Source organism: Euprymna scolopes, chromosome 1, assembly GCF_053919585.1.
Source record: "Euprymna scolopes isolate OS-2025 chromosome 1, ASM5391958v1, whole genome shotgun sequence".
NCBI lineage: Eukaryota > Metazoa > Mollusca > Cephalopoda > Sepiida > Sepiolidae > Euprymna > Euprymna scolopes.
Window position 1 is genome coordinate 102,154,687 of NC_136482.1, and position 72,089 is coordinate 102,226,775.

General features: G+C 33.8%; 2 protein-coding genes across 2 annotated transcripts in view; one reads left to right on the forward strand and one right to left on the reverse strand.

Annotated features, from left to right (window-relative positions):
* Window positions 1-11,168: 11,168 nt before the first annotated feature.
* LOC145261218 (nucleolar protein 9-like) lies at window positions 11,169-52,899 on the reverse strand. The gene is made up of 11 exons (XM_080119611.1): window positions 52,685-52,899; window positions 43,091-43,609; window positions 38,406-38,504; window positions 35,014-35,182; window positions 34,035-34,224; window positions 25,342-25,470; window positions 21,659-21,775; window positions 19,054-19,290; window positions 16,679-16,934; window positions 15,052-15,110; window positions 11,169-12,760 (listed from the first exon to the last, which is right to left on the reverse strand). The coding sequence occupies exons 1-11, from the start codon at window positions 52,830-52,832 to the stop codon at window positions 12,728-12,730; spliced, it is 1,956 nt and encodes a 651-aa protein (XP_079975737.1). The 5' UTR covers window positions 52,833-52,899; the 3' UTR covers window positions 11,169-12,727.
* Window positions 52,900-71,092: 18,193 nt separating this feature from the next.
* The window catches only part of LOC145260660 (mitochondrial inner membrane m-AAA protease component AFG3L2-like), a 67,579-nt gene continuing 66,582 nt past the window's right edge, over window positions 71,093-72,089 (forward strand). Inside the window, exon 1 of the mRNA XM_080119049.1 lies at window positions 71,093-71,788. Coding sequence (XP_079975175.1) covers window positions 71,693-71,788 — 96 coding nt within the window. The 5' untranslated portion in view covers window positions 71,093-71,692. The remainder of the gene's footprint in view (window positions 71,789-72,089) is intronic.

A 72,089-nucleotide genomic window follows, 5' to 3' on the forward strand; every position in this document is an offset into this window, starting at 1 on the left:
AGTTTATCTACTCTAATAGAGAATAATTTCCGGCATTTTTTTTTATCGTTAGTTGCCGGCATTTTGTTTGTTTTTATCGTTTACTTTGTAGCATGGGGGGGGGTGACGGATAAGACAGGAGAATACAGACAAAATACATAAATAAAACACGAAAAAGAAGTTTAAAAACAAGGTAACATAAAAAAAAACATTTAGGATTAGTTTAAAAAAAAAAAATACTTAACGTTTTTGCCATAGTGTTCCGTTCTCCGTCTTTTTGTCAACTGGTAGCTGGCATATCATCATGTCTTTCTAGAGCATAAGAAGATTTCTATTTCCGGATAACTTGGTCGAGTGCCTATCTATTTATAGAATAAAAGTCGTTACGTTCAGATGTGTAAAATATTTAATTTACATTTTTTTTTTTTTTAAAGGTCGGTATTACTTGGTGACCAGTAGTCTGAGATGTCGGAAATTTTTCTGTCTCTGTCTGTCCTTGTGGCCATGTCACTAATAAGGGTGCTAGAGGTAAACGTTTTGTCGGGGCTGACGTTATCCGCCTGATAGTCAGGGACCCGAACCTTGGATTAACCACTAAGGAGGCTGTCCTATCAGCAGGCGCAAAGTACTGGGACTGCTGTATAGCCATTTGGTGAGTGGATCTGGACCATTCAGTAGTCTCTGGTTGGGCCTCTCGATGCCATACTAGTGGGTAATTGTTACGGCTTTACCTTTTCGTGTGCTACAAAAAAAAAAAAAAATTTTCCTGTCTTTTTTCCCTCTCTGTACTGCTCTAACCAAGTATGCCGACCTATTCCACAAATCCCAAAACCTCAACATGAAATATCTCCAGAATAAAAACTCAATTAAACCTAGAACCCCATCTTCCAACGTAGACCCCTACTACCATGTCTCCTTCTCCAACATCAGGGGTTTACGTTCCAACCTTCCAGAGGTTGAAACCCAATTACAGGAGATGAAACCGGACATATTATTTCTAAGTGAAACTGGAATAGGGCCGACCACTTCCCTAGATGAGTTCATAATTAACGGATACTCTAATTTAACAGCTAAATCTGACATCGAAGATCGCCATGGGCATGGAATATGTGCCTACATTAAGGATGGCTTCCCGTGTGGCAGGGATATCTCTAAAGAAGATCCTAATTTACCCTATATGTGCTTCAGGGTTGCACTTGCTAACACCACTGCATTTATATTTGCCCTCTATAGGTCCCACAACAGCAGAGTTACTATCTTTAAGAGCATATCTGAGAAAATAGACCACATACTATCTTCACATCCCTTGGCTAACATCCACATCTGTGGTGACTTCAACGTCCATAAAGTGGAATGGCTGACCCATTCAAATAAGACAGATGATGAGGGGGGGGGGGTTGTCATGATTTTGCCATTGTTTATGACCTCACTCAGATTGTGTAACACCAAAGAAGGGCCACATCAGATCAGTAGGGTCGATGTGACGTTTTTTATTAAATGTGATAATCAATCCCGGGCGAACACCGGTTAAAAAAAAAAAAAAATTTTTTTTAGTTAATATTTTTATGTATCAAAAATCTTGTTGTTGAGATACCATACGGTCGGGGGATAAAAATAGAAATCGCCTGCTAAACTTCAAAGCGAAAGATTACTTAAAACATTTTTTTAACCAAAATACGCTTGCGTTTGAACTAAACGAGCCAAACACAAAATATTCCGAATCAGAGCTCTGAAATGTCGGTCGGCTTGAAATGTGTTGATTGAAAGGTGAAATGTCGGATCGTTTTTGATCTGAGAAACACACACACACACACACACGAAATAGATCGGGCCTGATAAAAGAATTCATGACGTCAGCCCAAGGTTCGACATGAATTGTTTTTCAATATGACTTATCTAAAAATGTCTTTTGGCAAATTGTTTTGGGCGCTAAAAGAGAATTCTAACATGTAAAGAATATTTTTTAAAAATCACACAGATGTTTTTACAAAACAAATAAATTCAAAGGGGAAAGAATATCAAACGGATATTTTTAAATAGATGAAAGCTGATGATCTATTACAAGCTAAACAATAATATTTCCTCTGATTATCAGTTGATAATATGGAAAAAACCATTATAAAGAAGGCGGGGTCAGACAAGTTGGGGAGGAGTCAATTTGATTTTGGAAATTGGGGGCGGAAAAACAATACCTGCCACAGGCCAAATTGACCAATGAGAAGGAATCAGGTGGATTGTTATCAATCAATTTGATTGGTCGAAGACAAACGTAGGCGTTGTCATTATTCAAGGGTTTTACTATATAACATCTGTAAAACTCGATTTAATCAGAGAGAGAGAGATAGGAGATAAGAAGAGAGAAGACAGAGAGAGATCTCTGGAGAGACAGAGATAAGGTCTTGGTAGAGGACTCCAGCCACCCAACTTCTCTCTCCCCCTCGCTGGTTGCCAGAGAGCTCAATTTGCAACTTAATAGAATTCAGAGGACCTAGGAAGAGACCAGCCAGAACACCTTAACGATAATTACAACGGTCCGCGACTCCGACCGAGTATTTCAACAACAAGAAGCTCATTCACAAATCTAATTGTTTGCTTCCATTTAATCTTCAATTCTACATACGTCTGTAGATAATCATTTATGAATTTCCTAAATACATTATATATCAACCAAACTCCGGAGTTTGTTTGCTGATGTGCTGTTGTTCCATGTAATTTTAATTCTTTTACTTGCCACTTGTGACCCCGTTCCCGTCAACGAACACCCAGTCAACCAACAGTCAACCAACAGTCCTGACCAACTAGACGATCAAGAAGAACAAGCCTTGAGGACCGTGCAACCGAGAAGAGTCCTCCAACGCCTTGACGAGGACTCACTGGGTGACGCGACGTACCAACGGTTGGCAGACCTGGTTGCCCAGTCGACATAATTAATTACCCGGTGACTAGGATAGTCATAATTGGGCATCGACCCAGGGTTAAGATCATAACTGGGCCGTGATCAGAGATTCAAGGTCGTGTAAGGTCACGTTCAAGGTCACAATTGTTCGCGAACCCACCCGTGTGCCCAATACACCCGGTCAATATGCAAGCCTCTTAGACCTTTTTCTCTCAACTAGCCCCTGATCTATGTTCATGTTCCGTTCATTCTCCTCTAGGATCCTCCGACCACTCCGTTGTATCAGTTAAGATAAAAACGAAATGTAAGAAGCCCCCAGATGTACCCCTCCACCGTACTGTATACCGATACTCTATGGCTGACTGGGATAGCTTCCATACATTCATATCTGATTTACCTCTGCACTCCATGTTTAAAAAGAAAGTGTCCTCTATAGTATCAGATCTGACCCAATCGTTAATTGTAGGCATAGACCAATTCATACCATCTGAAAAATTCCAACAAAAACCTAACAGCCAGCCATGGTTCTCCCCAGAATGTGCTGCTGCTATCGCGCACAGAAATCACTTTTTCCATAGCTACCAATGTAATAGATGCATTGAGACTAAAGCTGCTTTCAGGACTGTCAGCAACCACTGTAAAAGAGTAATAAAAAATGCAAGAGAGCTATATGCTCAGTCTGTTAAATCCAAGGTAGCTGATCAGCGGCTTGGTTCCCACCAGTTTTCGCAAATAACAAATAGGATCCTGAACAGAAGTGTGCGTTCTATCCCAACCATTATCAATGGACCAGAGGTCATCTCGTCAGCGTCAGACAAGGCCAGACTATTTGCAAACTTTGCAGCTAATTCTACCCTATGCGACGAAGGCCATCAACTCCCCATATTTCTTCCTATAACACAGAACAAGCTAGGTAGCATACAAATATCCGTGCATGAGGTCGCCAAGCTAATCAAGAACCTAGATTCCAGTAAAGCAACTGGCCCTGATGGCATCCCAATTATAGTGTTAAAAAAGCTTCAACCAGAACTTGCTCCCATACTTACGAAACTATTAAAGCGCTGCCTTAAGGAGAAGTGCTTTCCGACTCCCTGGAAGACCTCATCAGTTTGCCCTGTATTTAAGAATTCAGGTGATAAGTCCTCTCCCTCTCAGTACAGACCAATAAGTCTCCTGTGTGTCATAAGTAAGTTGCTGGAATCCATATTAAATAGAGAAATAGTCAACCACCTCAGCAGGAATAACCTTCTTAGTGATACGCAATATGGTTTCCGCTCTGCAAGATCTACCGCAGATGTGCTGACGGTTATATCCCACAGGATTAGTGAATCTCTTGACAAAGGCTTCCTTTCTAGGACAATTGCTCTTGACATATCAAAGGCCTTCGATAAGGTATGGCATAAGGGTCTACTTCACAAGATTTCCAGCTACGGTATAACTGAAAATGTTTTCTCAATCATTAAATCATTTCTCTCCGATAGGCTCATAAGAGTAGTGGTAGATGGACAAAAATCGGAGGCCTGCAATATAAATGCTGGAGTCCCTCAGGGGTCAATCCTAGGCCCAACTCTCTTCCTGATCTACATCAATGACCTCCCTAAACACATACTTAAATCATTCGTTGACATCTATGCTGATGACACGACCATCTACGGCAAAACATCAAAGGCTGTAAATGACAAAGTTCTCTCTGATTCTCTCTTCTGATCTCGAGCGCGTGGTTCAGTGGGGGAATATGTGGCTGGTTACCTTTAATGCATCCAAAACCAAACTCCTATCCTTACATCATCAACGCTCTGATCCCCATCTGGCATCAATTGTGATGGATGACTCTCGTCTGGGTGAGGCCCCGTGTTTTGACAAGCTTCTGGGTTTGACCTTTACTCCTGATCTGAAATGGAACACGTACATCAAGTCTGTTGCCAAGGTCGCTGGAAAGATGGTGGGATCCTTCTACCGCTCCAGAAGATATCTCACTACTGATGCAATTCTCTATCTATATAAAAGCCAAGTACGGCCAAGGATGGAATACTGTTGCCATATCTGGGCAGGAGCTGCCAAAAACAGCCTATCATGTCTTGACAGAGTACAAAATAGACTTTGTGGCTTAGTGGGGATGCCCTTTTCTCTACCCTGCAACCTCTCTCCCACAGAAGAGACGTTGCGATCCTATCCTTGTTTTATTGTTATTTCCATGGCAGGTGCTCGTCTGAACTCCAATCTCTGATCCCTCCTCGCCAATCTTTCACGAAAAACACCCGTCTAGCTAAATCCATTGTGAAAAATTTCCCCCACTCTATATCTGTGCCTAAATCAAAACGCGGATTCCATGAACAAAGCTTCTTTCTTAGAACTGCACGCCTATGGAACTCTGTTCCGTTTGCCTGTTTCCCACCGGACTATAACTTGGATGTCTTCAAGTCCAATGTTAACAAATTCCTAATGAACCGCCTCCCTTAAGTAAACACTTCATCAAATCTCCACACTAACGTAATGTACTTGCAATAACCCTTATCCCTGAGTGGCTTCCGGGCCTTGATAAGTGGTGATCACTGTGTAAAGAAAAAAAAAAATCCTATTGTACCACATGCTCCATGTCTAAGGAGAGAATCAGAAAAATCTTGGTCTTTGTCGGCTTTTGAAGTATTGTCATAGATGGTAGTATTGTCTGCATAGATATCAACAAGTGATCATAGAATGATTTGGGAGATTGTTGATGAAAATCTGGAAGAGAGTTGGGCCCAGCATGGATTCCTGAGGTGTGCCAGCATTAATACTGTGAACTTCCAATTTCTGTCCATCAGCGATTACTTTAATAAATCTAACACTTAGCTACTGTTATCTCCCAATATAGCTGCAGGGAATGTTATGAAGCTCATTAATCTGCCCAAACCAGTACGGGTTATAAATTACAAAATGTCCAATCAAAGTGAATAAAATAATCTTGAATCATGAGTAGAGCTGACAAGGTCATGGCTGCCAATAAATATTTAAATGCTGCTCAGGATGATAGTGGACTCTTTTGTTTTGACTTTCAAAATGTTGTCTTTGTGAGATTGCCTCCAAGCCAGATGCTGAGGAATCAACAGAGCTTCCTTTATCGTCTACATTGAACCCTTGCGTTGAGAAGTCAAAACAGAAAAAACTATCAAGCTGGATCAAAAGCAAGGTCTGCACTTGTTGCTTCTGATGTTGGGCAAAGTTGAATAACCATTTGATGGGTATGCACAGATTAAATAATGTAGCCACCTTGAGAGCCACCATTTTTCAAATTAGTAAAAGGTGCATCATCGTGCATTATATGCTCATGTAGATTGCCAAATTTAAGAATTCAAAACTGCAGACTCTTTATTAGCCTTCTTGATATTCTTGTTCCATCCTACTCTGCTATTTTTATAGATGAAGACCAAGCTTGTTGCTCAAGGATTTCAGGATGAGAAGGCAGGATTAGTCAGTTCAGACTCACCCAAATGCTCCAAGGAAGGGTTAGTGTTGCATTAGCTTTCATTATTTCAAATTCACTTGATATAAACATGGCACTTCTTCAAGATATGGAAATTGACAAAATTTATTTACTACTCCCATCTGGAAGCTCTCAAAATGTGTGCATAATCTGACTGATGCTTTAAAATCCTGGTATTTTACAGTGAACGATTTGTTACTGCAACTGGGAGCTGAGGTGACAAAATATGACAAACTATCTCCACATGTTTTCGTGATAAAAAATTGCTAGAGATCAGCTTTTTCTTGGAGGTGGTTTCTGTTAAGTTTTATGCCTGGACAGAGTACCACTGGTAGTAGAAGTATGTACGAGCAAAATGAATGCCTGATTCCTAAAATGCATAAACATTTTGACCCCTCCATTCATTTAAAAATTCACCAAAATTCAGAAAATCAACCAATTTTAATGAAATTTTCAGTATTTATTAATTAACAATCATAGAATATAATGAACCCATTATTATTTTTTTAAAGTTTTGGTGAAAATGTATTACTTTTTGTAAATAAAAAACACCTTTTAAGTACTAAAAAAAGACGCGTGAATTTCTGTTTGCTTTTTTTTTTTTAAATAAAAATAAAGCATTGTAGATGTTAAGAGTTAAAATTTTTTCTTTTCATATTTCCGGAATATTACGAAAAAAGTCCCTAAAGTCTGTCTTAGTGAAATCAATATAATTTGAAAAAAAAATTAATTTCTCGAAATATTGATATTATTAAATTAAGCATTGTTTATTCAATATTTTCCTCAAAAAATAATAAAATTGAAAAAATATTTCATGTGATTTTAATCATAATAATTCTCACAAAAATTTCAAATGTAATATATTTTTCTTGTATGCATGATGGTTTTATAATCCTGGAAAAAAAAAAAAAAAAAAAAAAAAAATTGAGATCCAGGATCACTAAGAAAAAAAAATAATTAAAGAAAATGGTATTATTTTAAATAACGAATAATTTACACAAATATGGATGGACAAAACTGTAATAAAGAACAAAAAGGAAACAGACAGGATTTGCATCCTATCCACTGTATTCTCTTTAATTATTATTAATCAAGTGTTTTTGCATATATTTCAATGAATAAATTGTCAGTGTAATCAGCGATTTTAACTGCCTTTTTTCACACTTAAAATGCACTTTTACTTTATTTTAAAAAAGATTAATTTACCATTACAACAAGTTTGAAAAAAAAAAATAAATAAATAAATATTCTCATTAAAAAATCACTTTCATTTTATAACAAAATCGGATTATTTAAATTAATGAATCTATCTATATAAATTATAAAACTCAAATGACCTTATAACGGGTGTTGTAATCCAACATCCGGTTTACGACTTCCAGTTGTGCATGCATACATGAACAAATAATCAATGCGACAATAAAACGTATTATTTTACTGTATACGTTTTCAGCATCCCAATTGTTTTGTTTTTTTTGCATTTAAATTAAGATATATCAAAATTTGAATTTAACTTTAAGTATTATGGTATCTGTTCAGTGTACAGATATCTATAAGTATGGCAAACCACTTATAATTCAATGGCTGTAAGTTTTTTTTCAAAAATAAACAATTATAAACAGAAGAACTCATAGAAATCTATCTATATTCCTTTTTCATTTTAATATACTTTCATAGAAATGTTTCTGTTATGTCACAAAAAACTATATTCTTTACATCAAAAGTGTCACGTTCACACATTAATTCCATAGCTAATATAACATACTGACCCAACGGGTCATGGGTAGTGTAGTATTTTTATAATCTTCAAAAATAAAGAAATTAAGGTATAATAATGCTTCAATTCCTCTATAAATTTTTAAAATAAAATTAACTTTCTGATATTTTGGCCTTCTGTAGAAGTTATGCGTTGCGCCTTTTTGTTTGTATTGATTGTGCGACGCCAGACCTCTCGCTTTTGAAAATTAATTTAGATATTTTTTGTACAAACAAGGTGTTTTTTTTTTTATTAAATTCTATATCTAAAGACTTTACTAATTATCTTTAAAATAGTCTGAAAAAAATGATTATTTTTGAAGAGATTTTTACAATGAATTTATTTAACTTCAAAATTTAGCTGAACTTGTCAGTTTCTGATGTCACAGTGAAAACATTTTTCATTATAACTTTTTTCACATGTAAATATATATTTTTTTCTTTTAGAGATTAACTTTAGGCGTTAATCTTTCAAATACAATCAAAAAGTAATCGGAAACCTACAAAAAATTATAAGTTGATTTTCAAAACCATGTCCTCCTACCAATTTCCGCCATTAAATTGCCTGTACCTAAGTAAGAAAAATTTGTATTTTGCTCTTGCAAGAGAAAACTTGACAGAATGGTGAAAGATGTTGCCTGGTGGGCATTGCATAAACTAGGAATAAACTGGTGCTAAGTGAAGGTGGTTCAAGCAATGTACAGAAACGCTTAAAGCCATGTTAGAATTAACAGCACATTTAGTGAAAGTTTTAATGTTAAAGTCAGAGTTCATATCAGGGTTTTATATTGAGTCTCTTGCTTTTCATCAATGTTTTGGAGGTATTATCTAGGAATTTCCACACAGGTTGTTCAGAAGAGGTATGCTGAAGAGTTCTTACATGGCAACAATAAAAGGTTTACTTGTACAGTTTAAAACTTGGAGAAATGCTATGGAAAGTAAAGGCTTGAAAGTGATTGTCACCAAGACAAAAATGTTGATCAGTGTTTGCAGTGTTAGAAATTCTCTGAAAATAAGAAAATCCTCATGACCAGTCAGGTGCAACTTAATTTTTTGCAGTACTTGTAACCATTATATACACAGGAAGTGCAGTGGAATTACAGGTAGGTTATTTTTATCTGTATAATTTTGTTAATTTTTATTGTATACGTTTCCATAATGTCCCTTTTTTTATATTGTATTTCAATAAAACATTTCACAATAAAAAATACTGAAGAACAATAAAAGTGAAGGAACTGATTTGCCTTGTCACCGCTTCTGGCAGTGCTACACTAGGTGTATCAGAATTTTTGCAGGAATTTTTGACACCCCTAACACGAAACTGCGAATAAAATATAAAAATCTCATAATTTCTCTGTTAAAAGTGGATTGTTTATTTTCTTTATGGATTATACTTCCAAAATAAACTATTAAAGTTGTTTTAAAAGTAATAGAAATATATATATTTTTTTAAAAACAGTAATGAATTTTCCAAACTCAATATTTTTCAATTTTTAAACTTTAAAAATCTATCAAATTTTTCTATTGATTCTATTTTTACGATATTTTCAGGGTCAATGTGAAATTTTATGTTCTTTCCAATAAACCGAATATAATATTTTAGACAAATGTTTTTTTTTAAATTCACGCGTCAAGTGTCTATTAAAAAGTAAATGATTAATTTACTCACCAAAAAGTAAATAATTAATTTACTCACAAATTGAAGAGAAAAGGTCAATAAATAATATATTCAAATTTAAAACAAAAAAAAACAGTGTTTTTTTAGAATTTTACCTGTAAAGTTTGAAGTTTAAAACCTTTTTTAAACCACGTTATTTGTTTTTTCTTTAATGGAACCTTGGTCCTTGCTCCTTTAATTGAAAAAAAAAAATTAGGGCTTGAATTACATTTTTCGAGGAGTTATAAGCTTGAAAAGATGGGGTGGAATTATTCACTATTTTCACGAAATTTCTGACACACCTAGTGCTACACTGGAAATTAGGAAGTACATTAGCTGATTATAGCCAAAAGTATTTTTATCGGTCATTTCCACATCAAGCCGCATGACACTTATTTCTCAAGCCAGTGACAATGTGGTCGTCTGAAAACCTTGTTAAGAGTTTGGAAGATAAATGAGTCATGCATCTTAAGTTCTTGTTGTGTTGCCACATGGTTAAAAAAAACCCTGCAATGTCAACACATGCTTAAAAGTCTGTCCGACGACATGCTTTTTCCCCTTCCTTTTTCTCTGCTGTGACGTTACCTCGAGCCACAGCTTGGTCATTTGCATACATCAAGATGCCGCTGTTGCTACATATGTGTCAGTGGCTTCGTTACACAAGTCGATCACAGCTATGGCAAGACTACATGCATTGCACTTCAAATTTTTTCTGCATTTCTTCTTGTTTTCTATATCCTTCTCGTTGTTTGCAAACCTCAAAAGAATATTCCAGAGAAAGCATATTGTCCTAATAAAATGCAGAAAGAAATATGTAACATAGCACAGTCATGCATATGTGAAATCATGTCACGAGTAAAGAAAAAAAAAGACTATAAAAAAGAGAAAGAAAATGATCAGATTAGAGATTGGATAACATTTATGATCATGTGCAAGACGTGAATGACACTCCAGAAGACAATTTAATGAGGAACGTCCCAGCGGTAACGAGAGAATGAGGAAATGTTGATGTACCAAAACAAAAAGTGAGTTGAAGTTCTTTCCTATTCTTATTCTGCTTTGTGATGGAATATACAATGTGTTGGTTCCCAATCAATGTTACAAATAGAGTCAAATTTTGCCTAAAAGTTTTATTAGTGAAACCAACATTTATCGAATTATGTTTTAATTACTTTGTAAAGTGTAAACTTCGATTCTGGGTGCCTTCTCTAGATAAAATATTTTCCCCCGCAACACACCAACTGTCGGTCACATGCATTATTATGTAACATGCACATTTATGCCATTACCAGATTGACCTTGGAGAGAGCGTTGATGCTTTCATCAACTTAATTACTAACTACACCTCCCATGTTATCTTGCTCACCCAATCAGAGCCTATGGTATCTCTCAGATAACTTTATAACATAACAAAAGAGTGTGCTTGTTAACAATATATTTTATTGAGATGAGAAAAGAAAATGACAATGAAGTAAATTATTTACAAATGATTTTAAAGTTTGTTTTTATATATCTTTCGATATTGCAAAAAGAAACCACACAAGACAATAATTCTGGGCCTATTAAAAAGAAATTAAAAATATGACAATTATTTTTTTCAACAGAAGTATCAAGTTAAGTTATAAGCACCTCCAAATTTAAATAAGCATTTCTAATTAAAAATATTTACCAGACTACATTGATTACTTTTACCATGAGCAATTTATTTTTATTACAAACTAGCTGTACCTACATGACGTTGGCTTCAGTGAAGTAATTTTAGCTTTTATTTGCTTGCACAATTTTTAAACTTATAAAGAAAATGAAATAAAACTTTAGTTGCAAGTATGGCAACTGTTTATATTCTTCAGTTAAAAATTATTTATCGATATTGATTTGTTTTTTTTTTGTTTTTTTTAAATGATCATAATTGAAAAAATGTTTCTATATTACTAGTTGTCCAGATGAGACTACATAGAAAAAAATCTTATTAGAATGCCAATAACATGGTACAATGAAAAAAAAAATGAAAATTAGTTAGTCAGAATCAAACATTGATATGTCAGCTTAATTTAAAAATTTCACACTATAACTTTATATGTTAGAAAATATATCAAGAACATTGTTGGTCACTTTCAGTGGATTGTTTTGTTTTAGCAAATATAACCAGACATGACTTAAAGCTTTTTATGACTTAAAACAGTTTGTGCTTTAGTCAGAGTCAAACTAGTCACTTTTATCAGAAACTATGTTGCTGTTATAAAAAAAACAAAAAAGAAAGGGGGGGAAAAAAAAAGAAGCTTTCCTTGGTTCATCCCTTTTTCCATCTTTTTTTATTTTCCTATTAGCATCCACAAAAAACTTGAAAGCACCTATTAATTGAGTTGATAATTTACAGAAATCGTATAATTAGTCATACACTTTTAGCTAAGAGAGGGAGAAACTAACATACAGGACTAAATTTAAGACTCATTATCCCCAGTATATTGGGGCTGGAACAAATGATTACATTGTGTGTCTACTCAATTGAAGGCTGACAGCAACAAGAGGCTAAAATACACTCGGGGGGGGGGGGGGCATTAAATTCGTAACTTCTCCTTCATCACTGAGGTCACCTAACCACCAAGTTGACATCATTACTTGTTTATTGCTTTCAATCTGCTCTTCTCTGGCCTTTATTATCTAACAATTGTAGTATTTGTAAGTTTGATGTTAGTAAATAGAAATAAAACAATTTGACGATTCGATTTTTTTTTCAAAGCTTTCGATACAATTTTTAGATAATTTTCTTATAATCCACTATGATGGTAATAAGTCAATCATTAAAACACAGTCAAATGTATAAAAGTCTTTTTGTAAGTTTGATCAAATCATAATTGACTTGTGTATTATTTGTACCAGACAAAAGCAAATAGATATAAAAAATAAAAAGTTTTTTTTTGTTTTGTTTTTTTACAATCCGCTTCAATTCAGGTTTTCACTTCAATTCAATCTTTCGCTAAGAAATAAGGACTTCATCTGTTTTTTTATTCTGGAATAAAAAGAAATATATATATGAATAATTATTAAAATAAAACTTGAAAACATATGCTCCCTATGGTCACATATTTTTGCTATTCTGTGAGGATGATATGATGAATAAACATATATCACACTTCTCTATCCTCAAAAATAGGAGATGCTTAGGATAATGACATGATAAAAGAACAGATACTACACTAACCCCAAACTTGAATTGAACATTAAAAGATAGGGCAATGTACAAAGATCACTGCCATGGGAGAACACAAGAAAAAATCTTTAGGCATTAGAGGTAATTTTACATTAGTTTTGTTATATACCATTAAATGAGGTATCATTCCCATTAAAAAATCAAGTTAGTATTGCGCATCTAAAATTAAGAAAAGTATATTTCAGTTTTTTTTTTTTTTTTTTTTAGATAAACATGACATCAGGTCACATTCGTTTTGCTTCAGCTTATTCACATAATGTTGACACTTTGCAAGCGTGCTGTTCTATAAAGATATACATGTAATATAACAAAACTATATAAAACTATTTTTAATGACTAACCAAATTTTTTCTTGCATTCTTCTATGACCGAGACCTTTATACATTACCAAACATAGTACAGTAGGACAAGTAATAAAGTAATAGTATAGGTTCAGTGTCAGACAAATACTGAATCTCCATTAGTAATAGATACATAGTGTGTGTATATATATATATATATATATATATATATATATATATATATATATATATATATGTGTGTGTGTATATATAAGTAATAGTCAGCTAATGTGCTTCCTAACTTCTAGTGTGTCTGCTACCAAAAGCAGTGACAAGGCAAATCAGTTCCTTTGTTTTTTCTTTCCTATCTATGTCTCCCCTGGGCATGTATTCTTTTTTTTTTTCTTTAATACATTTTTCCGATCATTTTTTTTATTTAATAATCATTGAAAAGTTTTTTCGGTCTTATTTTAATTAAGAATTATTGAAATTAGTTTCATTTTTTTAAAAGAATTATTGAAAACACTTTTTGTTATTAAACATGCAAATAATGATTGTGTTGTTTTTATCTGTATAATTTTGTTCATTTTTATGGATTAATTTTCAATAATGTCTTTTTCTTATATTTTAGTTCAATAAATTGCTTCACAATAGAAATACTGAAGAACAATAAAAGTGAAAAAACTGATTTGCCTAGTCACCGCTTTCGGTAACAGCTATGCCGGAAGTTAGGAAGTATGTAAGCTGACTATAACCTATAAATATATATGAAAAAGAGATTGATAAAAATGTTAAGAATATAAGAAAAAAGATGGTTCCTTTTAATATATGTTTTAATGATAAAAATGGTATGTTAAATTCTAGCATGACAGACCAAAGAAAATGCTATTTAAAATTTGAACATAACAGACCAACAGACAGAGCCTCTTAAATGTATCTAAAATGAGATGCATTTATTCAATGTGCGTTTAGCAACAAAAACTTGAGATCAAACTGAAGTGTGACAGATGGAAAGACTTACCAACTTTAGAAGGAAAATTTCAAAATAAAACTTTTCCATAAGGTTTGCAATTGTACTTCATAAAAGACTAGAAATACTGTAGTAGTACGAGTGTGACCTTATAGTTTGTTTGTTTTATGGCATATCAACTTTTTTTTTTTTTTTAATTTTCTTCCTTTGAAGATTGTAACACTTGGTATGGGGCAGCGAACATTGCCCTGCTTTTTATTGAAACCAACCGAGAGCTCTTTTTAGTATCCTTGTTGTTCCCTGAAGTGCAATTGTCTGGATCTCTTTTGCACTTGGTTCACCAGGAACATTAGTTAGATAGGACTTCAAGTTCTTCTTCATAAGCCCTGTAGCACCTATAATAACTGGTATGATTGATATCTCTTAAGATTCCAGTTTCTTTTCATATACATGAGACCTTGATATTTGGGCTGTTTCTCTCCTTTAGCTCTGTTCAGACTTCCATCATTAGGAACACTCACTTCAATCAAGGTTGCAACTCTCTCTGACTTATTTCATATAACTCAGGTTTTACAGCAGCATTTTCAAGGTAGGTGGATGTAGGGGTTACATGGTCGTAATGTATGGTATATAAGTCATTTCCAACTGTTCTTTCAACCAACCACCTATGAATTATCTAATGCTGAATAAAGTTATTGAATTCTGTAAGTAGTATGAATATTTATATTCCTAGAATATGACCATATAAGAAAGAAGAACAATATTAAGACACAACCGAGAATATGACATTTAAGAATTTTGCTTCAATCAATTATAGATAATAAAAGAAAAACACTTACAGCAGAAATTTTTTTTTTTACTTTGGATTTCTTTGACTTTTTTCCAACTGGACTGGAATCTGCAAAATACATTCATGTGTAACTTATTTATACGAATTAAGTAAAGGATTAAAGAGTGACCAAAATAATTAACTTCCCTATTAACGGTATAAGATAGTATGTGTGCAGAACAGAAAACTTTGTTGGTTTGGTCACATTGAAAGAATGGATGAGAATGCTTGGATTAGTAAATGTAGAACAGTCAAGATAACAGGGTCAGTTGGGAAAACTGAGGGAAACATAAGAGGAAGGGATAAGGCTGAATTTAAGAGAAAAAGAGATGAATAAAGACATGTCTGTTTTTTTTCACATGCAAGCACAAAATCAGTAGAAATCATCTCTTCTGGACAACCTGTAGAAAACTTAAACAATGCTTCTAAGACACAGCTAAAAATATCAGACTCAGTACAGATTTCTGATGTACTTCCACTTAACAAAGATGGTTTCAAAATTGTGTTATTTATATCAAAATGTAACAACATACATTCATTCTGGATGTAGGATAACGAGACTTTAGGATATGCGTGTCTCTTAGTTGTTACATTTTGGTAGGGGTAACAAGACTTTAGAACATATGTGTCCCCTCGTTGTTACTTTTTGGTTACTTTGGGACCACTATGTACATGCCAACAAAAGAATGAGCACAGTTATTATATAAATTAGCATATAATCCATGTATATTATTAGGATTATTAGGACTACTGTTCTCATTTCGGATTTTATTCTCAGAACGTTTCAGCTGAATATAACCCGACCCTTCTTCAGGTACATCTTGTAGAATTTGAGAATCTGTATGGAACTTTGCGCTCATCCTTTTATGTAATCCACAGGAGTAGATTGCATTCCGTTAATCAGCCATAGCAGGGTAAAAGTCTCAATTAATTCTTAATATTATTTTAATAATTAACATACAGATGATTTATACCTCATCATCGCTGATGAAATGAGAAAAATCTATGCATCATGATTAAAACAATAGTTCAGTTTTAAATTCTGTACAGATTTCCAAGTTCGACAAAGATTGCTAAGTTCAGAGGTTACATTGGCTGAAACATTGTGAACAATAGTCTGAATAATTCAACATAAATTATCAATCCTCATCTAAAAAATTAAGAAATATAATCTTGCCCGGCGTTGCCCAGGTTTTTGGAGGTGTGTGTTAAGCAAAAAAAAAAAAAAAAAAAAAAAAGTGGTAGTAGGCAGGCTCAAACCTGTACCGTGAAGGAGGAAAAAAAAAAAAAAAAAGTGATGTGTTCGCCAAACCGGAAGTGACGTAGGTTTAAATTAAGGCTAGACAATCGAAAATATTGGCAAAAAAAGCGACCCCTCCCTGTAGAAAAGTGCCCAATTGAGGGTAGAGGAATTAATGTCTTTGGATAATTTTCCAATATTTGTCGTCCAAAGTGTCAAGCTTCAAAATGATACTGATCTCGTGACTATCCATCGCCTCTGTCGAAAGTTTTAGGCAAACATGCATACATTTAAACAAACAGGTGAGATTTATATAATAGATGTATTAGCAGCAAAATATTAAAGGGTTTCTTTCCAGAATTTGAGTTTAATGTAAAATAGGAACAAAAACACTCACCTAATATGTCATCAAACATTTTACGCTTATTGCTTAAAGCTCCTTGCGATGTCTCCCATTGTTGACGGCTGACTTGAAAAGTATCCAGTGCAATATGTTTATAGACATAAATGCCATATGTACTCCCTTTTATTTTTGCTACATTTTGGCAGAGTTCTTCGGCAATAGCTATTTTCTGTTTGACGTTTAAAAAATACCAGACTCCTTGCCAAGAACGACTGCCAACCTTGTCACAGGCAATGTCACTGTAACTACCCTGGAACAAAACAGATATGAAGAAAGATAAACATAAAAATATAATAAAATAAAAAACAGTGAGACACCCACAAATAATTTTTACTTAAGTTTTTGTTTAGACAAGTTTAATGCAAATAATGTACAAAGAAAAAAAAATTGTTGAGTTGTGATTTACATATGAGATTTTTATTTTTAAGTACTGTTAAAATAGTAAAATCTATTATCATCAAAGTTAATTTATTGACCTATATTAATAAAACAAATGTACAGCTTGTCTTAACAATGATAAAAAAATGAATGAAATAAGAGAAAAAAATAAGTTTTTTTTTTTTTTTTTTTTTTACAAAAGAGTCAAAAATCAAGGCCTGGAGGCCACTCCAGGGTAAGGGTTAATAAGTGTACGTTAGTCAATGTTAGTAGTAATCGTTAATAGTGGAAATTTGGTAAATTGGATTACTTAAGGGAACAGTTCATCAAGAAATTGTTCATGTTGAATTTTGAAGATGATCATTTTGTAATCATCTGGAAAGCAGGGAACCACAGGCGTGCAGTTCTAAGAAAGATTGGTTGGTTGGTTGGTTGTTTTTGTTTTACGGCATATCAACCCTTTTCGGGTTATTTAATGCCGAATCCAAAGATTTTGAAGAAAAAATTTTTAATAGAATATATTTGTTGTTTTCAAATCGGTTTCTATTTAACCCATAGTTGGAACCCTAACAGGTACTACCACTCCGAGTCAGAGTTGACCTGGGAGCAATGGTAATTAAAGGGTGGCTCCACACTCCCCAAAGCCCGCAAGCTGGGGCCTCACCACTGGATATAGTTTAGGGTCATATCCAGGACCTCTAAGAAAGAAGCTGTGTTCATGAAATCTACATTTAGGTTTAGGCACAGATAAAAAGTAGGGGGAAATTATTGATAGTGGTTTCAGCTAGACGAGTGTTTTTCATGAAAGTTTGGCAATGGGAGACCATAGATTGGAACTCAGGTGAGCAGAGACAGACTCACAATGTCTCTTCTGAGGAAAAGAGGTTGCAGGGAAGAGAAAAGGACATCCCCCCACTAGGCTACAAAGTCTATTTTGAACTTTGTCAAGGCAGGATAAGGTGCTTTTAGCAGCTCCTGCCCAAATGTGGCAACAGTACTGGCAAATCCAGGCTGAACTGCTAGTATATATATATATATATACACATACATACATACATACATACATACACACACACACACACTAGCAACTATACAACTATAGGTTAAATAATATTACTGTTTGTAGTGATATTTTCTTTTGTCTATTATAGACGATTTCAATCTTTTTATACTTTCTTTTTTATTATCTCCAATATTAAAATAGAGAGAGAGAGAGAGAGAAAGGACATATAGAATATAAGCAGAGTGGTAGTGGTGGTATCAAATGAGAGAGGGTGAAAGTGATATAGAAAGTGATAAAAAAATTAAATGGAAGATTTTTCGAACATAACTCAGTCCCTAAGCTAAGGAATATATTAGTATGTATTTTGTGTTACTAAAATATTATTAAAAGATCATATATTTATGAGGGGCATTCCAAAAGTAATTTTTAGGTATTTTATTAACATGAACTTTTTTTACTGTCATCTTTATAATTAAAATGTCAGCATAATCTGTTCACATAACTTTTTAAACAACATTTTTTTTTATTCCACACAAATGGATCAGAGAGAATTGCAAATTGCATTGTTATGATGACTGAACTTATGCATTCATGACCTGAAAGCTTCATCTCTCTGTTGCAGATATTGGCAGTGTGAGACTAAGAAATCAACCCCTGTATGAACATATATCAGAAGCAAAGATGCATCATTGAATTCCTGGCAAAAGGGCTTTGAGAATGGTGATGACTATGCAGAAAAAATTCTGGAGCACAAAAGGTTGCTTGTTTTAATGGTACCACTTCTGTCTTCATAGCTTTTCAACTTTTTGAGTTAAAAACATAGGTTTTACTTTTAGAATGACTCTCATAGGAAAACAAATATTCTGATGCTCTTATAAAAATCAGTAGAAAAAAAGGGAAAGTATTTATATCACGTAATTATAATTTTTTATGTCAAAATATCCCTCAAGATAAAATTTAAAGATTTTAACAATATGGTTTTACTTACCGATAACTTTTGCAAAACAGCATCTTTATTTTTTTCTGCAATTGTTGAACTTTTGAAGAAGTCTCTTATGATAAAATTCCCATAAAACTGACACATTACAGAAACCATTTGTTTTGGAGTCAGATGGAGGAAACTCTCAACAAAAATTTTCGGATTTCTAAAATTAAAAAGTGTTTGCACAATCCGGGAGCCATGGATGTTAATTATGAATTTTGCAAATTTCTCTGGATTTTCTACCTGCAAAAATAAAAATCTTTTTGTAATTGATCTCAGACTAGATATTTTCTAACATTATTCTGTTTTTGTTAGGTTCAATCTTTCAAGTTAGATATTTTATTAACATAGACTTTCATTAATTGTCATCTTTATAATTAAATTGTCAGACATTATCTGTTCATGTAACTTTTTAAATAACATTTTTTGGGGATGTTATAATAATATTATAACAATTTGATTTGGTTCCTGATCAGGATTCTCCTATATTAAAAAAAAAACAAAAATAATGATATATCTGTAAGATGTATACACCAGTGACAAAACAAAAATATCATATTCCAAAAATCATGTAAATTTATATAGTTTTATTTTTAAATAAGAAAATCAAATTTTATAAGTGAAGAGTGACCGTCTTGCACTCCATTAAAAAAAAAAAAATTCTCAAGAAACAAAAGGGAACAACTCCACAATAATTCATACTTACTAGAATTAAATTGTAATGACTACCAATTCCAATTAACTGTTTAAAAACTTTCTTTATAAAAATAAAACTATTCAATCAATTTAAGTGAGTTTTGGAATATGATATTTTCATTTTGTCATAGGTATGTACATCATAGATATTTTTCTTTAATTTTGTTCTTTAATATAAGGGGAATTCTAGAGAACCTTTAGTCAATTAATCTAAAGGCCAAACAATGAAAGTCCAATAAAAAAAAAAAAAAACACATTGAATCAACATGAAACACCTAAAAAAATACAAAAACTTTGTACTATGTTTATTTCATCATTAAAAAATATATACATTTATGGGATTTAAATTTTAACATTTTGTAAGATTATTGATTTTGTTATCAAACTGATCTTTTTTGTCTTTCCAAAATGTAATTTTTATAATAAATTAATTTCAAGAAAAGAGGAAAACAAGATTGAAAGTAAAAGAGTATTGTTTTCTTTTCAGTGTATTATCATCACAGAAAAATGTCCATTAAAAACTTAGGAGTAAAAAATGAAAATAAAAAGTATTTATGAGATTTAAATTTAAAAAGACCTGCCAATTTTATCGTAAAACCATTTTTTTTTTGTTTTTTAATGTCATGTATTCTTTCATTAAATGATTTTTTCCAAAAATTAAGTATAAAGTGAATATCAATGAAATATTATGTATTGGATACATTTTTTTATGATGTTTGAAATTTTGTTATTTTGATTTCAATTTTATTTTTATACTTTCATAAACATATATTTATTATATGAATTCATATAAAAAACTTATTTTTAAAATTAAAAAAAAACAAAAACATTTTTATAATTTCATAAACATATTTTTTATAAAATTTTAAATAAAAACTTATTTTTCAATTTTGTTATTGTTATAATGCCTAATTGTGTTATTTTTATTTGTATAATTTTGTTAATTTATTTTGATCACTATGCACAAATTACATAACACGAATCCACTTCTGTTATTCTTTAAAATATGAAAATTTCTGAGGAAAATGCATCAAGGATGGCCAGAAGGTTCCATTTTCTACACACTACTACACTGTGTAAGGGGGGGGGTACTCCACTTACCCTCGATTCTCACCTTATACTGCTGAATGTTTAGTAAGGGAGCATCAAGTACTATTTTTTTTTTTTTTAAGTCTTTGATACAATTCTAACAATCTGTTTCCACCTATGTCACAAGAGTTTATTTGTTGCCTTAGGCATGAAGTTCTAATTGTTTTGTTTTTTTTGGGGGGAGGGGGGGCTCGGTCATACAATTTGTCTTATTTTGGGATTTACCTTGAGCTAGGCTCTCACCAAAACACCACATTCACTCTATGGGTTAATCCTACTTAGATAATTTCGAATTCATTTCAAAAATATTTTTTTTTTTCTAAAAAAGTTTATATAAAAATTCACTGTGGCAAGTGAGACGTTTGTAATATGTACAAAAATAAGATAGAAAAACTTGTAGGTTAGTAAAGATCTCCAGACCCTCTAAGTGTGAATGACCCACCGTTTTCTGGGTAGTCTGACAAGCAGGTTAGTCTCTAAATGAGAATAGAAGTTGTGAGATGCTACCTTCATCTTTGTGTTTGTACTATCCATCACCTGCACTCAACATATCTTGTAATTAACCGATTCTATTGCTTTACATTTATGTCTTAGAAGCATTGTCCTGAAAATTTCATATAGGTTATTTAGAAGATCTGTTTTAAGTAACTGATTTAGTGCTTGCCTGTGAAACGATGGAAGGACTACTCATTAAGTTAAAGATTCAGAAGAATGGTATTGTAATATAACATTAGCTCTTAGACCCTTATTTTTGTATGAGAGAAAAAAAAAAGCTTATAGCGTTTTTGTGTCAGACCAATCATCTTTTTTTTCTTTTTAATGTTACCTTCTCCTCGAGTATGATATTGTCCATATAAACTTCATAAGTTTTCATAACCAGTAATAAAGGAACAATCATGATCTGTTTATTGTCATCTGCACAATGGAAAGCATCAAGTAATTTCTGAAATGAAGCAAAAATATGAAACTCAGTAGATAAAGTATGAACCAAATCATTACATCAGACAATTAACAAAATAGTAATCACTGTATGAGAGATTAAAATTCCAAATTAAAATTATATAGAGCAAGATTTAATGGTGCTTGTCCAGAGTTCTCTCCCCTTCCCTATGAATATAAAAAAAAAAAAGAAAGAAAAATCTATGATTTATGTACCCACTAGCGAGGAGGTACCCGGCGTTGCCCGGGTGTTTGTAGGTGTGTGTATGGGGGGGGGATTAATAACCCTGCTTAAATATTATAAAAAAGACGATGTAAAAAAAACAAAAAAACAAACCCAAAACCAAAACGGAAAAAAAATGGCATAAATAAACCTGTGTATGGGGGAGGGGTAAACTAACGAATAAGCGAAGTAATAAAAAAAAACGTTGCCCGGGTGTTTAAAGGTGTAAAAGAAAAAAAAATAGTTTTGGTCAGGAAGAGGGATTGAAACCGGAAGCCTTGACGACGCGGAGGTGGAGACCAAAGCCAACTACTTAACCGTCTTGACCACGAATGAGAGTAATTGATTAGCGTGTTAAGTTAAGGCTTATAAAGCTAGTAAAAGAGGTTTGATTGACAGGAAGACGCTAAATGAGGTTATTGCAGGATCGTTATTTTTAGTTTTCACTTTCCCCCCAGATGATGGTGGAAAGGGGGGAAAGCAGCGCGAAAGCCGAGAACACAACGTTTTAATTTAATTTCACTGTATTTATACTAAAATGCAGGACAAACAGGAGACAGAGCAAAATAGCGCGAATCTCATAAAAGTCGGCGTAAATAAATCTAGAGACGACTCGCGTTCCCAAATCCTAGATATTATGATATAGGACCTATATAAACAGTTTTAAGCGATAGTAACGACCCCGGGAGCGTGTGCGAGAAAAGCCTTTTGAAGACATACACGAAATGGTCACACACATTTTGCCTTTTATATATATAGAAGATGATGGAAAGAAAATATCATCTCCCAAAAATCACGTAAATTAATCAAGCAGTTTTATTTTTAAATAAGAAAATCAAATTTTATGGCTAAACAAGGAGCGATGCCATGACATAAAATACACTAAAATATGATATTTTAATTTATGCCGCATTCATATTTATTATTATGGACCCAATTCTCTATTGATTATTATATAGTGGATACATATGCGTGTCCTCGACTCCGACATTAAAATAAAACACATAGGACTGTATTACATATATACAAAACAGAATAATTATTATGAACAATGGAAAAACATTTATGCTTTTAGTTTACAATCATCCATAGCTATAATAAACATGTGTGTTTAGGTATAATTCTGAAATGTTCATTAGTGCTGTTGTGAAATAAAGAATTGTCATTTACAGTCCATTAATTTTCATGGTAAAATTAAATTGATCAGTGTTCGTGTTTATAATTAGACAAACAGCATCTTACCTCACTAAGTTTAGACTTGCATATAAGAAGTATAATTCGATCGAATCATGTCGCACATATTTCTTGGAGTGTTAAGGTGAAAAGCGAGAGAAGAAAGAAAAAAGAAACGGAAGGGAAGGTCAAAAGGAAGTGACCTCGATGTCTGTTGTGGCAAATTTAAATCAACAGGGAAACATTGTGTGCTGCACATGCGTGCTTAATTGCGTGCGTTCACGCCACACGGGAATCGCTGTTATAGCAGTTGCAATATTTGCCATGCATTTTGAAAACAGTCTGAAGGAACAAGGCAGATAGTTCTAAATAATTTAAACTTTTGCAAGATTTTAGAAAGCCATTTTTAACACGGGGAGAAGTAGAAGTACTCAAATTCACTTAAAAATTATTTTCTTTATAAAAATGAAGCCACTTGATTTCTTGATAAATTTACGAGATTTCTGATGTATCTTTTCTTTCCATGACGGGTACGTATATCAGATTTTTCCTTCTTTTGTTTTTTTTTCATAATGGAGGGGAGGAGTCGGAGTCTAGACAAGTGCCGATTACATATACCAACTCCTAATATAAAAGGTATTTTCCGTGTATGCATGTATGTCTTTCTGTTCATCAGTCACAATTTTTTAATGTAATAAAGACATTGTGAAATTTGTCTCATTTCAGAATATCAAGAGATCTTAACTACATTTTTTAGATAATAAATTCCAAAAAAATAAAGCAGATGCCATAACCAGAAATGGAAACCGAAACCTTGAGATCTTCAATCTGATGTTCTATGAACTGAACTAAATAGATCTTAAAAAGATTACCATAACAAAATAATTATAGCCTTGATGTGAGGTCATAGATTTATGACTCAAGCTATGTTTCAAAATATTTATAAATATATATAATGCATCAACACATAGTTTTTAAATAATTTGTATAAATATTACACGTCTAGAAATGTCCCCCATATCATGAGCGGATTAACCAGACTAGCAAAAATATACGACCAGAGGGAGCATATATCTTTTAGTCTATTATATAAATTTTGTGTTAAACAAAAACATTTAGTAGAAAATATAAGTTTGTACAGTTAAAGTAAATATCAGTTCTGAGTAAATAAATATTGCCACGGTAGTTCTGTAACCAATATATAAGAACATAGCTGATCACTTTACTCATAATCAATATTTATGGTAAGTTCACACGTTTATATTTTTTCCTAGCAGGCTGTCTGGCGTTACCCAGTCATAAAATACAAGAGCACTTTAAGTTGATATACGCCTGTCAAGTTTCAATTTTTTTCAATTTTGACCCCTTAGCAGCTATTTTTACTCACTAAAACCCAAATCGAATTTATTCCACAGGTCCAAATCCCTTATACATCAAGTTTCAAGTATGTAAACCAAAAATTGACAGAGGAGTTTGGTAGAGACCATACCTCAGACAGACAGACAGACAAGGTCACTTATGTCAAACTCCCTCCCAAGAGAAAACAAAAAAATAAAGAAAAAGCTTTATGATGTACGTACCTGTAACAGAAAAAATATTGTACGCCAAAAACCAAGTAAATTGATCAAATAGTTTTATTTTTATAAATAAAATAATTTTTAACTGAATTTGAGTTGTTTTTCAATGCCTTCCTCCCCATGTCAAGAATAGTTTTCTAAAATCTTGAAAAACAATTTGGAATTATCTCCCTTGTCCTACAAATGACGCTGAGAGATTGTCATTTAGCAATAAAATTTAGGTTTTCATTTTTAAAGTAAAACTGCTTGATCAATTTATGTAATTTTTTATGTATATTTTTTCCCATCACAGTTGCATACACCATAAAGATTTTTTCCTTTAATTTTGGTACTGTTATTTTTTCATGATGAGGTGGGGGTGGGGGGCTTGCACCAAATATTTTAATACAAATCGGTTACCAATATATGGATAAATCAAAATAAATTGTTTTTGACTAATTTTCCAACTGTATTTTCTTCAAAATAATTTATGTCACCAATAGTAATGTTTACTGAAGAATGTTACAATTTTTTTTTTTTTTTACTTTTCTATTTTGTTATCCGTACCTCCCAAGTAGCGTTAGGTAGTCCTGTTAGTGGATAAGAAAGCAAACTTACCTTGACAATTTTCTTCTGTTTTATTCCTAATGATAGACATCTCTGCAGAAGACATTTGACCACGCCGATGTGCTTCATGGACAGCATGTCTTCAATGTAAGGAGTGATTTCATCAAAGACAAGATTAAACTGAATAAAAACAAACAGATAAAAAGAAGAACAACATTGTCAACCGTTTATGGAACAAGAAAGCGCAGAGTGACTATTGTGCTGTATGCATTCATTTTAAACGCATTCTTTAATTTGAAGATCTACTTTTTTTTATTATTATTTGTTTTTTTTTTCATGCAGAATAAGGCAAACTAAGTAAGGGGCTACTGTGATTAGGGGACAGATTTATAGTTGGATATCCTAAACGAGGAGCTGTACAGTAAAATGATTGTTCACATTACATTTAAATTTCTGCATGTTAGAATAAACAGGGAGGGAATTCCAAAGCTATGAGAATAAAAAAGTTTTACAGCATCTGGGGATCTCTACAGTGAAGAGATGAGACTTTACTACTAGTCAGGCTGGTTGGAGGTATTTACGTTGAGAGCGTACAAGTTCATTAAGTTCATTGGAGCACATTAAGTGGAATTACTTATAAAACAAGCTAAGGAATTTAATTTTGCAATGATGGGACAGGGAGTGGAGTTTGGCAGACAGTACAAGGTCTATTAGGTTAGAATCTGTTTTGAAAGAGAGAGAGAGAGAGAAAGAGACTAGTGATTGGTGAACCAGCCCAGATTCTCTATACATGTGCAAATTGTGGTTTTATAGAAAAATACAATATTGGCAAGTATGAGAAGTTTTCTAGCTTGTTTGGAGCTCAACTTAGCATTATTTTCTATGTATTTATTCTAATTCATGTTACCTGTGAATGTTAGGAATAAAGAGTTTGAACATTGTACTCAAGAAGTGTACTATCAGCAATAGCAATTAATAATTGGGGAGGTTTCTTATAATTGTTGCTTAGAAGGTATAAAGCAAAAACTGAAACAGAGAAAAACAGATTGACACAAATGAAAGACACATGAATCCAAAGCGAAAGAAATTGGACATTTTGTGCCAAAACAAATCGCCCAAAAGTAATGATCTAGAAAATATATATATATATATATATATATATATATATATAAATAAATAAATAAAAGTTTAATAGGCATTAAAATCTGATTAAAATTTATACTGCACATGTAAACAATCAAAGTGCTCCATTTTTTTTCTTACTGCAATGAGTGACTGCAACAATTCAATCATTTAGTTACAATTAAACTATTACTAGAGTCTTACCTCTTACAATCAGGAAAATAAAATAAATAACTACTTTAGTAAAGAAATGTTCACATCTTTTGAAACATCATATATGTGTGGCACTATTTCCTTGTGCCACTGTTTCTAACACACTCTGCAGCATGGACGGGTGGTAAATTGTCCATGAGCGTAGAGATACAAAGAAACCCCTTCCCATAATCCCCTTGCTATCTTTCTGTCTCTTTCCTGCACGACCACCATGATGTGAGGACGCATAGACTGTCTCTCCGTAAATGAGGGGGGGGGGCCACCCCCTCCCTCAACACTAGTTAGGGTAGGTTAGTTAGCTTCGAAAAGCCTATTGTAAAAATTAATTGTAAATTGTTTTTTTTGTAATATATATTGTATCTCTAATGTAAAATAAAATAGTTAGTTATACCTTTGTATATTACAATTGTGTCGCGTGTCATTTTTCTTGTGTCTGCCATGAATGCCTTCATAAATGTCTTAAGTCGAAAGGCGGCCCTGAGGACAAAGAAATGAAGATTCCCACCAGAATGCCACCAGGGTGAAGAGATCATCTTGAGAAAGGAAAGGAGCCACACCCAAAACCAACATCTCAGGTATGATTTTCTTCTTACTACACAGACCCTAATGACTGGCCCATCTTCATGTCTTCATGAGACCGCTTTAAGACATTTACTATAACACGTCTGTCGGTCACACCCCAGTGACCGGCTGATAGTGGTATAAATGTTGCCTTAAGACTCAGGATTGACCCTGGTTAATTACCAGACGGATCTCGTCGCATCTGTGTCGCAGTATAAATGATGCACTATGACCAAGACATATTGTTTCCCAGCATGGAAATAATTTCGACTCTTAAACCCACGGCACAACCAAAAAGAACGACCACTAGACGAATCGAATAAAAAAAAAATGGTCCACGGTCTTTAAAAACGGAAAAAACTATTATTTCTGGCAAAATTTTAAAAAAATGGCAGACCAGTACACACGCGCACAAAAAAAAAAAAAAAAAAAACGCACTCAAAAAAGAAAATTCAGAACCTGAACAAAAAATTGTCTTGCACCTACAAAAAAAAAAAAAAAAAAAAAAAAAAAAACAGTTTACAAAAGATCGGTTTAAAAAAAAAAAAAAAAAAAAAGAGTATTGAAAGTAACCCTTCGAAAAAAAAGTAAGAAATGTGTCCCACACACACAAAAAAAAAAAAAAACAGAGACGAGAAAAAAGTGTCTCTAGAATATGCAATATCTCTTTCTCTCTCACGCTTTCTCTCTTTCTGTCTCTCTCCGGATATATATCGATATGTGTGTATATCTATGCATCTTGTTATTACATGAAAGAAAAAAAAAAAGAAAAAAATCCTTCAAACACGAAGCTCGAAAAATAAATTTAAAAAAAAAAAAAGGAAATAAAATAAAGGATACCTAACATTTTTTATCTGATCTTTATTTCAGGTTTATAAAAATATAGGACTTTTTAAAAAATTCTTTTGACTTTGCAAGTGTTAGATTCAGATTTGAAAAAAATAGAACTTTTACATTACATTTTATTCCATGAACAGTTGATGTGTTTATTTTTCAGGTTAGGTAACAGTAAAGCTGAAAAATAAGGGGACATTTTTTTTTGAATTGATAATGTTTCTTTTATTGATGTTTTGTCTGTTTAAAAAGAAAAAAAATGTTACTGATAAAAAAAAAAAATTGGGGTTAGATAATATGAAAGTTTTGTGTTAGAATGTATTTTACAAAATTGTTCCAGATAAGATTGTTTTTCTATTTTCTTATTTTTTTTTTGAGCTCGTAGAAATGTTTAATGTCTACCTGTCACTCATTTTTTGAAACAATGGCCGCACATGGGAAAGAAGCGAAGATGACCTCGTCATGGTGTTTGTGAGGGTGTTGAGGGATGGGTGGGGGAACAATGCGACTTGCCTCTGTTTCTCTTCCTCTCTTTCTCCACCTCTCGTGTTGTCTACATAATAACGAATTGACTTGGAGTTTTTTAAATTTTTCTACCAGGTTTAAAGAACAAAATTATTTATGCTTCGTTTAATTACATTAAATGATGTCTTCAATTGGTTTTTATTAAAAATAAAAACTGAGACGATTATTCAAACAGCACTTAAAGTACTTTTTTGAAGTCTTCGAGTGTTTGGAAAAGCCAACTGTTACATGATTACGTTAATTTTTTAAGAGTTCTCTGAAATGTTCATAGTTTTTCTTAAAGAAAAATTACGCTATTACATTTCGAATATTCTCTGAATTTTTAATAATTTCTAAGGAAATATTGTTTGACTAACGAAAGAGATTTTCCTGAACTCTAGATGATTTTAAGGAAGAATTATTCGAGCAAATTCTTTAATTGAAGGTTTATTTGAAATTGGACCGTATGATAGGGGTCCCTGAAATATTGACTGAGGAGTATATACGTAAAATTGAATTAATTATTAAGAAAAAAAAAAAGATTTCCTCAGTCTAGAAAGATCTCTCTTTAATTGAAACTTTAATTTTTTCTAGCTGTTAACTATACAGAACTGGTCGTTAACTAATGTGACTCCCAGGTGTGGCGGGAGTTTATTAATTCGAAATAATCCTTGTGAGTGAGTTTAGGAAAAGAATTGCTTTTAAATGATAAAATAATTACTTTGGAAAATAAAGTTAATTAACGTGAAATGTTTCTGAATTCGAAATGACCTTGATAATGACCTATAAGAAGAAATGATTTTTAAGAATCAATTAAATAACTTTAAATGTACACTGACTTTTAAAAATAATAATTACGAAATGAAAAATTTGGGATGTTTCTGAATCTCATTGTGAAGGGTGAATTGATTCAAAATGAATTGTCTATGATCTTTTCGGAAGATTAATTTTAATAATGAACCAAATGTTTGGAATAATTTTTGAATTGTATTACGAAAAATGGGTATATTCGAAGTTTATGACCTTTTGAGAAGATTGGTTTTTATAATAATAAATGAATTACTTTGGAAAGAAGTTAACTAACATAAATTGATTTTACCGATGAACCAAAATACTTGAAATAATTTTTAAATTTTGGAATTAAATTTTAATGATCTTTTGTAAATCAAGTTTTGAAAAAAAATACACATACTTTTTAAATGTACCCTGAAATTTGGGAAAAAGTTAATTATGAATGTAATAACTGAAATGCGTTTGCATTGTGTAAACAAATTCTAATTGTGACCGAGGTGCTCTGAAATGATTTTTTAAAAGTGTTTTCTTTTTAAGAAAAAAAAAATTGTTAACACCCTATTTCATTGATTTAATGTATACCAGGTTTCTGAATTGTTTATTTTTGGAATTTTTTTCCCCCTAATTGAGTATTCTAACTCATGAAGGCTGAGTGCCCTTCTTAATTAATTCTTTATATAATTAATAAATATTCCGTGGTGGATAGTTTTTATTGGTCGCTCGGCGGCAGACTCCTTGCTCTAACAGAATTAATTGGATTAGAACCTCTGAAGACCAAGGTTTTACTAAATCCATATAGGTCGGCGTGATGAGGTCACGTAACCCCGACTTATCTAAAATACATTATACTGGTCGCTGAAGAGAGCGTAAGTCCAGTAACTGAAGTAATAACTTGGAATACATATAGGTCGGCGTGATGAGGTCACGTAACTCCGACTTGGTTAAAATACATTATACTGGTTGCTGAAGGGAGCGTAAATCCAGTTACGAAAATAATGTTATGCAGACTAAATTAAAAAACGTATAGGTCGGCGTGATAAACTCACGTAGAATCCGGCTTAGTGAAATACGTATAGGTCGGCGTGATAAACTCACGTAGAATCCGGCTTAGTGAAATACGTATAGGTCGGCGTGATAAACTCACGTAGAATCCGGCTTAGTGAAATACGTATAAGTCGGCGTGATAAACTCACGTAGAATCCGGCTTAGTCAAATACGTATAGGTCGGCGTGATAAACTCACGTAGAATCCGGCTTAGTCAAATACGTATAGGTCGGCGTGATAAACTCACGTAGAATCCGGCTTAGTGAAATACGTATAGGTCGGCGTGATAAACTCACGTAGAATCCGGCTTAGTGAAATACGTATAGGTCGGCGTGATAAACTCACGTACAATCCGGCTTAGTGAAATACGTATAGGTCGGCGTGATAAACTCACGTACAATCCGGCTTAGTGAAATACGTATAGGTCGGCGTGATAAACTCACGTACAATCCGGCTTAGTGAAATACGTATAGGTCGGCGTGATAAACTCACGTAGAATACGGCTTAGTGAAATACGTATAGGTCGGCGTGATAAACTCACGTACAATCCGGCTTAGTGAAATACGTATAGGTCGGCGTGATGAACTCACGTAAAATCCGGCTTTGTTAAAAAATATTATAATGGTTGCTTAAGAAAGTGTAAATCCAGTAACTGAAATCATGAGGTCATTGCCTCGATGGAGGGCGAGGATGATTACCCTCTCTGGTATTTGAAGCAGTATACCAGTCTACCAGGAGCCTGGTGGAAAAAAATAACTTGCTTCACTGAGTTCCTGATGGAACGTAGAGCATGGAGACATTGATTGCTGACGGCCGGTTGACGCACCATTCACGGAAAATTAGGGACTTCTGAAATTTATGAATACTCATAAATTTCGGATAGCATAGGGAGGGATGTGGCACTATTTCCTTGTGCCACTGTTTCTAACACACTCTGCAGCATGGACGGGTGGTAAATTGTCCATGAGCGTAGAGATACAAAGAAACCCCTTCCCATAATCCCCTTGCTATCTTTCTGTCTCTTTCCTGCACGACCACCATGATGTGAGGACGCATAGACTGTCTCTCCGTAAATGAGGGGGGGGGGCCACCCCCTCCCTCAACACTAGTTAGGGTAGGTTAGTTAGCTTCGAAAAGCCTATTGTAAAAATTAATTGTAAATTGTTTTTTTTGTAATATATATTGTATCTCTAATGTAAAATAAAATAGTTAGTTATACCTTTGTATATTACAATTGTGTCGCGTGTCATTTTTCTTGTGTCTGCCATGAATGCCTTCATAAATGTCTTAAGTCGAAAGGCGGCCCTGAGGACAAAGAAATGAAGATTCCCACCAGAATGCCACCAGGGTGAAGAGATCATCTTGAGAAAGGAAAGGAGCCACACCCAAAACCAACATCTCAGGTATGATTTTCTTCTTACTACACAGACCCTAATGACTGGCCCATCTTCATGTCTTCATGAGACCGCTTTAAGACATTTACTATAACACGTCTGTCGGTCACACCCCAGTGACCGGCTGATAGTGGTATATATGTATAGATTTTTGGTACTTCTGTATATACCAACCTGCGCTTCCCACAATTTTTTTTTAGGTGTGCTTGACCGCTGATGGAAATTATCAGAAGTGGCCAATTGCGAAATGTTAAACTGCTAGGAGAAAATTATAATGATAAACAAGAAAAACATTGAAATACAAAAATAAAATTACAAACATGCATCTAACCCTAACCTATGCCATTAAAATTAATATTTTATTTCTTCTAAGTTATAAAAAAGTAACCTCGATAGATTTGTATTAGCTAAAAACATACAGCGCGTTTGTTACAAATTGAGGAACACTCAACCAACCTTTTCTGGTTATTTTCATCAGCTGCCGAACGATCCCGAACCAACTTTGTGGAAATCGGAGGTTAGTAAATGCAGAAACACCAAATTTTTTAAATAGAAATTGTAAACAAACAAAAAAAAAATAATGCAATTTTAAAATAAATAGTATCATTTATTAATATATATTTTTCCATATTTATAAGTGAAGACATTCAATATTTTAAAATATTTTCTTCAGAGAAAGACTCAATATTTCTTTTTCTTCCTTTTCCACATATGTACAACACATCGCCCATACTTGATTTTTATCTTACCAGACAATTTCTATCTCAACAAGAGGCTTGCCCCTTCCCTACTTTTTCGAAATTAATACCAAGCAAAGGAAGAAAATAAAAATAAAAAAAACAAACACCAAGTCTTGCTCCGAAGATATTTTTAAATATCAACTCTTAGCTTACAAATATATAAAAATATATATAATAAAAATAATAATGATTTTATTCATTTTAAAAGTGCATACTTTTTGGTTTTTAGTCTCTTAAAATAAAAATAACTAATTTAGTATATTTTACTATATATACAACAACTCAGAGACACTTTGCCATTTTTTTTTTTCTATCACCAATTATCAAGGCCAAGAGTCACTCCAGGATAGTGCTTAATAAGAGTAAAATAATAGCTAGTTGAAAGGTGAACACTCTTGAGAGAATTGAAAGCAATTAATAAAATGAGCTAAGTTTGATTACTTATGGGGACAATACATAACAAGAATGTGTTCATATTTGATTTGAAAAAAGTACTTTCACGGCGATGTGCTCCACAAATTAGATGTGTCAGCTGTGTGAAAATTTTGCCTGACTCTAGGCGCATGAAGAAAGATAGCAAAGATATTTTTCCATTGATAGGAAAGCGATGCAATCACAAAGACAATTTTCATACAAAAATTAATGAAATTCTTTGGGAATGGTTCAGCTTTTGTTACTTTATGCAATCTTCAGAGAACACAAATCTCAGCAATTGTGCAGAAGAATTTAAAAAAATTAAAAAAAAAAAAGAAACAGCTATGAACAAAACAAATTGTCAATAAATAACTGTTGCCAAACACAAGAAAATTTATTTCTACCAACCTTGGGGATTAACAAGGTAGAATCTTGTTATTTTTTGTGCAATCACAAGAGTTCACTTATGCAAATGTGTATTGTTTTGCATGGGCGAATTCTCCTTAATGAGATAAAAATAAAAAAGTAAAAACTTTCCTCCTGGGAAGACAGTAAAATTGATATGACGAGTTGGGACCACATTCAGCAAAAAAAAAAAAAAAAAAAAAAAAAATGAAGTTGATGTTGTTTGTGTCAGGTTATTCCATTGATTTATGTGTTTTGGAGAATTGGTTAATACAGTTCTAGAGTAGAAAACTTTTGATTTTGTTTTCAACTTTCATTACTATATTAATGGTTTTATCGGAATCACATGCATTACCATGTAACCAATTTGGATTTTATTCTTTAGAGTGACTGCAATACACAGAGAAATAAATGATTACAAAGTAACATATTTAAAATATTAATTTATTCAATTCTACAATCACCATCTTGTTTGGTTGCAGCACACATTCCTAGAACTTTACATTACCACCCACCCCTTATGAAAATAAGGTGCATCTACATCCAATTACCTGTTTCCTAATGTCTTACAGACTACCTTAATTGACTGACCAATTAAAAATCTCCAGATTAACAGATGATCTCATTCAAACTTCATATTTCTCAATCTCTTTACTAGCACAAAACATTAGTTTGAACAGTTCATGTAATAAAGAAGAATAAATCATTGAATAAATCTTACCATGTGTTTGCTAGAACATCTATCGATGACATGTTGTAAGACATAGTTTGAGTGCTTATGAACAGCATATGCAATTAATCTGTTCTGAAATGAACTTTCATACCAAGCCAAGAAAATTTCTTCGGAACAATGTTCAAGCAAAAGCTGAACTAAATAAGTCGCATAAACGTCCATCATCAAATTTGGTAATCTGGAATAATAAAACAAAAATATACTATTTAACATGATCAACAATGCTTTTCATTTGAGTTAGAGATGTGGATGATTATACAAATTTAGGTGCTATTGGGAGCTCAAAATGGCAGAATAAAAGGAGGCCAATTTTTTTTACTCAAGAGACTTATTTTGGAAGCCACGTCATTAATGTGTGTTTTGTTGGTGAAAAAAAAAAGGACCATGTAAAAAGTGAACACTGTTGTCATTAGTGAAGAAAAAATTATGTAGCTTGAGTGTGTGTTCTTTCAACTTGAAATAATGAAATAATTTACATGACTGTAATAGGAATTAATTAAATACATCTTTCAGTCACGTAAATTATAAATATATTGTTCACAAACATATATAACTTTTTGATGATCAAATGTGTACGACATATTCATTGATTAAACATTCTGAAAATATGTTAAAAATGACAAAAATGTTTTATTTTATAAGCAAATCAATCTACCATTGAAAAAATATTTAATAGGTAATATTAAGCATTAGAAGCAAAAGCAACAGCAGTCAACAGTTTAAAAACTGAATTCTGTATTGTTAATCGGTACAAAACTTTGAAAGAAACAAAAGCAGCTGATCTCCTCACTACCTTTTCTCTTTACTTTCTTATTTGTTCCTCTCCTCTCACCCTCTATTATTCATACCGCGAATTAGACGAACACACATATGTTCACTTATATGAGCTTAGCCAAATTTTCAACATATGCATAGACATTAATTTTGATTTTTTTTTTAAATAACGAATAAGTGTTTAACAAAATACCTGTTGCTGTCAGTAAGATGTGTATTTGAATCAACGGGAGGAACATCAAAGAAACCACATGAACGAATCATTTTCTTACAGAGTTTCTCCCCTTTGTCTTGTCTTAACTGGAATGTAAGCTTTAGGATCAGTTGTATTACCGGATTTGAATTTTTCAGGCAAATATATTCTGAAATTATAATGGAGGATAACATAAAATGATTATATCAGAATTTCAGGTATTTAAAGTTATGATTTTTGAATTTCTGGCTTTTCTTTTTTTTTTTTTTTTAAGAGTGACAATTAAATAAAACAAAATAAAACATCAAATCTACGAACAAGGAAAAGAATTGCAAAAATTTTAAATAAAAAATTCTACAAAAAAACAAAAAATTTCTATATTATATTAAAATAAATTGTGTGACCACTTGTGTGTCTGTATTTCACACGTCAACATAACTTACTACTAATTAATTATTTATTAATAATAAAAGCATTGCAATCGTGTGAAATACTAAAACAAACTTTTTTAAAAAATACTACATAAAAAAAATGAATTACAAACTTAGGTTCTTATGCTAAATAGAGACCACATTTGGCATATCCCGGACAGGTTATGTAAAACTGGCAGAAGGTGTCGAAATGCTTATCCAATGAAACTGCAGCAACCAAAAATGGCAAATAGTATCTTTTATTTATTTTTTTTTTTTTTTACAGCATCTTATTTTTTTGTTAGGTTAGGTGTTGTTAGATGAAAATATAGAATATTTCACCCTCCTTCCCATGTTAAGAATAGCTTTCTCAGTAATAATGTTATTATTTCAACACAGTAGAGGAGAATCCATAAACTGCACAAGTACCTTTCTTTCATCAAAATTACCATTACAAACAATTGACATTGTTTTCGGTAAAAAAAAAAAAAAGATTAGAAAAAACATGAAAGTATCATTCAGCACCTACCAACCGTTTATATAGCCTGTTTAGAATGTCAATGATGACGTAGTCAGTATTCAGCATAAATATCAAAATTTAAATCTACCAGAATGCATTTTTGTTTATTAATAATTAAGTTGGTAATTTTAATCTTTTTTCAATAGTTGAAAAAAAAATAAAAATAAAAACTAAATTACTTTGTGATCCTTAAAAATTTTAAAGAAATTTAGAAGCATTTAAACTTAGTTCCCTCACAAGAGCAGAATTAGACACAAAGTCGGTTTTTAATATGGGGAAAATCCAGTTCGCCAAAAAGGAGGCAAAAATTAAAATTGCCTCAGCCTAGAAGAAGCTACATTACCAGTTGAGTTTGTTTGCCACTGTGTTTGTGTAAAGCCTAGCATCCACATCACTTGACCAATTGTCACCAAACTTGGTTAAAATATCAGTCATGGTCTCACAAAACTGATTTAATTTTGAGATATCTAGGTCAAATATCAAGAAAAAGGTGAAAGTTACACTTTTTGGCAATAACTTTGGTTATCTTTATTGTAGAGACCTGCTATCTGGACTATAAATAATGACCTTCTCCTTAAAAAGTTTTTCCTCAGTCCAAATTTTGACAACATTTGAATTTCTGTTTTTCCCCAATTTAATGTATGGATCTGATGTTCTTTGATAACAATATCCACGATACAAAATTTCAGTCTGATCAGATGAGTTTTAGTTATCAACGTTTCCATGGCATAACTTTAGGAACATGGAGAAATAAAGTGCAGATAGACTTTGGACTATACTTAGATTGTCAGGTAATTGTATTTACAAAGTGCCCTTAACCAAGTATTAATTATATTAATTAAGTCTTTTTCTTTTTTACTATTAGCTCAACTGAAAAACCTCAGAGCACAGATTATCGTTGAAGTTGTGAGGTCATTCTGTTTGTTCATTCCTGCTGGTGGGGTTAATGAAGCATCCATAGAACAAAAAGAAATGAATGTGAGATTAAGATAATGTCAACATTATACCAAAAAAAAAAAAAAAAAAAAGTAAGCAATAAAAAAAATCATTTCTATTTTCAAGTCATTTTTTAAACAAAACTTTTTTATTTTAGAAATCACTCCAAACAAGGCATGAAGCTACTTGATGTAAGGAGCTAAAAAGTAAATAAAGTGCCATTTCAAGGTCAAAAACTAGCCAACAATAAATGTAATATGAATGGACATATTCCAACCCAGAAAACATTAGTTCTTTCCATTTTGTCAGAAACATTGCTCATGGAAGGACTAAAGTAAGAATTACAAGATTGTCGAAAATAAACCCAAGGTTCACTTTCTACATAGTTTTTCTTCTGCAAAAGAAGAAACTTCAGGAAATGCTAAAATTCCCCAACTTAAAAAACAAAAACAAAATAAAAACAAGTTTCATTTTTAGTCTTATGAAATATGGTAATCTCAATAAAGAAATTGGCTACATGGCATATCATTATAAGAAGCAATGTCATGCATAACCATTTGCAGAAATGTACAAACTTTTGTATACGGTCCTCACAAAGCAAAATAGGAGCTAATACGTTTCTGACAAAAGGTGTTATCCCACTCAACAACAATTGCCAACCCAAAGATAGTGTGACATGGATTTATTTTCTTTCACCTTCTCTTCTTATTCTGGATGTGTTGTCATCTTTCACACATTGGTGATTGCCGAAGTGGTGCCCTGGCTTGCAAGTATAAAAATAAAATGAAAAACAAAATCACACTCAAGACTTTCTGTAAATATTAGTTGGACTGTGTGCATGTCACATGATCGAGAGAAACTACCTTCTAAGCGCTAACGTCCATATTTTAATTTTTCTATCAAGGCAGATTTGTCAGTTGATGTATTTCCCAGAGCTCTCTCAATGTAGTCTAAGCTACAATCAGCTTTCAACGGAGTCAAACTTGCAACTGTCTTCAACTGTCACATTCAAGACCCTGCCCCCAACTTGTTCTTAACTGTCCTAAAATTCATGACCACACCAAAAACTGCTCATAAAACTCTAGTTATATATCTGGCCTTTTTATTCTTGTCATCTGACATACCTTGATTACAACCCCATCTCAGCTCCTCTTTGTGTGTATTGGTGAACTATTTCCTATGATTTATCTCTTTTCATTGACCCCATTTCCTATACTTTTGTTTATTCAACAAACCTATTTCCTCTTTGTTTTTGTTATACCTATTCATCTTTTCTCTTTTCTTCTTAACACTCAGAAGGTGGGAGACAACATCGATAGTATCACACGTTACCTTTCAGCTAATAATAAACTTTTTTTTTTAATCTTCCATGTTTTACAAGAGAGTAAAGAAAAAAATTTGTAACATTATCATTCGAACTTTTATTATTGTTATTGAACAAAACGATGTATCTTTCTCTGGACACAATCCTTTTTAGCATCATAAAGCATAAAAATAATAAAATAAGAAAAGAAACTCATACTCACCTGAGAAATTGGGAGATTTGATAATCAACTTGGATATAGTAAAAAATTGTTTATGAAATGTTTCATCTGGCTTGGATTTGTGAAGTTTAACTTTATTGTCTGGAGTTAAAAGAAAAAAAATACATTCAAAATGCCATATTATACATGTTTTCATCTCAAAAATGTACATAGTTTAAAATTTATTGAACAGAAATGAATGCAAAACTTAATGCCAGATGACAGAGGAGTTACTTCCCTTGAAGTAACTTTCAAGATATGAAGACTAAGGCAGACAGAGTAACTAGAGGTGTTAAGTAGATATACTACTGAACTTCCAGAGGGTGTAAAAACCATATGCACAGACATTAATTTCATATTGGTAGCAGAGAGTAAAGATCTATGATGGTCCACAGCAGTCAAGATAGTTATAGGCAGCCAATTCAGGAACCAGTTGTGAACACCGTTGACCAGTGGACCGGAGATAGATTTGATGTCAGCTTTAATAATAACAACTAGGGCTGTGACAACAGAACATACTTTTCATTCTTTTAACTCTCGGGTATATATCCAATACAGTTAAACACACTTAATCAACTGAGAACCACATCTATCTATATAAAAACATAAGATATTAACGGATATATACTCAAGAGTCAAAACAATGAAAAGAATATAGTGTTGTCACAACCCTAGTAACCACATCTTCAGTTGGCATCCTGAGCATCTTTGCCAAACTTGGAGTAGTTCTAGTTACATGGATGAATTATGTTGCAGCGTGGTTGAACCAATAAAGTCTCCTCTTTAAAAGTGTTTGGTTAAGGTGGATAATCCTGCATTGCATCCAGATTTGTGTATTGGAGGCAAAATGGTGTCAGTGAACCTGTAGAATTTGGATGATCCTTCTCTACTGTTGCAAAACCTGATCAATAGTTGCAGATCTCTATACATCTTGCACACTTGAACTATTAACTTGATTTAGTTTCTTTAAAGGATCATCTTATGAAACCATTGTAAATATATCTTGTAGATCCTTCAAGATTGGTCACCAGCGATGAACTGTTTTTACTGCATATTTCGGGTTTCAAATGTCATGCTACACATCACATAAATATTACAATCTAAATGAAATAAAAGTAACAATTTAAGGTTAATTAAGCAAGAAGAAGAAAATGGAATTTTCCAGCAGGGGTCAAGAGTTAGAGATACATGTCAGGATATAACATCACAGACAGGAAATTCGAAATGAGACATGGTGATAGAGATTATATTTACATAATATTTCTCTCAGTTTGTCTGTCTATTCTACTTTTTCTCAGAAACTACAGGACTGATCTAGCTGAAATTTTATATTGACTTTTCTAAAAGTGCCGCAAACCAAGTACTATTGCAACAGAGCACATATGAACACCTATGAAAATAGTAGCAGCAGCCAAAGGATGGATGGCAAGCTATTTTATGAGCAACAGGAGCAGTGTTTGAATGCATATGAAAATTGGCAAGTGTGCTCAGGCTTGCATTTGAAGAAAAAGAAAAAAAAAGGGGCACTACGTGGTTGGGCAGAAACAAAGTCGATGCTGAAGGAGATGGACGTGTAAAGATAAATACCAGAATAGTTTGGCTGCTATGCAGATGGACGTATAAGAAATAGTTGTCTACAACCGGCGTGTAGTGGAGCAGAAATCAGAGATTTTTAAGCTAGTGTCGAGACAGGGAGAAAGAAAAACGGTAACAAACGACATGTGTAAAAAAGAAAGAAAAGCCGAATCAGGTTTTTTTATTTTTGTTTGTTTGTAACTGCGACCGTATCTACATTACATTATAATTATTTTTGATGCCATGGCTAGGCCTTTTATCATAAAAGGGTCAATATGAAGAAAAAAAAAAAACTAAACATTACCACGAAAAATGCAGTTGGAAAAGAAGGGCATAAAAAAAAATCAGGTTGAGAGTGGACAAGTTGAAAAAAAAAGAAAAAGATATTGCACAAACCAGTGAATCACTTGTTCGCTCTTTTTCTTATTGCCTGCTCTCTTTTGAATTTTTCTCTGGTTTTGTCAGATTTTCTTGTTTTGTAGGGATGGTGGGTTTACCATCAATGTTGTTTTAGTGTAAAAATGTTAGAGGTCGATTATGCATTATTATAAGTGATATTATTTCATACTCATTTTAACATAGCAAATAGCTAGTTTTGTTTTAGCGAAAGATTTGGAATGAACCATTTTGACTAGAACATATTTTTATAAGTTTGTGTTTAGACTGTTTAAGTGGTATCTCGAGTTTCATTGTTATGAATTACTAAAGTTTTAAAATTTGAAAAACTTTGCTGGAGGTTTTACAAGACTGGAATAAATGTTTAAACTTATGTGATAATGTGTGAAAAAGTAAATATAAGTACTAAAGTAAGTACTAAACTATAAAAATATGTCTGACTTTATTTCTATAAAGAGCAGTAATTTTGTTCTAAGCTTATGGGTCATTTATAATTGACTATTAATCCTGCCATTGTGAAAAATGATTATTAAATATGAAGACATTGAATTTTTAAAAAGTTTTTTAATAAGAAACTGGAAAAAAAAAAAAAACTTGGTCATTTTTAGCACAGACCATACTGAGCGATTTATAAATAATTTTGATTTATTTGCAAGGTTTTTAACCATATGTGATGCTTTTGTTTGCTGGTATTTTGCTACTTTGATTCAGATAAATACGGAACACTGAAATATTAAAATTTTAAGTAGTTTTAATTTTGAAATAAAAGCAAGCAAAGCTATATGACGGTCAGGTAGAACACTTGACATGAAGGAAATTATTCTTTGAAACTGAAACTCTTCATGATAAGGAGATGCAGAAGCTTGCATTGCAGCTATGGTAAAGATAAATGCCCACTAAACATTTGGGGTGCTCACAATTCTCATTATAGAGATGGAGAATGTAAACAGCAATGGATTTTTTTCTGTAGACAGTCTGAAAGTTGTTGACAGAATTCGGACATGAAACCAAATTTCCAGGGTATGCAGTGTAACCTAGTCATTAGAAGTTAGTGACTGGACATTTGATGTGCCAGTTTACGAACAGAGAAGCTTAGAGAATAGCAGAAATTAGAGAGTAGTTAGTGAAGAAAGAGTGCTTGTATTAGATAAAACTGTCTATGCTTAATGATAAGGTCAAACTGTATTGTGGTACGAAAAGGATAAAATGCAATAATTGTTGTATAATGTTGGGGGTATGTATAATGTTTCTGGCTTGTTGAGTCAGGTGTCCACTGTAATTATCTTGAATAATCTCGTCAAAAGTGACTAGAGAAAAAAAATGGGCCAAAATTGTTGTGAATAATCCTGCTAAACAGGGGCTGAGCGTAAAGAAAAAAGAAAAAGGGTCATGGATTAAACAAGTGGTTAGATTAACTAGTGTCCTCTCAAATAATCTTCTTAAGAATAACTGAGCAATAAAGGAACAATGAGTCATGGACTAGAAGAAAGTTATGAGTATTAGTTTACTCAAAGATTTCTGGGGAGGGGAGTTTTGACCACAGAAAAACTATTTGGGCAGTTAGCGTAAAAATCTTTCAAAAGAGCAAGGAGAGATATTAGTTTTAGGAAAGTGAGAAGGAACTGAAAGTTGATGTAAGAGAATAAGAAACAAAGCTGCGGGAAAAAACTTACACCAAAAATATATAAAAGTATCAATATATCTTGGAACACAATATTATAACATATGTGCTATGAAAACTGTTAATATGCAAGAAACTGACTTATTACTAAAATAAAAATATCCTGTTTCAGTTTGGTGAATTTAGAGACTCAAGACCAATAAACAAAGACTATGCAAACTCTGATTTGGTCTTGTAATGATCTGATTGGCTTTGTAAAATATTTTTAGCATTTGAAACTGTATTCTTGCACAATCAAGCTGAAACAATTTAACACTGAAAATCAAAGAAAAAAAAACAACATATCTTCACTATTTAAACAGTTCACTGCCCCCCCCCATTCACCGTATTAAAACATGGTCTTTAAATATTTGGAAGAATATGTTGGAATTCCTTTATTTTTACAAATGAAAAAAAGAAATAAATAAGGAAAGAAATTTCTGACAGGAAAAAGTATAAAATGGAAATATACTGGCGTTTTTATTTAGATTTAATTATTCATGTTTTATTGTGAGAACTTTTGAGTTTTCTTTTATTGTTTTCTTTTATTATCTCAGCCAGGTTTAATTAAATCCCTGTAAAGAATTTTTTTTCTGGAAGGGAAGGTGTGTAACAGAGCGCATAATGAGCACGTATGAAAATATCAGCAGCAGCCAAAAGGATAGATGGCAAGTGATTGTATGAGTAGCAGGAGCAGCATTTGGATGTGTATGCAAATTAACAAGTGTGCTCAGGCTCGTGTCTGAAGAAAAAGAAAATAAAGGTCACCACGTGGTCAAGGAGAAACAAAGTTGCTGCAGAAGAAGATAGACGTGTAAAGGTGAAGGTGAGAATGGGTTGGCTTTTGCGAAGAAAGAGTATGGTCAAAAAAGATGGACCTATATATTTGGTTACCATTTATTTTTTTCGCCATAACAAGTATTTTCTAAAATTAGATTTTTATTTGGCATATTTATCAGAGAGCATTATGTTAAGAAGAACAAAACTAGCGCAAGGTGCAGACCTTCCAAAATTGCAAAAAGATGAATGAAAAAGAAGAAAAAAAAAGCAAACTTACTTTCTGCTTTCTTATGATGTATGACAGTGATGTTGTTATCTACCGGTATATTCGCAAGAACTTGTAAAACAGCACGCACAATATGCGTTGCATAAGTATCTTTTATCATTTCGTCAAAATGTTCTTCGATGAACGAACAAAATCCCAAAAACATTTTACGTGGACATGTCACAGCACCCGACTTCTTTGACCGTTTTGCAGATGTGATGCTCACCTTCTCACCAGATTCTTCCATTTTATTCTCTTCACTATCGTTTCCTTCCTCGTTTACCGAAAGGGTGGCAATATCAAGGTCAAAAGTCATAGGAAAACAAAGGACGAGATTGTGGAACACATGACTGGCATAAGCATCTGTACAGACTTCCATCCAATCTGAAACAAATGCTTTCCAAAGCATGTAGAGGTGTTTCGGACGTGCAAATTTCAACATCTCTTCAATATTGTAGCTCAGGACTTTGTGTTGACAGACAACAAGAGCTTCACTTCGAAGCTGCCGAAACACATTAGTAAAAAATACATCTGAAAAATAAAAGAAGGATACGCTAAAATATACTATAGTTTTATTATATATTAGTGATGGGGATGATTCCAATATTTTTCCCCAATACCAATACAATTACCAATTCTGTACTAAATTCTCAACACCAATGCAATTACTGATTCCGATTCTTCATAAATCTCTAAATATTTAACTATAAATACATGTTAAATGTGCATACATTTTCTCAAATGTAAAAATACATTTGCAGGGATGATTTATCAATTTTTGTTTTACTGGGTGTTTAAAATCAATAAATATTTACTATTTTAACATTACTACCAACAGTGGAAGATTATGTTTTAAACAAAATCACATAAACAAAGATAATTAAAAGAATCGTTTTTGGAATTGGAATACAGACACAGATTTTTTTTGATTCGGATTCCAATAACCAGAAATTTCCAATTATTTTGATTCTCGATTCCGGCTCTGATTAATTGTCCCAACAGTATTATATTACCATACTAAAACTATAGGTTTCAGAACTAGTAATTTAAGAAATTTTGTTTTAATTTTTGAGATGAGGACTGATAATTTGCATTATTCGGACTACTATTCTTATCTTGAGTATTATTTTCACCGTCTTCAGGCATATCTTATTGAACTTGGGAGTCTTTCTGTTGAACTCAAGAATGTGCATGTAAATGTTGAACAGAACTCTTTATTTAATCCACACTGGTCAGTATGACTGGGTAAAAGTCCTAAGTAATTTGCAATTATATTTTTAGTATTACCCACACTGAGGATTACACCTACAACCTCTAAAAGAGTGTCACATAGAACTGAATTTTTACTTACTACTTTATTTGTTAAGCTACGGGTCCTGACAGAAACGTTGTGAGAATAACACTCAAGATGAGAACAGTAGTATGAATAATCCAAATAATTCAAACTAGGAAAAAAATATCAAGTGTCTCATTAATTCTGAATTAAAATTTAAACCCTCCATATAATAATACACTAAAGCATTTCGTGTTCATGTGTACATTATCATCGTTCACATACATTAATAAATGAGATTGTTCAATCAGTAAAAACAGTGATTAGTGATTAAGGGAAAAAGGTTTCATACCTCTTAAAATTAATTGTTCAAAAATCGAATTCTGTTGCCCTGTTGATTAAAACAGTACAAATTTATATATATATATATATATATATATATATATATATATATATATATATATATAAAAAATGATATTTGTTTTATTGATCTGAAGAATATATAACTGACAATTATTTTATTTTATACTTAGAAGATAGAATTAATGTTGGAACGATTACTTGAGAATCAGAAAACAATCAGAACTTTATGCATCAAAATCAGAAACATTTTAGTCTTATTTCGGATTCCAAAAATGATTCTTTATACATTTTTCTTGAGAATGAAAAAAAAAATTAAACAAACACAATGTATCTATTTATTAAAATACTGTTTATTTACAATATAAGACTTTGTACAAGACCATAGGTTAGAAATCCCATTTCCAGATTTAACTTTCAGAGTCTAATTTAATTTTTTTTTTTATTGGTAAATATTTTATAGTTTACGTTCACATATTTCCTTATCAAACCTTTTGAAATACTCAATGTTTGCACACCTAGTTGAATATTAAAATGCTGTAACAATTATTTTTGTTATTGTGCTGGCACCACCTTAACGCTGGCTGTTGTCTGGTCAGGTTATCTCATATATAAATGTATAAAATAAATGAAATAATGTTTTGCTGTATTTTTCAGTTTTAAATTCTTTGAACCTAATGTTTATTTCCCTTTGGAATTCAATCAATTTTCAATAGCTATTTTCACTAAACTCAGGTGATAATGACACAAATAAATAAATATGAAAAAAGACACAAGAAAAATATAGATTAAAATCTCACAATTAATATATAAAATCTTGGATACAATACATAACTATAATACATTGAGAATTTTGTCAAATTAAAAAAGAGATTATATCTACATTTAAAAACAGCCTAATACCCCACAAAATTAGATTCTACTTTTTTTTAGGCTATTATGTGTGAACACACTAAAAAAAAAAAAATATATATATATTATTTTAGAATTTAGAGTTAGTTGTGCATACAGATTTACTCTATTTCTGGGTCATTCTTACTTTTTATGGCAGTTAACTAATTTTTTTACCACTAGCTCCAAGTCTGACTGGCAAAATCACAACTACATGTAATACCTTTATTTTCTGTATTACCACCAGGACTTAGGGTTAGTAGTAGGAAGGGGGCAGGTTTTTTATGACTTAATGACATATTTTATGCTAAAATTTGATCAGGAGCATTAATATGACCAAAATTTAAAACAAACAAAATTGGTTACATGTCTTTAAAATGCTGCTTGGTCCAAAAGCGATGAAAATTTTAAGTCATTTATTTATTTTTGTGCAGGGGGTGGTAGTCTACCATTTTAAGCAATTATACTTATATTTACAACCTTGCCAGTTGGACTGATAGTGGTACAAGAAATTTTAGTGGATATCCCTAAAAAGTTAGAATGACCTGGAAATGATTATACATGAAACTGATCTCCCACTCTAAATCCTAAAATAATTGGTGTTTTTTTCCCTTTCTGCTAAGATTTTCAAGGTGTTCACATTAAATCACCTAAAAAAAGTAAAATTTCATTTCTGAGGGGTGATTTAGCTGAGTGTTATTCTACAAATTTACCATTATTATTATTGTTATTATCTGTATCTTATTTTTAAAGGAAAACAAATCAATCTACTACAGTCTACTGTTCTCCTTCGGTCCAAGACTTAGTTACTTATATTCTCTCTATTCTTCTTCGACTGTGCTTAACCACGCCTCTTAGAGTAAAGTTGCAGCCCTTTCTTTAGATACTAGCACCCAAATACATGTAATTGACTCGGTTTCTCAAATTATAAAGAAGGTAGCAGCACATATAGTTTATATCTCATTCCCTTTCACTGACTGTCACTTTCCTGACCTGTCTCTTAGATTGCAAGGATCAGCAAGCCACATTTCTTGATCTATTCCTGACTACATTTCCCGAGGGACTTGGGAACACTGATCACGGTGTGATATTAGTAGATATCACTTAATTTTTTACCCCAAGCTGAAGAGCCATTCCTCAAAAAGATAAGATACAGTATTCCCTCACTATTCACAGAGGTTATATTTTTTATACCACCCCCAGTTCCCTTACAAATTGCGAAAAAAAAAAACCCTGTAAATATTGCATGCAGTTTTAAAACGTCTATGTATGAGATTGGGGAGCATTTAGTACTGTATACAAAAACTTTCTAAAAGCACTCTTACTCATTAAGACAGCAATAATAATATTGCATACAGTTATGCATTTCACTAATGTAGTAACGATAATGTAAACACATTTTAATTTTGTATTTTAATCAAAAAGAAACAGAAGTTCACGAGGACAGTAACATAGTATAGTTTACCCATATTGTATTATTGAATCCCAAGAGCACACCAGAGATGTCCCATGGAGTAAATTTTTTTCTCTCTGCAGAGTCAACCGAATGGATGAAAGAAAGCTTTGCTTTCTTCAATGTTTCACTTTTAATCTGTGCAGCTACTACTGCGCAAATGCAAAGTGTTTCACTGATTGAGCCTCCCTAAGATACAAAATTCTACAGTGTCCCCTGTTTGTCTCAGTGACAATGTGCTTGAAGTAAATAAGAGTAAAAAAAAACATATCTGTTATACTGACACTAGTAATAACCGACTAAATCTTTACAATTAGTTAAAAAAATTTAAATGGTTTTTGATAGAGGGAAAGCACAGAAAAGTTACACCACGACCATTCAGAATAGTTTTCTAAACAGTAACATTATTATTTAGAAACTTATTCTTACCATCAAGAGGAAGCTTTATTAACTATTGTTTCTATACCGTCTTTTTATTTTGCATACCAATTGTCAACTATTTTCAATTGTTTATGAAAATCTTCAAATAGCATTTTGCCAAATAACGATCAACTAATGCAAATCAGCTTTGTTTTAAAAGAAATAAATCTTTGTCTCCAATTTTCAATCAATTACAAGGAAGACATCTAAGAAAAGAATATTTAGAAAGATCTGTTCGTGTAATATACTCTGCTGCCCAGTATATTTTTGACATTTGCGAAAATATATGCAGATATTATATGTATTTTATAGTAATTTAGAAATTTAAAAAATCTCTCATTAGCATCATACTATGCTGGCATGTTTCGTCGTTAATTAGGTACGGGCAAAAATGGGCCGACAAAAATAGGGGGACCTAGTTTTGGAAGCCGATTTATCATAATTTTTTTGTAGGTTTCTGACTACTTTTTGATTGTATTTGAAAGATTAAGGACTAAATTTAATTTCCAAAAGGAAAAAAATATTTGTACATGTGAAAAAAAAAAAAGTTATGAAAAAATGTTTTCATGGCTAGCTACTCAATTCAGCAAAATTTTGGAGTTAAATAAATTCATTATAAAAATCCTTTAAAAGATAAATTAGTTTTCTGGGTCTAATATAATATATAGATAATTAGTAAAGTCCTAAGATATTGAATTAAATAAATAAAAAAAAAAAACACCTTGCTTGTACAAAACCTACATTAATTAGCCACCAAACCGAGTGATTTTTCCGTTCGCAAAACGCGGCAAACTAAAATTTTGTATACATGGAATGCACGAAGGTCCAAAATTTCAGGCAGTGATGTCTTTTTTTTCTTTTCTTTTTTTTTTTTTTTTTACACAGTGATCACCACTTATCAAGGCCCGGAAGCCACTCAGGGATAAGGGTTATTACAAGTACATTATGTTAGTGTGGAGATTTGATGAAGTGTTTACTTAAGGGGGCGGTTCATTAGGAATTTGTTAACATTGGACTTGAAGACATCCAAGTTGTAGTCCGGTGGGAAGCAGGCAGACGGAACAGAGTTCCACAGGCATGCAGTTCTAAGAAAGAAGCTTTGTTCATGGAATCCACGTTTTGATTTAGGCACAGATAAAGAGTGGGGGAAATTTTTCACAGTGGATTCGGCTAGACGGGTGTTTTTCGTGAAAGATTGGCGAGGGGGGACCAGAGATTGGAGTTCAGATGAGCACCTGCCATGGAAATAACGATAAAACAAGGATAGGCTCGCAACGTCTCTTCTGTGGGAGAGAGGTTGCAGGGTAGAGAAAAGGGCATTCCCCACTAAGCCTATTTTGTACTCTGTCAAGGCAGGATAGGCTATTTTTTGCAGCTCCTGCCCAGATATGGCAACAGTATTCCATCCTTGGACGTACTTGGCTTTTATATAGATAGAGAATTGCATTAGTAGTGAGATATCTTCTGGAGCGGTAGAAGAATCCCACCATCTTTCCAGCGACCTTGGCAACAGACTTGATGTACGTGTTCCATTTCAGATCAAGAGTAAAGGTCAAACCCAGAAGCTTGTCAAAACACGGGGCCTCTCCCAGACAAGAGCCATCCATCACAATTGATGCCAGATGGGGATCAGAGCATTGATGATGTAAGGATAGGAGTTTGGTTTTGGATGCATTAAAGGTAACCAGCCACATCTTCCCCCACTGAACCACGCGCTCGAAATCAGAGGAGAGAGAATCAGAGAGAATTCATGTAATTAAAAGGGAGGAAGGGGTGTGATATTTTTTTTTCCTAGATGTGCATCCATATGTTCCTATTCTGAACGTTTGTATAAATTTTTCCATTTTTTAATTTAATTATTTTTCTATGTTCCTGTTTTTAGATTAATTTTTTTTTTTAATTATTGTTCAATATTATATAAAAAATGTTACGCCGAAAGTTTCGCATTCTTGCGAGCAAGGAAATTATTAAAATCTTACATATAAAAATTATGCAAAACCTGTAATTTTAAAAAAAAAAAGTAGAAATAATATTTTTTGTAATTATAATTTTTTTTTTGTAAAAATATTAAAGAAACAATTCTTAATTACAAGGTAATATCGATAGTTCAAGAAATTCATTTTTCTCAGAGTTATATCAAATTCATTAATATGGACTTTAGGGGCTTTTTTCGTAAAGTCCCTGTAAAAATTATTTTATTTTTATTGTTACAAATTACAATGCTTTATTTATATAAAAAAAGCAAAAATAAATTCTTGCATTTTTTTATTTACTACTGAAAACCATAACTTTAGTAAAGGTATTTTTTGTTAAAACAAAATAATACATTTCCACTAAGATTTAAATAAAATTAATTAGTTTATTATATTCCACGATCATTATTTTGATAAATACTGAAAATTTCATAAAAATTGATTAATTTCCTGATTTTTGGTGATTTTTTAAGTAAAGGGAGGAGTCAAAATGTTTATACATTTTGAGCATCGGCATTCATTTTGCACATACCTATTGTTAATAGTCGGATTTAAATAGCGATTTCTTTGAGTATACAAATCACAACAAAAATATTAAAATACCATTTTAAAGTAAATTTTATTGTAAATGCAGTTATATAAGTTTTATTTTGATGGAGGTAGGAGAAATGTACTTATTACTGATTTAAAGACTGAGTGCCCAATTAAGTAGCAGTGTGTGCCTTGTTCAGCTTTATGGTGTCTGGTATTGCTAGAACAAGCTTCCTGCTCATTAGGGACTGCCAACGATTGTGAAAATTCGACCGCATGTTTCCGTGACGTCAGATTTGTGTTAACTATATGAACTATGAAAAAGCAGAAATGACTAAATGATTTTTTAAAAACCTTTGTTTATCTTCTTCAAACTGCTTTGTTATAATTTTGTTAGGTTTTAAGATTTACATGATTAATAATATTATAAAGATTTGTATATCAAATATGAAATACGGTTTTACTGAATGTTCTTTTGGTTACTTACGGGGTTCCATATTTTGTTCAGTAAAAAGAGACAAAATATGAGGGGGGGCAGGTCTACAAAATGCTGATATTTGTGCAACAATATTTTCAAATTGGTTTAATCTGGCGATAAAATAGCTGACAAGAGTCATGTTTATATTAAAACTTAATATTTAAAAAAAAATTTAAACACAATTAAAAATCTATGTTGTAACGGAACATTTTGAAATAATGGAATTTTAATCGTTTTAATCTTTTAAAAATTAATGTTTACAAAATTTCTTTTTCTTGGCAATTCAACTGATTATAGTATATATTAATTCGAAAAAAACGCTATTTAAAAAAAACAACATAATATTAAGTTTATATCAATTTTTTAATTGCAACTTCAAGATAAATTTTTGTTCAATATGTGTATTTAAATTTTTTAAAAATAAATATTTTTTACTTATTTGAACTCTTATGTTTCATAATAAATAGAAATTTTGATAGATTTAAATATATTTTGTTCGAATTTCGAAAAAATAAATAGGGGGAGGGGACACGCACTAAAAAAATATTTCCCCTCATATATTTTACGAAAACTGCATTTTATATGTAATTTCATTCTAAAATGGATAAGTATAAACAATTTCACGAAAATCTGACCATTAGTTGATTTTTGCTAGATTTATTAAATACGGGTATGTTTTCACGTTCGGAATGTCTACTACATGGGAACGTTATTTTAAAGCGCCAATTATGTAAACACGATTTTCGTCTTGCAATTTCATTATTTTCGTTCGATGAAAAGTTGTTTTTTTAATTATTACTGGTTTATTTTGCCCTTCTTTTAAATGGTACAACAGTTATACTGATAATATTAATTTATAATAGAGTTACATCGTGTTGGTGGGGTAATTCTGTGGTTGATTTTTTGCAGTCCCTCCCTAACTGCTCATTAATCTACTTTGATACTTAAGGGGTGGAATCATCTGTGTATCTTGAAAAAGTTCACAATTTGGCGTCAAAATTTGGAAATCTCCGTTAAATTCTTATTTGTACTAGAATAAAAAAAATATATATACATATATAGCAAAGCAGAAGAATACCTGACTCAAAGTCAGCAGCAAACAGTATTTGTCAGATTCAGTTCCTGTTTTGAGCCACTTACTCTTCTGTTTTGTGAAGTTTAATATCAGAAACTGAATTTGCCACAACACCGTTTACTACTAAGTCGGCTACTCTTCTGGTTATCTAAACGCGGGTAACATTTCCTAGTAAGAGACAGTGTTAGCAAGTTACAACAATCCGGCAATAATCAATTTGCAAAAATTTTTTTTTTTTCTTCTTTCGTTTTAAGATAAAAAAAAAAAAAAAAAAAAGAAAACTTGGAGTTATCTCCCTTTTTTATTATGGCGAATGTCGATCATTCAACCACCTTTCCCCGGTTACCTTGTTTTCTTTTCTGCGTGTTTGATTAAAATAGACATAACTTATGTTTTCAATGTTTTTATTATCATTTTACTAAAACACAAATGTTAAGTAATAATAAAAAAAATAATCAGTTGTTTTGGAGCAACGAAACCCTGCTCAAATTCACTTCATTGATAAGTGCGTGTACATTACACGATTTTTAATTTTTTTATTACCTTTACAAAGACAGAAATCTATCATAATAATACTGATAAGTAAATTAAAAACAAAAGTAAATCACGGAAAAGAAAGCAAAGAAGAAAACAAAAATAAAATATCGGAATTGTGTATTAATAAAAACCGAGAATAACTCGACGGAGGCAAGATCAATGATAGTGACTACTATGAGTAGATCGGACTTACAACGTAAAACCAAGGAATGCGTTCTCGTTTAACGCTGGTATATTTAAAACAAAAGATCTTGTCATGTTCATATGAGGCAGTTATTATTCTTATAAAAGAAGGGGGGTTTACATAAAAAAAAAATTATTTAAAAAAAAATAAACGCAACAGGTTATTTAAAGATAAATTTGAGGAGCCGATGCCTCCACCAGTCCACCACCACCTACAAACGATATAAAAAAATAAAGAAAAAAATCCTTAAACCAAGATATAAAATCATAATATATTCAATAAGGCTAATAGAAGTGTAAATTGTTAAAGAATTTACGTAAATTAAAAAAAAAAGAAAAGAAAAGAAAGAATACACTAAAGCCTATCATTAATAATGTTAAATTTTAAAACGATGTCTTTGCTTGTTTATTTTGTTTTGCTTTTTTTTTTACCTTGGTCCTCAGCTTCATTGATATCTTTAAACGTATAGTAAACTCTTTTATAATAATCATACGTTTGGTCAGAAATCTGAACCTTTTGTGCAGCTGGTTCGGGTGTTACTGTTGTTTCTTCTGGCTCCTTCATTGCGAGAATTTTCATTCAAACACGAAACGTTATTTACGGAAAATAATCTCCATGTGCTCCTGAGCATACAGAGCTAACCACTAATTAAAAAAAATTACTTTACGGATTCAAAAACAGAGGTATTGTATAATTATTTCATGCTTTCAAAATTCGTAATATAATTCAACCTTCCTTATTATATTTTTTCAATATGAATTTATATTCAAATAAAAAGTTGCTTAAAAAGTAATGCGTATTTCGTCAATAAAAGGGTAATTGGCTATTACATTGAACACAACCGTTGCTTGTACATAGAAAATTTTGTTTGTTTAATATATATATATATATATATATATATATATATATATATATATATATATATATATATATATATATATATATTTTAAATTGTTCAACTACCGATCAAAGTGTAGTATCTGTTCTTCAGATGCTACACTTCAATTTCTTGTTCTCTGTTAGTGGGGGAGAAATCCTTCATGACTGAGACAATTTTTATTTTTGTTCCTTTTCTCCACATTAAAAAACGACCCTGGTGTCTAACTCTGCCCCTGAGGAGGCATTGTAAATAGGAACTACCGCTGTTATTTATGAAGGCAAAGAGCCACTAGAGGATAAGAGTACTTTTATCATATCAGAAGCATTTGAGAATGTATTTATTTGTAATATTCAAAATAATTAACTTCTTAAATTTTGCAGAGGGGCTAGCTAAAGAATAATGATAACTCATTTAATAATTTCCTAGTACTTACTATTCTGGGCAGAGCAGGTTATGTGTAAAGGCCGCATTGCCCGGAAAAAAAACAAACAAAAAAAAAACAATTTCATTCGCTTTATTATATTATTTTATGCAACAAAATCTGCTTGGCTGCTTGGCATCGTAAGTGTTACATTCATGAGTTAGTCTCAGAACGAGGACGACACAGAGCTAAGTGAAACAGCAACTTTATTGAGTGACCATTTTACATAAAGTAATCTTCCTATTTTGTAGGATAGTTATCTAGGAAGAGGAGAAGACGTGGGAGGTTTGGTTACCCGCCCCCCGCCCCGTCAGGGAGGGTGTTTATTCCTTTTGTTTTCTTCTTAGGTGGAAGTGGTAGAGACAGGGATTTGAATAGCAACATGAGGAAGGGTTGATTGTTCATTCGCAGTAGCATGCAAGTTTTCGAATAACACGTCCTGAGCGTGTAGTTAGCTGCTGTCTGCCATTCTGTTCATCAGTGCTTTCTTTAGCTGACTCATTTTCCTGTGCAATCCTTTCTCTTTGTGATATAGGTTTGTCAGGCTGTATATGGGCCTGAGGGTGAGCATCAATGCGTGTAGTCTGATGGTGTCCTGGGAAGGAGTATTTTCTCGGGTGTTTTGCGTAAGAATCGCCTGTTTCTGCGGTATAGTTGTCTATTTCTTGCCTATACTTCATATGACCTACTAGGAATTTCTTTTTGGACTGTTGTTTCCCTCCACTCTCTTGTGTAGGGATTGGATGGCTGGATTTGAGGGAACATGATGAGAATTAACAGCGAACCGGATGTTAACATATCCACCATGAGAGACAAAATGAAAAATCGTCTTTTGCACATGGCTCCATGCATCGCTTCCGCTTGGGAAGAAAAAATAAGATAACCACAAAATAGTTATCGATCAATCGCAGAGCTCCGCGCCTAAAATTAACACCTCAAATATCACAGTCACTGGGAGCCGGTTTGCCACTATAAAATGAGGGATTTTAGGGAACCAGAGGAGAGAGGAGGAAAAAGAAGACGAAGACGCCGGGCTGCTAGCTGCTGATGAAAGAAGTCACCCGCTTTCCAGTTATAAGCCAGGACACGCATCATTGACAGCAGGATGACCGGTCTACCTCTTCCACATCCATCGTCCAAAAGATAAGTTATGTTTATGAACATTCATTCCTTGTCAGTTCACACATACCTACAAACATTTTACGAACATTCATTCCTTGTTAAATCATACATACCTGCAAACATTCTACGAACATTTCACCATAATACAAACTTTCAAATATCTCCATTGGACAATCCATTCTTCGTTAAATCACATTCCATCCTACGAACACTTTGCCTCTTCTAATACAAACTGTTAGTAGTAAATAAAATCGGTTCTCAACCTTCAATATTCGTCTGTCTTTAATTATATGGAGTCAGAATCTACACACTTCCAATGTTGTTCATTTCATGTATTCTTTGTTGTGACCTCTATGGCATCCTTTCCTACCCCTAATCCTTTTATAAAAACCGAGGCCATAGATTCGAACATTGTCATGATGTTGAGGCCTTTCAGTTCTTTCCTTGTCTCATGGTGTTTGAGTCTCCTTTCCTGTTTTCTTCATGCTTCATCAGTTGAGTGTGCGTAGCGGGGCTTAAATTTTAATTCAATAACTAGCACTGTTGATCTTGTGCTTTTACTAAAGAATCTTTGTGCTGGGCTGGTGCGTAGTTCTTTGGTTGGCATGTTGCCTCGGTTCAACAACCCTAAGAATGAATCTTCTCCCAATGCTTTGCATTTGTGGAAGAAGCGTTTGATGATTATTACTGTTGCTTTGGTAGCACCATTTGCTGGACTGTTGCCTGGTGATATTGTTTCATGTTTGAACAGCTATTTCCTTGCAAATTTTCTGAAAGTGTATGATGAGAATTAAGGAACATTATCGAGGGTTAGTACCTCTGGAATTCTACGGTGTGCAAAGTGTGCTTTCATGCATTCAATCATAGCTTCTGATGTCGGTGTGTTCAGTTTGTCAATTTCAAAGAAATTCTTATGTTGGTTCACTGTGATCAGATAGTTGTTCCCTCCCCATGATAGGAGGTCCACTGCTACCTGTTGCTAAGGTTTTTCCAGGACTAATGCTATGATTTGTACTTCTGCTGATTGACGGTCTGCATACGTTGTGCAGGTGCCACAGGCTTCAACGTATTGTTTTATCTGTTTAGACATTCCTGGCCAAATTATAAGGCCTTTGCTCTTGGCAGACATGTATATGCTAAGATAACCAGCATGTGCCTTTTGTTTCATCTTGGTCAGCATAGCATGCAGTATGACTATTCTCTGTCCTCGCAGTATTAGTCCATCTTGCACATTGAGTTCATCTCTGCAATCAAACAGCAGTTTGATCGAATTGGGCAGACTTTTCTTATCATCCAGCCACCCATTAGCAATTATTTTTGCCAGTGCTCTTATGTTGGAATCTTCAACTGTCTTTGGATGAATCTCTATAAACCTGTGGTCTTGTATTGGTTGCATTGTTAGATTATTTACTGACATTATTTCTTCCAACTCTGGCTTGTTTGTTGGTGCCCGTGATTGTGTATCTGCCAATGGGATATCTTTTCCTGGTTTATATTGGAGTGTATAGTTGTATTGCTGGGCCAGTAGCAGGGGGTTCTATAGCTGTTTTAGTGCCTTTGATAGGGACTTTTTGCTGATTGAAACGAGGACTTGTGATCAGTCAAAACTACCACTTCTTTTTCGTGAGTATAGAGGTGAAATTTTATAGGCCATCTAAAATTACCAGGATCTCCTCAATTTGTGCATATCTTTGTTCAGCATCTGATAGGAATCTACTTGCAAATGCAACTGGTTTGCTCCTAACCCATACTCACATGCATCATTCTTGAGAGTCAGTTCCTTGTGGGGGGTCATAGTATGTAAGGATGACTGAGTTTCTGATTGCTTCTTTTAAAGTGCTTAAAGATGCTTGTGGGAATCTGACCATGTCCATGAAACATCTTTCTTGGTTAGGTTCTGGAGGAGTTTTGTCAATGTTGCAAGATTTGTAATAAATTTCCCTATTTAGTTTGCCATGCTTAGGAATCTGCAGAGAACTCGAATGTTTCCTGGTGCTGGCCCATCAGTAATAGTCCTCACTTTTTCTAGGTCAACTCCAATGCCATCTTTGGTGATGTGATGTCCTTTGAAAGTGATTGCGTTTAGTCCAATCTCTAGTTTTTCTGGGTTAAGTTTTACTCCTATTGTTTGACATTTCTGAAGTAGTTTGTGGAGCCACCTGTCATATTCTTCTTGGTCTTTCCCATAAATGACCAGATTATCTATAATAATGCCAACTCCCTGATGTATTGAAATTGTTCATTCAGCTTTTTTTGGAAGATCTCTGCTGAGAAGTTCAAGCCAAATGATAAATGACACCAACAGTATCGGCCAAAGCAGGTCAGGTCGCTGGATGCATCATCGAGCTCAACATACCAATATCCTGATGGTAGGTCTACTTTTATGCATATTTTTGCATCTCTCATGTCATGAAGAACATCCTCAAGAATTGGTATGGTGTAGTGTTCTCGCATGAGTGCTTTGTTGAGCTTGTGAGGATCACGACTACTCATAGTGGAGGTTGTTTTCATTCGTTTATGTATTGTATCTTTGTTTTCGTGTTGTTCTGTTTTTACTGGGACACCTGGACTTTAAGTGAACCTTCTCGTTGCATGCATGGCACAGTTTGCCATGGGTTGGGCATCTGCTGCATTTTGGTGCATGTGTGTAGCATTCTCTTTTAGAGACTGGTTCCTTCACTTGATTGGCTTCACGTACCCTCATCACCTGGGCTGTATCTAGTCCCATTCCTTGACTATAGGTTGAGGCCATTTCAGCTGCTCTGCATATGTTTACACTCTTTTGTTGAGTGAGGTTCTGCATATTTAACAGATCCTGCTTGGTTACTGGTCACGGACAACTTCTACAATCTGGTCCGACTGAAGTAACTGCCTTGGGTGTAGAAATTGCATGCCTTCAACAGCACTTTTAGATCATTCTACAATTTGTCAAAGGCCTCTCCCTCACTCTATTTCCTCTGATGGAATGCAAATCTCTAATAAGTTTCATTGAGAATTCTAACAAAATACTCCTCCAGTGCTTTTAGTATGTCCTTCACAATGCGCTCAGTCTCTGGGGTGTAAAACTGCATGCCCTGGTATATTTTCATTGTGTCATCACCCAGGCAGTTTTCAAGTATCACAACCTGAACTTTTTGTGGTTTACGGTCCAGACCTGTCAATAACAAGTACTTGGATAATCATTTATGAAAGATTTTCTAGGAGTCTGCCTTATTCCCACTAAATATGAGTCGTTTTGGGGCCCTTATGTGTAAGCCGGACATATCACCAGTCAAGGAGACGGTATTAGTTGCAGTAGCCATATTCTTTTCAGTGGACATCTGTTTCAGAAACTAATAAATGTAGAGATAAAAAAGTGCAGGCAAGAATCACTTGCAACAGCAACCAATAATAATAAATTATTTTAACTGAAAAGGATTTTGGCGTGATTTTAGCAGTACACACAAGCAACTTAAAAAAAATAAAATCTTGTTTTAATAATAATAATAATAATAATGATAATAATAATAATAATAATAATAATAATAATAATAATGTAACATTAAAAATCACTACATTATAGCAAGTTACTAACAATGGAGTTACTTTCATTGAGAGCATCTCTGAGAAAATTGACCACATTCTGTCTGCTCATCCCTCGGCTAACATTCAGATCTGTTGAGATTTCAATGTTCACAATGTTGAATTGTTGGCTCACTCAAAGAAGACGGATGATGAGGGGAGGTACTCTCATGATTTCTCAATTGCTTATGAACTAACACAAATTGTTCACAAACACACCACTATGCCTGACACTGACAGACAGTATGCAAGTCTCCTTGACCTTTTTCTTACAACTTGCCTAGAACTGTGCTCATGCTCTATTCTCTCTCCATTGGGATCTTCCGATCACTCAGTTGTCTCGTTTAAGATCAAAACAAAATGTAATAAGTCCTCAGCTGTACCTTTCCATTGTATACCCTACAGCTGATTGGCATAACTTCCGAACATTTATCTCAGATCTACCTCTGTATTCCATGTTTAAAAAGAATGTGTCCTCTATAGTATCTGACCTGACAGAATGGTTAATTGTTGGTATACACAGCTTCATGTTCTTCTAGAAATTCCAGCAAAAGCCTAATAGCCAGCTGTGGTCTGGTTCACTCCAGAATATGCTGCCATACTATTTGCATTGCTTTCAACGAAATAGATGTTATGAAAGCCGCCTTTAGGACTGATACAACCACTGTAAAAGAGTCATAAAGAATGCAAGAGATTCGTATGTTCAGTACGTTAAGTTTAAAGTAGTTGAGCAGCAACTTGGTTCTCACCAGTTTTGGTGAATAACAAACAGGATCTTGAACAGAGATGTATCCTTTATCCCAACCATCATCAATGAACCTATTTCATCAGCATCAAGCTACTCTGTATTTAAAAATTCCAGAGATCAGTCATCTGCCTTTCAGTAGAGACTAATCAGTCTCCTATGTGTCATAAGTAAGTTGATAGAATCTGTGATAAATAAAGAAGTGGCCAACTACTTCAGCAGAAATAATCTACTCAGTGACATGCAATATGGTTTCCATTCTGCTAGATTTATAGCTGATGTGTTAACTGTAATATCACGCAGAATTAGTGAATCTCTTGACATGGGGCTTGGTTTCAAGAGAAATAACTCTTGACATATCAAAGGCTTTTGGTAATGTATGGCATAAAGGTCTACTTCACAAGATTTCCAGCTATGAAATAACTGGAAATGTCCTCTCAATTATTAAATCCTTTCTCTCTGATATGTTTATAAGAGTAGTCATTGATAGAAATCAGAAGCTCATAGTGTTAACGCTGGCGTCCCTCAGGATTCCATCCTGGGCCCAACTCTCTTTTTGATCTTCATAAATAATCTCCTAAATCACATTCTCAAATCATTCATAGAAATTTATGCACAACATTTCAAAGGTCGGCAATGACCAAGATCTTTCTGATTCTCTCTCTTCTGATCTTGAACACGTGGTGCAATGGGAAAAAGGTGGCTGGTTAATTTTAATGCATCTAAAACAAAGCTTTTTTTATTTTTATCATAATTGCTTTGACTCCCATCTGGCCTCAACTGGAAAGAATTCCTCTCGAGGAAAATCATGTCTTCACAAGCTTCTAGGACTGACCTTCACTCCTGATCTAAAATGGAACACATCCCACATCCATCAAATCTGTTGCTAAGATTGCTGGAAAAATGGTTGAATCATTCTATCACTCCAGTAGGTATCTTACTGCCGATGCAATCCTTCATCGGTATAAGAGCTAAGTACATCCTAAAATGGAGTACTGTTGCTACATCTGGGCAGGAGCTGCTCAGCACGCCCTATCTTACCATAATAGAGTTCAAACCCAACTTCAAAATGAGTAGGTGATGCCCTTTTCTCTTCCCTGCAACCTCTTTCCCACAAAAGAGACGTTGTGAGCTTGTCTCTACTCTACATTATTTTCATGGCAAGTGCTCGTCTGAGCTCCAATCTATGGTACCCCCCTTGCCAAACCTTCACACAAAAATACTCGACTACCTACAACCACGATCAACAATTTCCCCACTCTCTCTTTCCCCCCTCTCTCTCTCTCCCTCTCTTGCCTAAATCTAAATGCAGAAATCTAAATGCAGATTCTGTGAACATAGCTTATTTCCTAGAACTGTCCACCTGTGAAACACTATTCCACTGGTCTGCTTCCCAGCTGATTACAGTATGGTAGCCTTCAAGTCCAATGTAAACAAGTTCTTGTTGAGCCATCCCCTTAAATAATCAAATTCTACTCAATTTACACTATTAACGATCACTACACTATCACCTTACATTCATTAACCCTTATCCTCGAGTGGCCTTAGGGCTTTGAGAAGTGGTGACTCCCTTGTTTATACATGAGAGATGTTGAAATAAAAACTATGTATGGAAATTATAGTCACCAACTTCATAAACGAGTCGAGACAGAGGCTTATTTTTGAGTTTCCTGGTCACGGAACAGGGTTATAAACATGGGTTATCAATATAACCAGGAAAGTATTAAATGAGTTATCATTATTCCTTAGCTAGTCACTCTGCAAAATGTAAAGTTAATTGAATTAACTTATTGAATATTAAAAATAAATAAATTTTCAAATACTTCTGATATGACAAAAGGACTCTTATCCTCAAGTGGCTTTTTGTCTTATACGAGTCTGCAAATGATGTGTGCAGGTGTGTGCATGCGTGTGTAATTAGAGGAAAGGCTTACATACCAAATTGTGTGTTTTTGTGTGAGTGCACATATCCTATTTACTATAAAGTTGTGCCCATGAGAATGTATATAACAAAGTCTGAGTAGAATGATGTGTGTGTGCGTGTGTGTGTGTGTGTGTGTGTGTGTGAGTGTGAGTAGAAAGGAAATACATCTTACATACTGAATAGTGTGCTTGTGTATGAGCGAAGGGAGATGTTTATCAAAGATGCTGCTAAAACGAGGAAAGAGAGAAAGTCTGATTTGTATTTTGTATTTATTGTTGAAACCAAAGAGAAAGGAAGAAGCAACTGTCGGTGCCTTCCCTTATATATCACCTGGATCAATACACCTTCTATGATCATAAATAGAGAACATAAACTGGGCTTGAAAACACTACCTAATGTGAGTCTATGCAGTTGAGTTGAACAGGGGTAGCTAATACTATAAAATGGGTGATCATTTTACATTAAATTTATACGTGAAACTAATCACCCATTGTAAATTCTAACATAATAGTTTTTCTTTAGTGTATGTGTGTGTGTGTGTGTGTGTGTGTGTGTGTGTGTGTGTGTGTGTGTGTGCTTCTTCCCCCAAGTTTTCAGGGTGTTAAGCACATAATCGCTGTTATGATGTTATGATTTAGATCTCGTTTTGACTTGGGGACGCCGTCATACTGTCTGCCACGTGTCACCGTGACGACCACCACTCAAGTTTCATGATTCCTGACCGCTTTGGGGAGAAATTGACTACGTAGGGATTCACGCTACGATCGCTACCATGGCACCAAAGTCGAGGCACATGATCATGGTTACCTCCACAAAATTACGGGCAAAACGCTTAGATGCCTTACACACCGTAGCGAAAACAACAACCCAAAAGAAACACAGTTTTCTCGACATGGAGGCAATTTCTTCATCACTAACCGTTTGTCTACAACTACGTCCGCGTGCTTGCTATATTTAGCAAAGCCAAGGAAAAGACAGCAGAAGGACCACCAGCCTCGCCATCACCACAACGCTACGGCTGTCGCGACCAATGCTGCTACTACCATTACCAACGAAGGCTTCGTCGCGCCTTCTAACAACAACAACTATCGCTATTGACACACGATTATAACCAGCACTGCTGCTACTACCATTACCAAGGAAGGCTACGTCGCGCCTTCTATCAACAACAACTATCGCTATTGACACACGATTATAACCAGCACTGCTGCTACTACCATTACCAACGAAGGCTTCGTCGCGCCTTCTAACAACAACAACTATCGCTATTGACACACGATTATAACCAGACCAGCACTGCTGCTACTACTATTACAAACGAAGGTTTCGTCGTGCCTTATAACCACGATAACAACAACTAACAACAATCTGCCATCTTCACCCCAAGGACAGCTCGTTATTATTCTGTGTTATTTATTAGAAAATAAATTGTTGAGTTCGTTCAAATCTTAATCCTGTGTTGTCTATTCTTTTTGCTTGTCACCATACGCTTCGTAACATAACATCGCCTAAAACAGTAGGATATTCGTTGGGGGTGAAAGAGGGTAAAGGGAGGTTAGCTGAGGATCCTCATCTTCTATATATATAAAGGGTAAAATGTGTGTGTGTATGTTTGTATGTCTCACAAAAATTTGCGACAGAGACGATGGATCCTCACGAGGTCGGTATCGTTTTAAAGCTCGACCCTTCAGATGACAAATATCGAAAAATTGGCCAAAAATTAAAATTAATTCCTTCACCCTAAACTGGGCAGTTTTCTACAAGGAGGATTCGTTTTTTTTCTGTGTTGCAAATTTTGCAAGTCATTGTATCGGTTGGTTTGACTTCGCATAATTTCAACGCTTTCGACTTCCGGTCGCATTATGGAGCATCGGTAAGACGTCAGATTTTCTTTCATTTTCTTTTCCACCTTCGCATCACAGGTTCAGGCCTGCTTTACTACTACCAATTTTTTTTTTAACACTTCTCTCCACCCGGATTCCTACTATTATTTTAACCCCCACACACCTGTCCACACCCGGGCAATGTTGGGTATATCCGCTAGTCTACAATAATAGCAAAAAGTTTGCAAATTAAAAGTAAAATTATATCTACATTAAAAAGTAAGAATCTAAACTAAAATTTTATGAATCAGTTTTGTGCCATTTTTTTTCTAGTTATTCACTTGTGCCATTTTAATCATGCACCACACTAGAAAGTCAATCTCATAGAATTAGTGAATCTCTCGACAAAGGCTTCCTTTCTTTGGCAATTGCTCTTGATATATCAAAGGCCTTTGATAGGGTATGACATAAAGGCCTACTTCACAAGATTTCCAGCTACGGTATAGCTGAAAATGTCTTCTCAATTATTTTATTTTATTTTTTTTATTTTTTTTTACATAGGAGTCACTACTTATCAAGGCCCAGACGCCACTCGAGGATAAGGGTTATTGAGTGTACAGTAGTCAATTGGACAATATAGTAATCGTTAGTAATGGAAATTCAGTAAATTTTTTAACTGAATTGGAACAGCTCATCAAGAACTTGTTTATGTTGAACTTGAAGACAATCATATTGTAGTCAGCTGAAAAGCAGGAAAACGGGAGACAATTCCATAGGTGTTTAGTTCTAAGAAAGAAGCTTTGTTCATGGAATCTACGTTTAGGTTTAGGCACAGATAAAGAGGGGGGGATTATTGATAGTGTTTTCAGTTAGACGAGTGTTTCTTCTGAAAGTCTGGTGAGGGGGGGGGCCATAGATTGAAGCTCAGTCGAGCACTTGCCATGAAAATAAGGATAAAGCAAAGACAAACTCGCAACATCTCTTCTGTGAGAAAGAGGTTGCAGGAAAAAGAAAACGACATCTCCTATGAGGCTACGAAGACTATTTTGAACTTTATCAAGGCAGGATAGGTCCTTTTTAGCAGCTCCTGCCCAGATGTGGCAACAATACTCCATCCTTGGATATACCTGGCTCTTATATAGATAGAGAATTGCATCAGCAGTGAGATATCTACTGGTGTGATAGAAGGATCCCACCATTTTTCCAGGAGTCTTGGCAACGGATTTGATGTACGTGTTCCATTTCAGATTGGGAGTAAAGGTCAAGCCCAGAAGCTTGTCAAAACATGAGGCTTCTCCAAGATGAGAGCCCTTCATTTCAATTGATGCCAGATGGGGATCAGAGTATTAATGATGTAAAGATAGGAGCTTGGTTTTAGATGCATTAAAAGTAAACAGCCACTTCTTTCCCCATTGTATCACGTGCTCAAGATCAGAGGAGAGAGAATCAGAGAGAACCTGGTCATTTACGGTCTTAGATGTGCTACCATAGATGGTAGTGTCATCAGCATAAATGTCTACAAATGATGGAAGAATGTGATTTGGAAGATTATTAATGTAGATCAGGAAGAGAGTTGGGCCCAGGATAGACCCCTGAGGGTCTCCAGCATTAATATTGTGAGCTTCTGATTTCTGCCCATCAACTACTACTCTTATGAACCTGTCAGAGAGAAATAATTTAATAATTGAGAAGACATTTCCAGCTATACCATAGCTGGAGATCTTGTGAAGTAAACCTTTATGCGATACCCTATCAAAGGCCTATGATATATTAAGAGTAATTGCCCTAGAAAGGTTGCCTCCATCGAGGGATTTGCTAATCCTATGAGATATAACTGTAAGCACATCTGTCGATCTAGCAGATGGAAACCATATTGTGTGTCACTAAGAAGGTTATTTTTGCTGAGATGGTTAACTACTTCTCTATTTAACAGAGATTCCAGCAACTTAGTCATGATGCAAAGGAGACATTGATCTGTACTGAGAGGGAGATGAGCGATCACCTGAATTCTTAAATACAGGGCATGTTGATGAGATTTTCCAGGGTGATGGGAAGCAATTCTCCTTAAGACAACGTTTAAAGTTTTGTAAGTATGCGTGCTAGTTCTGGTTGAAGTCCTTTGAGTACTATAATTGGAATACCATCAGGGCCGGTTGCTTTACTGGAATCAAAGTATTTGATTAGCTTGGCAACATCACGTACAGATATTTGTGTATCACATATCATGTTTTCTGATACAGGAGGCAATATTGACGGTTGGCAGCCCTGGTTGCAAAGGGTAGAATTAGCTGCAAAGTTCTTGGCAAAGAGTTTGGCTTTGTCTGATGCTGACGAGATTATCTCAGATCCATTGATGATAGTTGGGATGGAGCACACACTTCTGTTCAGGATTCTGTTTTGCTATTTGCCAAAACTGGTGGGAACCAAGCCACTGATCAGCTACTTTGGACTTGACAGACTGATCATACAACTCTCTTGCGTTCTTTATTACTTTTTACAATGGTTGCTGGCAGTGCTGAAAGCGGCTTGTATCAATACATCTATTACCTTTGGAGCAATGGGAATAGTGATTTAAACATGGAACACAAAGGTAGATCTGATATCAATGTACGGAAGCTATCCCATGTTTGAGTGGATTAACCATTTCATATTGTGAACATTGAAGTCTCCACGTGAATGTTAGCTGAAGGATAAGCGGATAGGACGTGATCAATTTTCTCAGATATGCTTTTAATGATAGTAACTCCGCTGTTGTGGGGGGGGGCGATAGAGAGTAAATATAAATGCAGTAGTGTAAGCAAGTGCAACCCAGAAGCACATATAGGGTAAGTTAGGATCTTCTCTGGAAATGTCCCTACAACATGGAAAGCCATCTTTAATATAGGCACATATTCCATGCTCATGGCGATCTTGGGGGTCAGATTTGAAAGTTAAGTTAGAATATCCTTTAATTACAAACTCATCTAGGGAAATAGTTGGTCCCATGCCAGTTTCGCTTAGGAATAATAGGTCTGGTTTAGTCTCCTGTAATTGGGTTTCAACCTCTGGAAGGTTAGAATATAGACTCCTAATGTTGAAAAAGGAGACATGGTAGTGGGGGTCTACATTGGAAGTTGGAGATCTGGGTTTAATCGTGTATTTTTTTTTTAAACTTTTCATGATGAAGTTTTGGGATTTGTGGACTAGATCGACAGACTTGCTTAAAGCAGGACAGAGAGGGAAAGTAAGAGAAAAAGAAACAAAGAAATTTATTTATTTTTTTTTGTAGCACATGATAAGGTAAAGCCATAACAATTACCCACTAATATGGCATCGAGAGACTCCCACCCGAAGCTACTGCATGGGCAGAATCCATTCACCAAATGGCAATACAGCAGCTCCAGTACTTTGCACCTGCTAATAGGACAGCCTCTTTACTGCTTAATCCAAGGTTCGGGTCACTGACTGTCAGGCGGATAACGTCAGCCCAGATAAAACATTTACCTCCAGCACCCTTACTAGTGACATGGCTACAAGGATAGACATAGAAACCGAAAATTTCCGACATCTCTGGCGGCTGTTGGTGCAAAATACTGCCAACCTAGAATACAGCCTTTTCTTCTCGCTTTGTCAGGAAAATCACTCAATGAGAACTGAGGGACAAATAAAGAGAAGTGAGAGTAATGGGAGCTGCCGAGAACGCATCCACAATGCATTGTCTACTCTCTATTAAAAAAAAAAAATGATTTTATTAAGTATTGTACTTAATAAAAGTCCAATTGGCGTGTTTAAGAGAAACTATGGTGATAGATTCCCCTCTCACTAACTGAAAACGACTACAATTGCCTAATCTATTTATGCAATTAACTTGGTAGATATAATAAACAACATTTATGGACGAGAAAATCTATTATTGAATAAAACAATCAAAAAATATAAATATAAATTAAATACTGTAATAAAATGTAGTTATTAACATTTGAATCTAAATAGATAAAAATTAAAATTAATATTGCACAACTTATCTTGAAAGAGTTCCCATTTTCAAAATGCAAACTGTTGAAGGGATTTTAGCTTTAAAAACTGCAGCGTTCCAAAGACTTTTTTTTTTTTTTTTTTTTTTTTACAAAGGCATCACCGCATTATCAAGGCCCAGACGCCACTCAAGGATAAGGGTTAAAGAGTGTACAGTAGAAATTGGTCAATATAGTAATCATTAGTAATGAAAATTTGGTAAATTTAATAACTTATATGGAACGGCTCATCAAGAACTTATTTACTTTAGACTTGAACACAACCATATTGTAGTCAGCCGGAAAGCAGGAAAACGGAAGACAATTCCACAGGCGTGCAGTTCTAAGAAAGAAGCTTTGTTCATGGAATCTACGTTTAGGTTTAGGCACAGATAAAGAGTGGGGGAAATTATTGATAGTGTTTACAGCTAGACGAGTGTTTCTTGTGAAAGTTTGGCGTGGGGGGACCATAGATTGAAGCTCAGTTGAACACTTTCCATGAAAATAACGATACATCAGAGACAAACTCGCAACATCTCTTCTGTGAGATAGAGGTTGCAAGGAGGAGAAAAGGACATCTCCTACGAGGCTACGAAGTCTATTTTGAACTCTATCAAGGCAGGACAAGTCCTTTCTAGCAGCTCCTGCCCAGATGTGGCAACAGTATTCCATCCTTGGACGTACCTGGCTCTTATATAGATAGAGAATAGCATCAGCAGTGAGATATCTACTGGATCGATAGAAAGATCCCACCATTTTTCCAGCGGCCTTGGCAACAGATTTGATATACGTGTTCCATTTAAGATCAGGAGTAATGGTCAAGCCCAGAAGCTTGTCAAAACTTGAGGCCTCCTGAAGACGAGAGCCATTCATTTCAATTGATGACAAATGTGGATTAGAATGTTGATGATGTAAAGAGAGAAGCTTGGTTTTAGATGCATTAAAAGTAACCAGCCACTCCTTTCCCCATTGTACTACGTGCTCAAGATCAGAGGAGAGAGAATTGAAGAGAACTTGGTCGTTTACTGTCTTAGATGTGGTACCATAAATGGTAGTGTCGTCAGCATAAATGTCTACAAATGATGTAAGGATATGATTTGGAAGATCATTAATGTAGATCAGGAAAAGAGTTGGGCCCAGGATGGATCCCTGAGGGACACCGGCATTTATACTGTGAGCTTCTGATTTTTGCCCCTCAACTACTACTCTTATGAACCTATCAGAAAGAAATGATTTTATAATTGAGAAGACTTTTCCAGCTATACCATAGCTAGCGATCTTATGAAGTAAACCTTTATGCCATACCCTATCAAAGGCTTTAGATATGTCAAGAGCAATTGCCCTAGAAAGGTTGCCACCGTCGAGAGATTTGCTAATCCTATGCGATATAACTGTAAGGACATCTGCTGTAGATCTAGCAGAACGGAAACCATATTGAGTGTCACTAAGAAGGTTATTTTTGTTGAGATGTTTGATTACTTCTGTATTTAACACAGATTCTAGCAACTTACTCATGACGCACAGGAGACTTATTGGCCTGTACTGAGAGGGGGATGAGCGATCACCTGAATTCTTAAATACAGGGCATACTGATGAGATTTTCCAGGGAGATGGGAAACTATTCTCCTTAAGACAACGTTTAAACAGTTTTGTAAGTATGGGCGCTAGTTCAGGTTGAAGTTTTTTGAGTACTATAATTGGAATACCATCAGGGCCAGTTGCTTTACTCGAATCAAGGTTTTTGATTAGCTTTGCAACATCACGTACAGATATACGTATATCACATAGCGTGTTTTCTGATACAGGAGGAAATATTGGGGGTTGGCGGTCTTGGTCGCAAAGGGTAGAATTAGCTGCAAAGTTCTTGACAAAGAGTTTGGCTTTATCTGATGCTGACGAGATTACCTCAGGTCCATTGATAATAGTTGGGATGGAGCACACGCTTCTGTTTTTTATTTTTAGATTCAAATATTAATAACTACATTTTATTTCAGTATTTAATTTATGTATTTCTGTTGTATTAAATGCTAGCTTTTTTTTTTTTGTTTTTTTTTTTCTCGTCCATAAATGTTTATCTACCAAGTTGATCTTAAATATTGTATAATCAATCCATTATATTATCATTTTCAGTCTCCCACCCCTAAATTCTGGCTCCCATCTTATCTCGCAATTACTTATAACGTCACCAACTAACTTCGGAAGAACCCCCCCCCCCATCTGATTTTCTTTTATATCATAAGTTGCTTAAAACGTGATTAGTTAAAGTTCAGAATAAAATCACGCTTTCTCTTAACGGTTAATTTAAAAAAAAAAAAATCTTCTGAACGCTATTAAAAGTTAAATTCTTCACTAGTTTGCAGTTTGGAGACGGTAGCATTGTTGTGATAAGTGATTTTCTCTACTAATTCGCACTTTTTATTTTTAGATTCAAATATTAATAACTACATTTTATTTCAGTATTTAATTTATGTATTTCTGTTGTATTAAATGCTAGCTTTTTTTTTTCTCGTCCATAAATGTTTATTTATCTACCGAGTTGATTGCAAAAATAGATTACCTAATTGTACTCATTTTTAGTTTGTGAGAGGGGAATCTATCACCATACTTTCCCTTAAACACGTCTGTTGGATTTTATTAAGTAGAATACTTTTTTTATTTTTTTTTAATTAACCATTAAAAAACGTGATCTCCTCCCGAACTTCGGCTAGTGACGTTTTAAGGAATTATAAGATAAAAGAAAGCGGGAGTGGTGAGAGGGGGTTGTAAAGAGAATATAATTGTTGAATCTATGCTATCTTTAAGATCAACTTTGTAGCTATAATAAACAACATTTATGGACGAGAAAATCTATTATTAAATAAAACAATAAAAAAATAAAAATATGAATTAAATACTAAATTATTAAATCATTTCTCTCTGATAGGTTCATAAGACTAGTGGTTGATGGGCAGAAATCAGAAGCTCACAGTATTAATGCTGGGGTCCCTCAGGGGTTCATCCTGGGCCCAACTCTTTTCCTGATCTATATCAATGATCTCCTAAAACACATACTTAGATCATTTGTTGACATTTATGCTGATGACACTACCATCTATGGCAACACATCAAAGGCCATAAATGACCAAGTTCTCTCGGATTCTCTCTTCTCTGATCTTGAGCATGTGGTACATTAGAGAAAGAAATGGCTGTTTACTGTTAATGCATCTAAAACCAAGCTCCTATCTTTACATAATCAACACTCTGATCCTCATCTGGCATCAATTGAAATGAAGGGCTCTCGTCTTGGAGAAGCCTCATGTTTTGACAAACTTCTAGGCTTGACCTTTACTCCCAATCTGAAATGGAACACGTACATCAAATCCGTTGCCAAGACTCCTGGAAAAATGGTGGGGTCCTTCTATCACACCAGTAGATATCTCACTGCTGATGCAATTCTCTATCTATATAAGAGCCAGGTATATCCAAGGATGGAGTATTGTTGCCACATCTGGACAGAAGCTGCTAGAAGTAGCTTATCCTGTCTTGACAGAGTACAAAATAGACTTTGTAGCTTAGTAGGGGATGCCCTTTTCTCTTCCCTGCAACCTCTCTCCCACAGAAGGGGCGTTGCGAGCCTGTCTTTGTTTTATTGTTATTTCCATGGCAAGTGCTCATCTGAGTTCCAATATTTGGTTTCCCCACACCAAACTTTCACAAAAAACACCCATCTAGCTGAAACCACTGTCAATAATTTTCTCCACTCTTTGACTGTGCCTAAGTCAAAATGTAGATTCCATAAACAAGGCTTCTTTTTTAGAAGTGCATGCCTGTGAAACTCTCTTATGTTTACCTGTTTCCCACCTGACTACAACTTGGTTGTCTTTTAGTCCAACATAAACAAATTCTTGGTGAATAAGTAATCCGATTTACCAAATTTCCATTACTAACGATTACTACGATATTATTCCATTGATTACACTCAATAACCTTTATCCTCGAGTGGCCTATTGGCCTTGATAAATGATGACTCCTATGTAAAAAAAATAACCAAACAAAAGAAAACGCTTCTTTTTATAATCATTTAAAAGTTCACTTTCTGTTGAAAAAAGTTTCGTGCTCCTCCAGAATTCCTCCTATATTAACACACACACACACACGCGCACACACACACACACACACACACACACACACACACACACACACACACACACACAGAGTCTGTACGTTATTGATATACATACTGGTGATAGAAAGAAAATATCGTACACCAAAATTCCTATAAATTGATCAAGTAATTTTATTTTTAAATAAGAAAATCAAATCATAAACTATGAGCGACATCCTTGAAAACAAAATGAAGAAACAAGGGAAAGAACTCCAAATAATTCAAATATGCAAGATTTTATGAAACCATTCTTCAAGAGGACATTGGAATAACTAAAATTCCGTTAAAAATTATTTTCTTTATAAAAAATAAAACTAGTTAATTTACGCGATTTTTGTATGTAAAGAATGTTCTTTCTGTCACGAGTACATACATCGTACAGATTTGTCTTTATTTATTTATTTTAATATAGGGGGAATTCTGATTAAGCATCTAAAGTTTATTTTAGTAATTAACTAAAAACAAATATTTTGTTACTGAGATTAAGTAATTTCATGTTCATCTTTTGAAGCGCGTAGAGTAAGTTTACCCCTTTGTTTAATACTATTTATTTATTTATTTTGTACAGGTTAAAAGATGGAGATGATGAAATTGAGTGGGTGTGGACGTTCAACATAATAGCCGGTGAGTTGCATTTTGAGTAATCCGAAAATGATACGAAACTAATAAACGAACTGTTAACTCAGTACTTCTCCGTTCGTGTCGGTTTTCCGGCATGCTTGTTTGGTAAACCCTCTCCTGACTTCATTAGTGTATATACTAAGTAAGCGACGGCCAGCATTATCATTACCCCATGAGACAAGCGACATACTCATAACACTATCAACATGCTGTTCACATATATACGTTTGTCGGCTTTGCAAGGACATGCTTTGCTAGCGAAAAGGATAGCATCGCATCAGCACCACCCGAATAGTTACAAGGTCAGTCGAGTCAATGTTGTCTAAAAATTTGCAATATTCTTTATATAATCGTCAGTAAACAAAATAATAAATAAACGACATTTAAATCTTAAATTATTGCTTTTTTTTTTATAATTCGACTTAATTGAAAATGCAGAAAAAATCTTTATGATGTACTTACTTGTCACGGAACGAAGATATCATATTCCAAAAACCAAGTCAATCGATTTTTTTTTTTTTTTTTTTTTTTTTGCGATTTTCGATAGGTTGAATTGCGCTGTTTTCTACTTATAAACTATGTTGGATCTAAAGTAGCGCCTCC

Bases quoted from the DNA above. Each gene is read 5' to 3' on its own strand.
- LOC145261218 (XM_080119611.1), bottom strand. From the start codon at position 52,832: ATGAAAATTCTCGCAATGAAGGAGCCAGAAGAAACAACAGTAACACCC. The intron at 43,610-52,684 runs GTAAAAAAAAAA...TTTATTTTTCAG, and splicing joins CAATGAAGCTGAGGACCAAG to ATGTATTTTTTACTAATGTG. The intron at 34,225-35,013 runs GTATTTTGTTAA...TTATTATTCCAG, and splicing joins CATCTTACTGACAGCAACAG to ATTACCAAATTTGATGATGG.